Raw genomic sequence first — 72,089 nt, 5'->3', positions numbered from 1 at the left:
ACTCAACAAAATCTATTTTGTAGTACATATTGATTAAACTAGAAGTTTTACCTAATAACATTTAAAATGATAAATGAAATGCTAATAGAACCATTCTTCCTTTAATCATTTATTGAGCTTCTAGTTTGTAAAAAAGTTTTAGACGAAGAAATGTTGATTTAAGATGGGTAAAATTAGATTCCTATAAACAAAGGGATCACAGGTAGTGAAGAAAGCAGACTATAAAATGGTGTTATATACAGTCTCTAAAAAGGCAGTGGAAAAACACTGGAGCACTGAGTAACATACTCTAGTTTCTTGGGTGATATCTGTTGAAAGTAGTGGGAGTAGGAAAGTCAAGAAATGTGTAAAAGGGAATCTAAATATTTAACTTTTAAGACTAAATTTTTAAATAAAAATAAGGGGTTGCCAGACAGTCGAGGACTGTACCTATATGTAGGCATATCTATCTTTATGTATGTATATAAGGGTGTGGATTTCATGATCCTTTTTAGAAAAATAGAAAATTAGGTTTGGATGAGAAAATATACTGGTACATAATTACTGATAGTCTGAATAATCTAGAGGCTTAATCTTTGGAAATTGGGTCCATAATAACATGATAGAATTTAGTCAGACTTAACCACAATAATGATAATTAATCATTAATTAGTAGAACCAGAGAGGCAACCGTTCAAGGCTCATAAATTTAACAGCAGGACATCCTTGAGCGCAGGGTTTGGTGTAAAGATATGGCACAGGGTAAGGTTGGGCCTACACAAGTGATGTTGAGCCCATTACTCTGAAGATTGCAGTGATGCAGAGGGAAAGATTCAAGCTGGTTCATATTTAAATTTGTAAGTAAACAATGCATTGGCACTGAGCAAATATTAGATACTTGATTTTATTCAGCAAATTGGGAAAGTGCTGTTAGAAAGAGTAAAGTTTAAACATTAATATTAATTTATAAATATGATACCTAAGAAGGTTTTTCTTTCTAATAACAGGCCTTATACATGCCAGGTAAGAATAAATACATGCCAGGTTATGTTATAGTTCATAACATGTTTGTTTTATGAGTACAATTGCTTGAGAACTGAAAGAAAGGCTATTGGAAACAGCTAAGGACCATTATCTAGAACTCATATGACAGGTACTGAACAAGGCACTCTATGCCTCATTATCTTAATTCATTTACAGAATAAAACTGAAGGACATATATATAGTTAATATCTATAGTGTTACAGATATGAAAATTGAATTGGAAAAGGTTATTAACTCACCAATATCACACAGTTAGTTTGGTAGCAATGGGAATCCTTGAGATTTCAACCTTCAGATATAAAGAAAAGTAAAAGTGAGGACGTAATATTGCCACAGTAAAGGCTAGTTTACTAGAGTACATTAAATATGGCCACAGTTTCTTTGCAGATCTACCCACAAATAAGTAAAATCTATTTCCATGCTCCTTGAATCTGGCCTATCATTGTAACTTGCTTTGGCCAATAATGACAATGTTTCACAACCTCACTTTATACCCATTTGCAACACCACCCTGCATCCATCTTGCCATGAAGAACCAAGGATAAAAGACCTAAGAGATAAAGAGAAAGAAGCCCAGTCACACAATCTCATCTAGTAAAGACCTGCTCCCAGCCTAACTGAAAGCAAGAAAGACACTTCCCAACCAACCCCCAGAATCATGAGAAATAATCAATCATTATAGAGCCCAAAATTTGGGGATGGTTCATTAGCATCTATCAATAACTGAAACAATCATTTTTAAGAGTTGGGAATTTAAATAAAGTAGCAAAGAAATCTAAGCATGATTTCAATAGAGACAATCTGAGTTATAAAGTGAAAGTGGAATTACAAGATGTATGTATTTATTATTTATTAGAAGCAACTACTTCAGGGTGATTGAGGGAGTTAAAGAAGATGAGATATTTTATCCCACCTTCACTTCTATAGTAACCCAGTGTATGAGATTATTAAAAATTAAACAGCAACTTATGGTTTTGCTTTCAACAAAATAAAAATTGTATACATATATGCTGTTTTAAAAAACTGAAATTGTTTTTGCAACAAACTATTATTATTTGGGGAAATTGTAGAGAAATGTTTTTTTTTTAAGTATTCTTAGTACTTCAGGCTGCTAAACTGTTAAAGTTATACATTATAAACTGGTTGTAATGAAGAATTTTTAAGAATTTCCATTTTATTTTAGATTATGCTAATATTCTAGATCAGTTTAGGCTGAATTATACAAAATAATTTACTCATGTGTGAAAAGTAAAAAATAAATACAATAAATAATTATAGAAATATGAAAGAATATTGAGGAATCAAGAATCATTATATCACATCATTATAGACTGCCCTGTTTTATTCATTCTTTACTCACTTGACATTAGAAGAATATTAAATAATTAAAATCTTAAATGGATTAAAATTATAACCCAAAGTAATTATTTAGAGTACATTTAAAAAATATTAGAGTACATTTTAAAATATATTATTTTAAAATATATTATTTACTAACAGATTGGAATGTCACCTGTGTTTTCCTGGATATCACATCTGACTGGCAAATGTTTTTCACAAAACTGCTTACCAGACCTACCAGAATGAAGCTGTCTCAGAACAGTGTTGAAATTTGTATTTTTTCAGTGAGTTGACTAAAATACAGAATATTTTAATTACTCAGATTATTAAAATGACATCTATCATTATATCTGGAAGTTAGTACACAAGATAATGACAAACATTTAAATATATTTAGTTAATTAAGTTATACTAATGAGCTAACATCTAAAGTGCTTGCTGTAATCTTACTAAGCAGTACCTCTGTTTAAACTAGTTTTCCTTAAGAGAAACTAATGGTTTCCCTCGAGAAAAGAAAATCTTATTTTAACATGGTATAGCATTGGTTTTATGTATATAATCTGTATATAAATATATGTATATATATATATTTATATAAAGATTCCAAATAGAAGGAAAATAAATAAATGTTCGCAAATTAGAAAATGAGCAATGGGACCAAATTTTGCAGGTTAGTGAAAGTGGGTTGAACATTAAATCTAACATTTGTAAAGCACTTAGAACAGTTACTGATACATATGAAGTGATATATTCATATTTGTGAAAATAAATGCCAGAACAATACATAGAATAGGAAATGAAATGTTTAAGAAAGCTATTCCTGCATTTATGTATAAAGAAGTTTAAGCAATAAAATGTAACTACAGAGACTTTCGTATAATCCATTTATGAGGTAAAACAGAATATATTCAATCAGATAATATCCGTTATTACAAAAAACTACCTCAAAGTTCAACTAGATTGTTTTGCTTAGAATTCCAAGTAAATGTTGGTTTAGTAAAAATTAAATTTTGAATTAAGAAAATTGGACAATAAGGTAAAAATACTGAATTATGGAATAAGCCACTGAAACTAAGATAATGTTAAATATAATTGATTTGTTGACTGTGGTATCAACAGCTGTAAAACAAACACAGGGACAACCTGCCTATTAAAGGTAAAGAAATTTTGATGCACAAGCTGGAAAAATTCAAGTAAATTATTATAATTTTGCTATTACTTGAAAACTTTATGATTTAAAGTCACATAACAGGAAGCACAGATGGGAGCAATGATAACGAACATGTAAACATTTCCACTTGAAACAGATTAAGTTCAGTAATCATGTTGAACTTCTAGAGGACAAGCATTCTTTCTAACCAGTAGAAGCAGCCTGCCTGCCTTTTAGTGATAAATGCTCTGATTTTTTGTGTCATTGCATCTCATTTCAAATGTTGGCAGGATGTAATAATTTGATAATAAATGAAAAAATCTTTAAGTGCAGAGTTGGATGCAAACAGCAATTGGTAATCTTCCATATTTACTTCATTCCATTTGTAGTTACACTTGTAATCAAGAAGGGAGTAAAGCACTGATATTTGGGCAGACACATCAGGGTAACCTCAAAAATATTACGAGCTGGGCCAGGCCAGAATCTGATCTCCCTCCATAGCTCCCACAGCGGGTCCAGATGCACAAGTACTGAAGTCCTGGGATCTGACCTTATGGATCTGTGCCAGTGGCCTGGTGAAAACAGTGCCTGAGACTCCCAGGGCCAATTGCCAGTATGACCATGGTTAAGGTGGGACCAAGAGCAGTGCCAACAACAGTGTACTTTGTGAGCCTGCACGAAGGACAAAAGGTGACACATAGAGCACATTCACAGGTGAACAACTCCAGAGGAGGAATACTCAGTGGCTTCTCTCCCAGTGGGAGTGCTCCAATCCCACCTACCTTGCACCACAGATCAGAAACACAGCTAAGAAACAGCTCTGGGGGCCTCTACTCCAACAACTAGGGAGCAGACCCCACCCCTGAAAAGGGCAGTGACAACCACAGAGCAAAGAAGAGGGCTTGCTCAATATCCAGGGCAGGCTCTGGTCACCACAACACCAGTCAAACTCCCTATCAAGGGAGTAACAGCACAAGCCTCTGGACCAACCTCACCCACCAGGGTGCAGACACCATAAGCAAGAGGAACTATGATCCTGCAGACTGTGGGAAGGAGACAATGAACACAGTAAGTTAGACAAAATGAGATGATAAAGAAATATGTTGCAGATGAAGGAGCAAGATAAAAACCTACAACAACTAAATGAAGAGGAGATAGGCAATCTACAGCAATCTACCTGAAAAAGAAATCAGAGTAATGGTAGTAAACATGGTCCAAGATCTTGGAAAAAGAATGGAGACATGGATCAAGAAGATACAAGAAGTGTTTAACAAAGACCTGTGAGAACTAAAGAACAAACAAACAAACAATACAATGATATGAAAAAAACACTAGAAGGAATCAGTAGCAAACACTAGAAGGAATCAGTAGCAGAATAACTGAGGCAGAAGAACAGATAAGTGACCTGGAAGACAGAATGATGGAAATCACTGCCATGGAACAGAATAAAGAAAAAAGAATGAAAAGAAATGAGGACAGTCTCAGAGACCTCTGGGACAACATTAAATGCACCAACATTCGAATTATAGGGGTCCCAGAAGAAAGAGAGAAAGGGCCTGAGAAAATATTTGAAGATATCAAAAACTTCCCTAACATGGGAAAGGAATTAGTCACCAAGGTCCGGGAAGCACAGAGTTCCATACAGCATAAACCCAAGGAGGAACATGCCAAGACATATATTAATCAAACTAACAAAAATTAAATACAAAGAAAAGCAACAAGGGAAAATAAATAAACATACAAGGGAATCCCCATAAGGTTATCAGCTAATTTCTCAGCAGAAACTCTGCAGGCCAGAAGGGAGTGGCATGATATATTTAAAGTGATGAAAGGGAAAAACCTACAACCAATAATACTTTATCCAGCAAGGCTCTCCTTCAGATTCAACAGAGAAATCAAAAGATTTACAGGTTAGCAAAAGCTAAGAGAATTCAACACCACCAAACCAGCTTTACCACAAATTCTGAAGGAACCAAAAGAGAAGAAAAAGACCTACAAAAACAAATCCAAAACAATTAAGAAAATGGCACTAAGAACATACATATCGATAACCACCTTAAATGTAAATGGATTAAATGCTCCAAAAGACAAACACTGGCTGAATGGATATAAAAACAAGACCCAAATATATTTTTTCTACAGGAAACCCACTTCAGATCTAGGGAAAGATACAGACTGAAAGCGAGGAGATGGAAAAAGATATTCCATGCAAATGGAAATCAAAAGAAAGCTGATATAAGCAATACTCATATCAGACAAAATAGACTTTAAAATAGACTGTTACAAGAGACAAGGAAGGACACTACATAATTATCAAGGGATAAATCCAAGAAGAAGACATAACAATTGTAAATATATATGCACCCAACATAGGTGCCCCTCAGTATGTAAGGCAAATGCTAACAACCATAGAAGGGGAAATTGACAGTAACACAATAATAGTGTGGGACATTAACACCCCACTTATACCAATGGATAGATCATAATATTTAATAGGAAACACAAGCCTTAAATGACACACTAGACCAAATAAATTAATTGATGTTTATAGGACATTCCATCTGAAAGCAGAAGAATACATTTTCCTAGTACACACAGAACTTTCTCCAGGATACATCACATCTTGGCTCACAAATCAAGCCTTGGTAAATTTAAGAAAATTGAAATCATATCAAGCAACATCTTGAAACACAACCTTATGAGATTAGAAATCACGACAGGAAAAAAAAAACTATACAAAACACAAACACATGGAAGTTAAACAATATGTCACTGAATAATCAAGGATCACTAAAGAAATCAAAGAGGAAATCAAAAAACACCTAGAGACAAATGACAACAAAAACACAACAATCCAAAACCTATGGGATGAAGCAAAAGCAGTTCTAAGAGGGAAGTTTATAGCAATACAATCCTACATCAAGAAACAAGAAAAATATCAAACAATCTAACCTTACACCTAAAGCAACTAGAGAAAGAAGAACAAACAAAACCCAAAGTTAGTAGAAGGAAAGAAATCATAAAGATCAGAGCAGAAATAAATGAAATAGAAACAAAGAAAACAATAGCAAAGATCAATAAAACTAAAAGCTGGTTCTTTGAGAAGATAAACAAATTTGATAAACCATTAGCCAGACTCATCAAGAAAAAAAGGGAGAGGACTCAATAAAATTAGAAATGGAAAATGAAAAAGTTAAAACAGACACCATTCTGAGAAAGGTACAACCTTCCAAGGCTGAACCAGGAAGAAATAGAAAATATGAACAGACCAATGACAGTACTGAAATTGAAACTGTGATTAAATAACTTCCAGTAAACAAAAGGCGAAGACCAGATGGCTTCACAGGTGAATTCTATCAAACAGTTAGAGAAGAGCTAACACCTACCCTTCTCAAACTCTTCTAAAAAATTGCAGATGAAGGAACACTCCCTAGCTCATTCTATGAGGCCACCATCACCCTGATACCAAAACCAGACACAGACACCCCCCCACACAAAAAAGAAAATTACAGGCCAATATCACTGATGAACATAGATGCAAAAATCCTCAACAAAATACTAGCAAACCAAATCCAACAACACATTAAAAGGATCTTACACCATGATCGACTGAGATTTATCCCAGGGATGCAAGGATTCTTCAATATACACAAATCAATGTGGTACACCACATTAACAAATTGAAGAATAAAAACCATATGATCATCTCAATAGACACAGAAAAAGCTTTTGACAAAATTCAGCACTGATTTATGATTTAAAAAAAAACTCTCTAGAAAAGGGGCAGAGAGGGAACCTACCTCAACATAATAGAGGCCATATACAACAAATTCACAGCAAACATCATTCTCAATGGTGAAAAACTGGAAGCATTTCCTCTAAGACCAGGAAAAAGACAAGGATGTCCACTCTCACCACTAATATTCAATATTCAATATAGTTTTGGAAGTCCTAGCCATGGCAATCAGAGAAGAAAATGAAATAAAAGGAATCCAAACTGGAAAAGAAGTAAAACTGTCACTGTTTGCAGATGACATACCATACACAGAAAATCCTAAAGAGGCCACTAGAAAACTACTAGAACTAATCAATGAATTAGTAAAGTCAGAGGATACAAAATTAATACACAGAAACCCTTGCATTCCTACACACTATCAATGAAAGATCAGAAAGAGAAATCAAATAAACAATCCCATCGCATGAAAAAGAATAAAATACCTAGGAATAAACCTACCTAAGGAGGTGAACGACCTGTACTCACAAAACTATAAGATACTGATGAAAGTAATAAAAGATGACAAACAGGTGGAGAGATGTACCATATTCTTGGATTGGAAGAATCAATATTGTGAAAATGACTATACTGCCCAAAGCAATCTACAAATTCAGTGCAATCCCTATCAAATTACCAATGGCATTTTTCACAGAATTAGAATAAAAAATCTTAAAATTTGTATGGAAACACAAAAGACCATGAATAGCCAAGGCAATCTTGAGAAAGAAAAACTGGGCTGGAGGAATCAGGTTCTGTGACTTCAGACTATGCTACACAGCTACAGTCATCAAAACAGTATGGTATTGGCACAAAAACAGTAATATAGATCCATGCAACAAGATAGAGAGTCCAGAGATAAACCCACGCACCTCTGGTCACCTCATCTATGACAAAGGAGGCAAGGGTATACAATGGAGAAAAGACAGTCTCTTCAATAAGTGGTGCTGGGAAAACTGGACAGCTAAATATAAACAAATAAAATTAGAACACTCCCTAACACCATAAACAAAAATAAACTCAAAATGGATTAAAGACCTAAATGCAAGGCTGGATCCTACAAAACTCTTAGAGGAAAACATAGGCAGAACACACTTTGACATTAACCACAGCAAGATCTTTTTTGATCCACCTCCTAGAATAATGAAAATAAAAACAAAAACAAATCAGACCTAATTAAACTGAAAACTTTTTGCACAGCAAAGGAAACCATAAACAAAACAAAAAGACAACCCACAGAATGGGAGAAAATATTTGCAAACAAAGTGACCGACAAGGGATTAATCTCCAAAATATAATAACAGCTCATACAGCTCAATATCAAAAAAGCAAACAACCCAATAAAAAAAATGGGTGGAAGATCTAAATAGACATTTCTCCAAAGAAGACATACAGATCAAAAAGCACATGAAAAGATGCTCAACATCACTGATTATTAGAGAAATGCAAATCAAAACTACAATGAGGTATCACCTCATTCTCTAGTCAGAATGGCCATCATCAAAAAATCTACAAACAATAAATGCTGGAGACAGTGTGGAGAAAAGGGAACCCTACTACACTGTTGGTGGGAATGTGAATTGGTACAGCCTCTATGGAGAACAGTATGGAGGTTCCTGCAAAAACTAAAAACAGAGCTACCATATGATCCAGCAATCCAACTTCTGGACATATATCCAGAGAAAACCATAATTCGAAAAGAAAACCATAATTCGAAAAGATACAAGCACCCCAATGTTCACTGCAGCACTACTTACAATAGCCAGGACATGGAAGCAACCTAAATGTCCAACAACAGAGGAATGGACAAAGAAGATGTGGTACATATATACAGTGGAATATTACTTTGCCATAAAAAAGAATGAAATAATGCCATTTGCAGCAACATGGATGGACCTACAGATTGTCATACTGAGTGAAGTAAGTCAGAGAGAGAAATATATGATATAGCTTATATGTGGAATCCGGAAAAATAGTACAAATGAACTTATTCACAAAACAGAAATAGAGTCACAGATATATAAAACAAGCTTATGGTTACCAAGGGGGAAAGGGGGGAGGAATAAATTGGGAGATTGGAATTGACATATACACACTGCTATATATGAAATAGATAACTATTAAGAACCTATTGTATAGCACAGGGAACTCTACTCAATACTCTGTAACGACCTATAAGGGAATAGAATCTAAAAAGGAGTGGATATATTTGTATGTATAAATGAATCATGTTGCTGTATAGCAGATTCTAACACAACATTGTATACTCCAATAAAAATTAATTTAAAAATTATTAGGAGCCACTAATTGAGAATTTTATTTAGATGTTAGTGTTTCCAAAAATACATTATATTTAAAACACTTTTAGCCCGTAAAGTTGAGCAAAATCTACTGGAAATGTTAAGTCAAAAGTGAATTTAACCACAACATAAATCTGAGGCAAATGGTATTATGAATGACTTTTAGTCAAAATACTCTGTGAAATATGCTTCTAGCTGCATGTAATGGATGCACTAATATAGAGGATAGCAGACTATTCAACATTTCTACAAGACACAAAATACAAAACTTATTATGGAAATAATATGTCATAAAACAAGGCACTTAAGTCAGTATAAATTATGAATACTAAATGTTAACCTAAATTACAGTTCTTACATTCTGTTAGAGGCTATGTTCTGTCTTCCTGACATGTATTCTTCTACTGCTCTTTTACTTGGAACCCATTTGAATAAAAACACATTGTGCTTAATTTAGCCGCTAATTATATGAAAGTGGCTGTCAGTCAAACATTAGCAAATGGCCATTTTCAAAATAAACAATAGTTTAGTGAATTTGACTACCTTTTTTTCACTAGTTTGTATGTAGACAATTCCATAACTGCTGTTCTTGACACGTGTAAAATTCAATCCCCATATCCCAGGAATGTTAAAATAAAAGCTCAATTTTTCTTGTTACTGAAGTATAGTCAATGAATAGTAAAATACTTTATAAATAACATATTTGGCTCAAAACAGATATTTTTGTAAGAGATATCTATTTGTACCAAATACTTGATATTGTCAATATTTATTGTCTAGGATTTTATTTCCTTAGAGAGCTACAGATTTATTAAAATTCTAAGAAATGTCCATTTTACCCCAACTAATAAAAACCACAAAAATATTAAAATATATATTCCTATAATTCTTGGCCCTAGATAAAGAGCTATTGCTGAGAGAAATTATTTCACAAAGTATATTTCATCTCTTCCACTCAATACACATTCCATGACATTCCTCTTATTCTGTGTTGAAAAATAAGAAGGTATTTTTTCTTACTATATCTGGCATTAAGAGAGCACTCAGATATGATTCTACAATTTGAGAACCTTGAACTGTTTTAAGTCTAGCACATGAGGTTCTTCGAGATACACTTATCTGCTTCCAGCATCATGTGTCATTACTCTTTATATGTACTTCTAACATAATAATTTAATATATAAGTAGAAAACTACTTTTTCTTCCTTAAACACATCATATTATCTCTTGCCTTAATGTTTTATATATGCATGCCCTCTGTCCAAAATGTCTCTCTCTCTGACATAGCCGTTGAAACAGGTTTTCTGAATTAAATGGCAATGGTGAGATCCTGGAGCAATGGAGGCCATAACATAGCAAATGACCACCAGACACGAGTGGTTACCATAATGGAAAGCAGCCTGAAGAAGTAATCAGAATGGTTTGAAACAGATCTTTGGTAGTTGCCAATTGATCCTGAAAGTGAAATAAATTGGCAAACTTCTGAAACTTTACTCGAGTTGTATATGAGGAAAAAAAATTCCCTATATTTTGTGAACAGAAGTCTAATGAATCAAACCATAATTTTTTGTGTATAAGAGTGAACACAAAAAAATCATCAAATAAAAATAATATATACCAGATCAGTACTGAGAAGTTTCTGAAGGCACAAATAACTTCTAAGAGAAATTTCTCACAATCTCATAACATATCTCCAGCTACAATTGACCTTCTTTGTAACTCACACCTATAACCTTAATTTGAGTTCCTTAGGACTCATTGATGAAAGAAGAAAAAGTGAAGCCCCAGTTTCTATGTAAAGTAAAACACTATGTTGTCATGACCTGAATGTGAATGGTGTGACATTACAGCTTCGCTCAAGGATGGTTCAGAAAGCTTTTAGCAAAAAGAAATCCTACCACTGGACAAGTCTTCTTGAAAGTTCACTTATTAGTTCCCTTTGCCTAAATAGAAAAATGACCAGAAGTGAAGATCTACAATTGACTCATAGATGTAGCCAAAAGTTTGTCTAGAAGTTCAAGGAAGAAATAAATTTGTAAATTGATGATAAAGAGATCTGGGGATGACATGTATAGACCTCTGAAAATTAGCTGAGAGAGTGAGGATATTTGTGATTATGTGAATGTTCACATGCTTTCATCAAGGGCAACCACTGCAGAGGAGGCTATCATTAATGTACTGAACATAAGAACCCATTTTGATTATGTCCGTACAACCTCTCTTACTATTTACCCTAGCCCTTACTCAACAAGCCTAAGAAGTAATGAATGAAGTTAGTGAATGACAAGGGCTTTTACTTACCAATAAGAAAGATTAACACTAATCTCCTGATATGATTGCTTTCCTTGGGAACAAACTAACTACCTGATGGCAGATGAATTATATTGCATCCCTTCCATCATGGAAGGGGCAGCAGTTGGCCCTGAATGGAATAAATAGTTCATTTAGATCTTGATTTGCATTCTTTGCCTAAAATGCTTCTGCCAGCAATGGCATCTGCAGTTTAAGGGACACTTTATTTACCTTCTAGGATATTATTACATAGAATCACTTATGACCAAGTAACTCATTTTACAAAGAAAAGTATGTCAGTGTTCTCATGCCCATGAAATTCACTGGTCTTACCACACTCCAATCATCCTGAAGCAACTGGCTGCATATAACATTGGAACAGCCCATAGAAAACTCGATTACAAAGCCAGAGTTGCCTATGACAATATCGTATGAAGTTTGTGTGCTCTTACGAGATACATTTTATACTCTGATATTATATATATATATATAGACTATATAATATATGCCATTTGGCCACAGACCTAGAAATTAAGGGGTAAAATATAAAATGGTTCTTCTCATTATTACCCCTAATTTCCCACTAGAAAATGGTTTAGAGGTCTTAATTCTCAAAGGAGTGAGCTATTCCCCATAGGACAAAACAAGGTTTTCATTGAGCTGGAAACAGAAACTACAACCTGGCTACATTAAGCTACACATGCCACTGAACCCCAAAGAATGGTTTTGCTTTATTGACTTGATGATTGATCCTAATTATCATTGGAAATTGGGTGCTCCTCCAAAATGAAGCTAAGTGTTAGTTAATAAGAAATCCAGGGGGATCCTCTGTGTTGTTTCTTAGCACTCCCATTGCCAGTGGTTAAAGTTTTTGGAAAACTGTAACTCAAAACAGTCAGAACCACTAATGCATAGATACTTCAGGAATAAATGTTTTGTATATCTGATAAGTTAAAGAACTGTAAATTGATTAGTGGCTGTCTGAGTACAAAGGGAAACTAGAAGTGTGATGGAACACAGAAATAATATCAACTTCTAAGTACACGACAGGTAGAGAAATGAGAACTGCTTATTGTCTTCCTAGCTTTAATATGCATGTATTTGTATATATTTGTTGATATACATTAATATACACAAATATACAAAATTAACATAGGTATGTGCTTGTATATTTGCATATATTAACAGTATACTTTATTTGTACATAAATACTAAATATATATACATATATATTATATACATATTTCATTATTATATAGAAAGTATACTTTATTAGTATTAATATTATCATTAGTAATATATACACATGCATTAATGATAAATTATTTATAGATTTGTTTGAGTATTTATACTTCCCAAGGCTGTTATAAAAGATCACAGTAGCTGATTAGAGGGAGGCAGAAATGAGAATGGCAGGCAGATAACTTTTAGATACATAAATCCAATTTACTAAAATAAAGTCACTGGGAAAATGACTTGTTAAGAAAATGATAATATTTTTATTTGTGGAAATAGTATCAATTTTTTTCCCCTTTATTGTTTCTAATCAAAAATAATGTTTATTTTTCTACTTTGAATTCTCTTATTGGATACACTATTTCTTAAAAAATCTTGGACTCAAGATTCTACTTAAATTTCAGTATCAATAATCTCTTACTGACAGATTTCATGATTTCATGTGGATTTACATGTAAATGTTTATTAAAGCACTAATATAAAATTAAAGATATTTTTGAAGTGAATAAAATCACTGACTGGCAAATAAAAATTAGCCTGGAAATAAGAGTTTGGATGGTACTGATTAGATTTCTTATGTTTTAAATGGATTTGATTTCCTTTAATAAGGCCTGCTAAAGTCATTTCTTAACACAGGTGTTCTCTGTCTTAAAAAATTTTCTTGACTATTATTTATCTTATGATTAGTACACTAATTTTCTTTGCCAAAGTGATTAAACAAGTGACCTGCCTCAATAACTTTAACGCAATTCATATTTTGGAAGCTCAACTCAGCATACATTTATTTAATACTTTGTATGTAATTGGCCCTGTTCCAGGTATTGTGCTGAAGTGCAGGTGCCCAAAATGGGAAACATAATCATTTCTCTAAAGGACATGTTGGAAATAATGATGAGAATACCAAAGGAAAAGGATGCAGAATAAAAAAGGAGCTGGTCTACAGCAGAATTCTGAGGGAAACTAATGGATATAGAAGCATATAAAATATATTATTATTGTTCAATAATAGGGAACAAGTAAGTACTCCTTCTGTCACAATGAGCTAAGAGAAAAGAATCACCAGATATCTGAACTGGCGTTCCAAAAAAAAAAAATGTTCCTTGAATAAGAACTTCTTTCCTTAGTACAATGAAAGGTCACACTGAGTGCCAATCAGTGTTAATGAAAAGGAAGACCTGGTATTAGAACTATTGAAAATTATTCTGAACCTCAAATTTATAGGCAAATAAAACACAGAGGTACCAACACTGGGAAGAGAAATGAAATATATAAGAACTTTTGCCTGCAATGAAAATAAAATCAGAATTTTATAATAGTTCTTTTCTACAACACTGATTGCTTATATATAGGAACAAAAGTTCAGATACCCGAGGAAAAAGAATTGTGGCTCAAAATATACAGTGCCAGGTGAAGATATGTTACCTATTTAGTACCTGTTTATTATATTAATAAATCCATAATATTTAATAAACTCTCATTAAGATAAATGTAAAAAATATTTCAATGTATTTTAGAGATGTCAGTACTTTCAGTTCCAATCATGACATAATTTGTTTGGCTTTTATTTTATTTTGTAATTGAAGTATAGTTGATGTATGTTATATTAGTTTCAGGTATACAACATAGTTTCAATATTTTTATAGATTATACTCCATTTAGAGTTATTTTAAAAAGGCTAGGGGCTTCCCTGGTGGCGCAGCGGTTGAGAGTCTGCCTGCCAATGCAGGGGACACGGGTTCGAGCCCTGGTCTGGGAAGATCCCACATGCTGCGGAGCAACTGGGCCCGTGAGCCACAACTACTGAGCCTGCGTGTCTGGAGCCTGTGCTCTGCAACAAGAGAGGCCGCGATAGTGAGAGGCCCGCACACTGCGATGAAGAGTGACCCCCGCTCGCCGCAACTAGAGAAAGCCCTCGCACAGAAACGAAGACCCAACACAGCCATAAATAAAATAAATTTTTTAAAAAGGGCTATATATCCCTGTACTGTACAACATATCCTTGTTGCTCATCTATTTTATAAACAGTAATTTGTATCTCTTTTTTTAATTTTTATTTTTGCAGTACACGGGCCTCTCACTGTTGTGGCCTCTCCGGTTGCGGAGCACAGGCTCCAGACGCGCAGGCTCAGCGGCCATGGCTCACGGGACCAGCCGCTCCGCGGCATGTGGGATCTTCCCGGACCGGGGCACAAACCCATGTCCCCTGCATCGGCAGGCAGACTCTCAACCACTGCACCACCAGGGTTGCCCTATTTTTAGTTTTCTGAGGAACCTCCATACTGTTTTCTTTGTGGCTGAACCAATTACATTCCCACCAACAGTACAAGGGTTTCCTTTTCTCCACAGCCTCACCAACATTTGTTATTTGTAGACTTCTTGATGATAGCCATTCTGACTGGTGTGAGGTGATATCATTGTGGTTTTGATTTGCATTTTGATTCGCATGTAGATGAATATCTACATGCAAAAGAATGAGATTAGGACATTTTCTTACACCATATACAAAAATAAACTCAAAATGGATTAAAGACCTAAGTGTAAGACCTGAAATCATAAAACTCCTACAGAGAACACAGGCATACCACTCTTAGGAATAAATCATAGCAACATTTTTTGGCTATGCCTCCTAAGGCAAGATAAATAAAAGCAAAAAATAAATAAATTGGACCTAATTAAACTTAAAAGCTTTTCCACAGCAAAGCAAACCACTGACAAAATGAAAAGACAACCTGCTGAACGGGAGAAATTTTTTTTAAATGATATGACCAATAAGGGGTTAATATCCAAAATATATAACCATCTCATACAATTCAATACCAAAAAAGAGAAAAACAGCTCAATTTAAAAATGGGCAGAAGACCTGAATAGACATTTTTTCCAGAGAAGACATACAGATAGCCTACAGGCACAAGAAAAGATGCCCAGCATTGCTAGGCATCATCCAGTTGTCACTGGGAAATTTATAGAGCACTTTATTTTTTCTTTACATTAGCTACACTACTAGTACCTGAACTCTCACAAAGTAGCTCTGAAAATTTACAATAAATATAACTAAGATAAATAAAAATATGTTTTGCAATAACTTAGGTGATTTTACTTCATAAAGTAACAGCAAAAATAGAAACATGGGACTTCTCTGGTGGTGCAGTGGTTAAGAATCCGCCTGCCAATGCAGGGGACATGGGTTCAATCCCTGGTCAGGGAAGATCCCAGATGCTGTGGAGCAACTAAGCACATGCACCACAACTACTGAGCCTCTGCTCTAGAGCCCACAAGCCACAACTACTGAGCCCATGCGCCTAGAGCCTGTGCTCCACAAGAGAAGTAACCGCAATGAGAAGCCTGCACGCCACAACAAAGAGCAGCCCCGCTCGCTGCAATTAGAGAGCCCACGCTCTCTATGAAGACCCAAAGCAGCCAAAAATAAATAATTAATTAAAGTATACAATTCAATAGTTTTAAAAAAATAGAAGCATGCATTAAACACCTCAAATTAACTCAAAAGGATAGATCTTTACTATCATATATGTTGCAGAAACATCTCCCAGAAGAAATATCAAGAGGAGGGGGGTTATATCTTTCCAGGATATAACATTCTTCCTCATAGCCTCTGAGATGTAGCATTATCAATAGTTAATTAAAATTTCTGAAAATTCTAATTGTCTCATAATTCCTACCCCTGCCTATATTTATTTTAAATAACCTGCTTTAAACAGATCAACCTACTTAAACTTTACACAGATAAAAATACCTAAAATTTTACATATCAGAAAAAGAAAACTAGATTCCTAACTGAGAATATTTGCTTTAATGATTTTGCTCGTCCTTTCTTCCAGAGCAATAGGCACAAGATCTGCAGAATCTACAGTCATCAAATACTGTTGATGGAATACATTTGTGAGTGAGGAAAATACAGAATACATTAGCAGTATTTCAAAGGAATGAAGACAAAACACCCAAAGCAAGCCATTATATAATCACCTAGCCATTCAGAGCTGACCTGTATTGAGAAATGACATCAGATTCCTCCCTGGTAAGGAAATGAAGAAAGAGAAAGAGGTGTGGATTAACAAAGTATCATTATATTGCAGTGCAATTTTGTTTAATAATGGGCTCTCTCACTAACCCTCATTTAAATTAAAATGATTGAGTAAATGTTGAACAGTATTGCATGCATGAATGATGGGGAGACTGTAAAAGAAATTAGCTGATGTTATAATTGAGAAAGGAAGAATCTACAGTGTCACTGGGGATGTTGTGTACAATGAGACTGAGAGATAATGCCCTCTGAGTAGGGAACATCACAATTAAATGATGCCAAGCCTTCAGTAATCAGACGAGTTCCCAATTTGTGGTAAACATGGTTACTGAAAAGAAATAATCAAACCCTAGTGAAGTTAAGAACACGGTACTGTTGTCTATGTTGGCTACACATGCTTCCTCATCACAATCTGATTTTCACTATTTTAAAATTGTCTTTTTCTTGAAATTATACATTAAAAAATAATTGGCAAAAGGCAATAGTTGAAAAAATGTCACTTGAATTTAGCCTAAACTCATTTTGTTCTAAAGGAAAACTGAAAGAATTTTATGTATATTAAAGTTTTTACTGGTATTTATTGATCCACCTAGTGTTGAAGTCAATATTGTACCAGTTGCTTCTGAAACTATTTAACAACATTCTTCACCTTGCAGTAAATTTTTGTATTTCTTTCTTATTATCAGCTGAATTAAATACTGCTGAAAATTAATTACTATTAGGGCAGCTTTACTGAAACATTTGACTCTATTATCAATGATGCATTTACAAATATAGTTGAAATTCTCATTGTATATTTTCTGCCATTAACAGACTATGCCCTGTGTTGCTTAAAGTTGACAGTTGAGGATATTACATAAGTGTACACCAGACACTTCTAGGGTATAATCCAAAAAATATAAACTAGTAATGAATTTCACAGAGCAGAAACTAAAAGATAAGGAAAAAGTTCAGAAAGACCTAATGTTTCCTTCTTAAACATTCATTACCATTAACTATTCCTCTTTGCATTAAAAATAATTCAATAGAATGCCAATATGATGTATTCAATATTTTATTACTCTTTCCTTTTCTCTGATTTCTTCTCCCTTTGAAGATAAAAGAGTTATTTTAATTAGGATGCAATGGGAATAAATTCAGAATTAACATATGTTGGTGTTCAATAAATGCAATTTTAATTATAACTTTTCCTGTTTGTTTCAAAGATTCAGGGAAAGAAAAAACACATCAGAGAAAAAACAAATATTTCTTAACATTTTATATTAATGATATACTGCCTGGAACTTAATTTTGATGTGTCTATGTGTATTTTTTAATTTGAAAAGTTTGCTTATTCTTCTAGATAGGGAGGAAAATCAAAGAATATATAGAAGCCTCTTCACTGCTTTAAGTGGACAGGGAGAATGTTTTTATACCTGAGCATTGGCAGAACAGATCTGAAAAATACTCTATTTCATTAAAAAGATCCAGAAATGCTCAGAGCTCCAGGCACAGTCCAGTCCATGGTAGAAAAAAAACAGAAGTAACATGGCTATCCATGAAACTCAAAGACTATTAATTGATTATATTTGCCTAATAATTTAGGGTTGTCTCTGCAGGTTACCTGAACATTATTAGGATTTAGAAAGTCCTTTTCTCAGACACTGCACAGAGGAAGATAAAGTGAATTCAAACATTTCTAGAACTTTTAGAGTAACTAAAGGAAGAATTTTTTTCACTACTTTGAAAGGCAGAACTGAAGTTAACAACTGCAGAAAAATGTTGACTTATTAGGACAAATAATTCTATTAGATCAAACTAAAATTTCAGATAAATTACCCATGGATATTTTTATGTAGAAAGCTATGCTGTGTTGGGTATATCTTCTTAATTTCAAATGCATACAAATATCTCATTTGAGGGACAAGATAGCAAAGTAGGACTTGAGCTCATCTCCTGTCATGAAAACACCAAAATCACAACTAACTGCTGAACAACCATTGACAAAAAAGACTAAAACCTACCAAAAAAGATATTCCACATCCAAAGACAAAGAAGAAACCACAACAAGACAGTAGGAGGGGCGCTTTTGCAATATAATCAAATCCCATACCTGGGTGGGTGACCCACAAACTGGAAAATAATTATATTGCAGAGGTTCTCCCACAGAAGTGAGAGTTTTGAGCCTCACGTCAGGCTCCCCAGCCCAGGGGTATGGCATTGGGAGGAGAAGCCCCCAGAGTATTTGGCTTTGAAGGCCAGAGGGGCTTGGTGCAGGAGCTCCACAGGACTGGGGAAACAGACTCCACTCTTGGAGGTCCCACACAGGGTTTCACATGCACTGGGACCCAGGGCAAAGAAGTGGCTCGATAGGATTCAGGGCCAGACTACCTGTGACTATTGGAGGGTCTCCAGGGGAGGCAGGGGTTGGCTATTGCTCACTGTGGGGGCAAATACTGGTGGTGAATGCCCTAGGGAATACTCATCAGTGTGAGCTCTCCCAGAGGTCGCCATTTTGGCACTGAGACTCGGACTCACCCAACAGCCTGCAGGCTCTAGTACTGGGACTCCTCAGACTATACAACCAACAGGGTGGGACACAGCCCCACTCATCAGCAGACAGGCTGCCTAAAGTACTCCTGACACAACAGCCACCTATAAACACACCCCTTGATACTGCCCTGCCCCTCAGAGGGACAAAACCCAGCTTCCCACCCACCAGTGGGAAGACACAGGTCCCTCCCACCAGGAAGCCTCCGCAAGCCCCTGGACCAACTTCATCCACCAGGGGGCAGACAGCAGAACCAAGAAGAATTACAGTCCTACAGACTGAGGAACAGGGGCCACAAACACAGAAAGATAGACAAAATCAGACAGCAGAGAACTATATTCCAGACAAAAGAACTAGATAAAACCCCAGAAGAACAACTAAGTGAAGTGGAGATAGACAATCTACCAGGAAAAGAATTCAGAGTAAAGATAGTAAAAATGATCCAAGATCTCAGAAAAAGAATGGAGGCACAGACCAAGAAGTTACAAGAAATGTTTAATGAAGAGCTAGAAGCTTTAAAGAACAAATAAGCAGAGATGAACAATAAAGTAACTGAAATGAAAAATACACTAGAAGGAATCAACAAGTAGAATAATGAGGCAGAAGAACAAATGTGATGTGATGTGATGTGAGCTGGAAGACAGACTGGTGGAAATCACTGCTGTAGAACAAAATAAAGAAAAAAGAATGAAAAGACATGAGCACAGTCTAAGAGACCACTGGGACAACATTTCTCATTATAGTGGTCATAGAAGGAGAATAGAGAGAAAAAAGGTCTGAAAGAATATTTGAATAGGTAATAGCCAAAAACTTCCCTAACATGGGAAAGGAAACAGTCACCCAAGTCCAGGAAGCACAGAAAGCCACATACAGGATAAACCCAAGGAAGAACACACTGAGACACATGTTAATCAAACTGACAAAAATTAAAAACAAAGAAAAAATATTATAAGTAACAAGGGAAAAGCAATAAATAACATACAAGGGAATCCCCATAAAGCTATCAGCTGATTTTTGAGCAGAAACTCTGCAGGCCAGAAGGGAGTGGCATACATATTTAAAGAGATGAAAGGAAAAACCTACAACCAAGAATATTCTACCCAGCAAGTCTCTCCTTCAGATTTGATGGAGAAATCAAAAGCTTTACAGAAAAGCAACAGCTAAGAGAATTCAGTACCACCAAACCAGCTTTACAACAAATGATAAGGGAACTTCTCTAGATGGAAAAGAAAAGGCCACAACTAGAAACAAGAAAATTATGAAATGGGAAAGTCACCAGTAAAGGCAAACAGACAGTAAAGGTAGGAAATCATCCACATACGAATATGATATCAAAAGCAGCAAACGTGAGAAGACCAGAGGACAGATGCAGGATATGTGAAATGCATTTGAATTTAAGAGACCAGCAACTTAAAATAATCTTGTATATATATATAGACTGCAATATCAAAACCTCATAGTAACTGCAAACCAAAAATCTACAATAGATATACACACAAAAACAAAAAAAAGAAACCAAACACAACACTAAAGATAGTCATCAAATCACAACAGAAGAGAACAAAAGAGGAAGGGAAGAAAAAAGACCTACAAAAACAAACATAAAACAATTAACAAAATGACAACAAGAACATACATATCAATAATTACCTTAAATGTCAATGGATTAAATGCTTCAGCCAAAAGACACAGACTGACTGAATGGATACAAAAACAAGACCTGTATATGTGCTGTCTATAAGAGGCCCACTTCAGATCTTGGGACACATACAGACTGAAAATGAGGGGATGGAAAAAGGTATTCCATGCAAATGGAAATCAAAAGAGAGCTGAAGTGGCAATACTCATATCAGACGAAATAGACTTTAAAATAAAGACTCTTACAAGAGACAAGGAAGGACACTACATAATGATCAAGGGGTCAATCCAAGATGATAGAACAATTATAAACATAGATGCATCCAAAATAGGAGCACCTCAATATATAGGCAAATGCTAACAGCCATAAAAAGAGAAATTGTTAGTAACACAATAATAGTGGGGGACTATCATACCCCACTTACATCAATGGGCAGATCATCCAGACAGAAAATCAATAAGGAAACACAGGCCTTAAATGACACATCAGACCAGATGTATTTAATAGATATTTATAGAACCTTATAACTGAAAGCAGCAGAATAAACATTCTTACCAAGTGCACATAGAACATTTTCCAAAACAGATCACATGCTGGGCCATAAAGCAAACTTTGGTAAACTTTAGAGAATTGAAATCATATGAACCATCTTCTCGAACACAATGCTATGAGATTAGAAATCAACTGCAGTAAAAAAAAAAAAAAGTGTAAAAATACAAACACATGGAGGCTAAATAATATACGACTAAACAACCAATGGATCACTGAAGAAATCAAAGAGGAAATCAAAAAATACCTAGACACAAATGAAAATGAAAACGCAATGATCCAAAACCTATAGGATGTGGCAAAAGCAGTTGTAAGAGGGAAGTTTATAGAGACACAACCTTACCTCATGAAAGAAGAAAAATATCCAATAGACAACCTAACTTTACACCTAAAGCAACTAGAAAAAGAAGAACAAATAAAGCCCAAAGTTGGTAGAAGGAAAGAAGTCATAAAGATCAGAGCAGAAATAAATGAAATAGAGACAAAGAAAACAATAGAAAAGATCAATGAAACTAAAAACTGGCTTTTTGAAAAGATATACAAGATTGATAAACCTTTAGCCAGACTTATCAAGAAAAAAAGGGAGAGGCCCCAAATCAATAAAATTAGAAATAAAAAAGGAGAAGTTACAATGGACACCACAGAAATACAAAGGACCATAAGAGACTACTACAGCAACCATATGCCAATAAAATGGACAACATGGAAAAAATGAACAAATTCTGAGAAAGGTACAATCTCCTAAGACTGAACCAGTAAGAAATAGAAAATATGAACAGACCAATGACAAGTACTGAAATTGAATCTGTGATTTAAAAACTTCCAACAAACAAAACTCCAGGACCAGATGGCTTCAAAGGTGAATTATATCAAACATTTAGAGAAGAGATAACACCTATCCTTCTGAAAATATTCCAAAAAACTGCAGAGGAAGGAACACCCCCAAACTCATTCTATAAGGCCACCATCACCCTGATACCAAAGCCAGACAAAGACACCACACAAAAAGAAAATTACAGGCCAATATCAGTGATGAAAACAGACAAAAAAATCCTCAACAAAATTCTAGCAAACTGAATCCAACAATACTTAAAAGGATCTTACGCCACAATCAAGTGGGATTTATTCTAGGGATGCAAGGATATTTTAATATCCATAAATCAATCAGTGTGATGCACCACATTAACAAATTGAAGAATAAAAACCACATGATCATCTGAAAGGATGCAGAAAAAACTTCTGATAAAATTCAACATTCATTTGAGTGAAGATTCCTGCCATGTCCTGCCTGCTATCTGCCCTCCACAATGGGGTCTTTCTCCAGGACTTTTTGCTGCACACTTGTAAGATCCCTTATCCAATAATGGGTTGATGTCTTTGTCACTGTCTCTGGGCAACTACAAGGTTTGCAGACCTGCAGGGTGCAGCCAAACACCAATTTAGGAATGTTGCCTGCCACCTGGATATACAAGAATTAGTCATTAACCACTGCAGTCACTGACCTACAGCACACCCTAGAAAAAATTCAGGGTAGAGATCAGGAATAAGTTGACACACTCAAAGGCACATTCATGTGCAGGACTATCTCGGGGCAAAAAGGAACACATCGCCCTTATGCTCTTCCCAGCACTTTTCTGATAACTAACTCTGAGACTTCTGTTGCAGTTCTCAGTTCTCCATACATGGGTATCAACAAGTCACAGCCTAATGGAAATTCATTCTTCCCTCTGCCTATGACACAGGTGGCGAGAACCCTATGTCCAATTCAGCTCTATCACTGATTAGTTATTGTGGCCTTAAGCAAATGACTCAACCTCTCTGGGTCTCATTATCTTAACTGTGAATTGTTTCAAGGTTTGAATAACATCATATACGACACAGCGTAGGTAAAATATTAGTATCAAAAGAGTGCTTAAAAGGTAATTTGAAGGTTGGGGTACAGAAAACCATTGAGGAAGCGATACTTACACAACCCTGTGGAAGAATCCATTCTCCACTTCAGGGCTACAAACATATCCAAGCACTCTAAATTCAGGGCTGACCCAATGGAACAAAGCATTCAACAGAAAGGACAAGAGCCTTTGCAGAAGGCCTACCCCCTTCCCTCCAACAACCCTGCAAAAGAAAACGGCTGCAAAAAAATGAAATGTTGATGAATCAGAGAACCCATGGAGAGCCCAGCATCTCATTCTTTCCACAAATATTTACTGAATGCTTACTATGTGCCTGGTCCTGTGGTATGTGGACAGAGATACCACATAATCCTGCAATCCCACTCCTAGGCATATATCCAGAGAAAACCATAATTCAAAAAGATACATGAACCCCAATGTTCACTGCAGCACTATTTACAATAGCCAAGATATGGAAACAACCTAAATGTCCATCAACAGAGGAATAGATAAAGAAGACGTGGTACATATATACAATGGAATATTACTCAGCCATGAAAAAGAATGAAATAATGCCACTTGCAGTAACATGGGTGGACCTAGAGATTGTCATACTGAGTGAACTGAGCCAGATAGAGAAAGACAAATATCATATGATATCACTTATATGTGGAATCTAAGGAAAAAAATATATATACAAATGAGCTTATTTCCAAAACAGAAAGAGACTCACAGACAGAGAAAACAAACCTATGGTTACCAAAGGGGAAAGAGGGAAGGGATAAATAAGGAGGTTGGGATTAACACATACACACTACTGTATACTAAAATAGATAACCAAGAAAGACCTTCTGTATATCATGGGAAACTATACTCAATATTTTATAATAACCTATAAGGAAAAAGAATCTGAAAAAGAATACATATCTATATCTGTATATCTCTGTATCTATCTATATATGTGTGTGTATATATATATATTTATGTATAACTGAGTTGCTGTTCTGTATACTTGAAACTAACATGACATTTTAAATCAACTATACTTCAATTAAAAATAATAAAAAATTTAAAAATTTTTAAAAGAAATAAAATCAATCACCAAAAGGAAATAAATTGAAAGTTATGTAATAATGTCCAATATGATGAAACTAATGAAATCCACATTAATACACATTATATGCAAATTGTCAAAAGTCAAAGAAAAATAATTTTGAAAGCAGTAAGAGAAAAGCAGCTCTCAGATATGAGGGAACCCCCATGCTATAGATTAAATGTTTGTGTCACCTCACAGTTCATATGTTGAAATTCTAATTCCCAATTTGATAGTATTGGGAGGTGGCTCCTTTGGGAGGCAATTAAGTCATGAGTGTAAAACACTCATAGATGGCATTAGAGCCCTTATTAAAAAAAACCCTGGGACATCCTTCATTTCTTCTGGCTTTATCTTAGACTTCCCAACCTCCCAATTGTGAGAAATAAATTTTTGTAGTTTATAATCTACCCAATCTATGGTGTTCAGCTCAAACAGATGAAGACAGCCCATATGACTATCAGCAATTTCCTCAGTAAAACCTACCAGGCCAGAAAGGAGTAGGATGGTATATTCAAAGTGCTGAAAGGAAAAAAAAACCCACAAACAAACCCTGCCAAGCTAAAATACTTTATCTACCAAAACTGTCCTTCAAAAATGAGGGAGAGATTAAGACTTTACATATATACATAAGTTGAGGGAGTTTATCACTACTAGGCCTGCCTTACAAGAAATGCTAAAGGGAGTCAATCAAGTTGAAACAAAATGAAGCTAAACAGCAACATGAAAGCTCAATGAAAAAGTAAAAACACAGATAAATACAAAATACTGTAATACTGTACTGGTAGTGCATAAATCACTTTTAATACTACTATATAAACTAAGACAAAAGTTAAAAAAATGATAATATGTTAATGAATACACAAAATAAAAAGATGTAATTTGTGGTAAGTATAACAAAGTGTGGATAGGGAAAAGTAAGAGTATAATGTTTTCGTATGTGATTGAACATTAAATTATTATCTTAAAATAGATTGCTTCAACTATAACATGATTTATGTAAGCCCCGTGGTAACCACCAACAAAACATTTATAGTATCCATAAAAGAAAATCAGAACATGTCACTGTACATTAAAAAACAACCTAACAAAACACAAACAAATCTAAAAGAGGAAATGAGGGACAAAAGAACTACAAGACAGAAAACAATTTACAAAATGGCAACAGTGTGCCACAACTACTGAAGCCTGCATGCCTAGAGCCTGTGCTCCGCAACAAGAGAAGCCACCGCAATGAGAAGCACGTGCACCACAACAAAGAGTAGCCCCCACTCTCTACAACTAGAGAAAGCCGGCACGCAGCAAGAAGACTCAAAGCAGCCAAAAATAAATAAATTAAAAAAAAAAGATTTTAAAAGACAAGAGTGGCTGACTGGATAAAAAAACAAGATACATGCCACAGCCATGGGCTCCCTGGGTGAGCACCAGCCCCCACCACTGTAGGCTCTGGAATTGGGCTCCAGCCACCACCACTGCCATGGGGTCTGGGAGTGGGTGCCAGCTGCCGCATCTGCACACTCCCTATCAAGTGGATAATGGCCACCACATGCTGAGGAAACAGGCGGTAGGCATCCATACTAAAAACAGCCCTCACACCAAAATTTTAAAACCACACAAGCTACACAAGGATGCTCCCACATAAAAACAGCCCTCCAAGACCAGGGTAGATAATTGTTTCTCCTAAATTCAAAGAGTAAGAGAAATTTAAGTGAAATAAAGAAGCAGAGCAACTATTCCCAATTAAATTAAAGATCAAGAGAAATCTCCTGAAAGAATAAACAATGAAACAGACTTCTTCAGTCTAATAGACACACAGTTTGAAAAGGAGATAATGAAAATACTGAAGGAATTAAGAAGAGCTATCAATAGAAATGCAGAATACTGTAAAAAGGAACTAGAAACTATAAAAAGGAATCAGAAAAAAATAATTTGCCAAGATGAAAGCTGAGCTAAAGGCAATACACAGCAGATTGAATAATGCAGAAGAAAGAATAAGTGATCTGGAAGATAGAATCATGGAAATCACAGTCAGAACAGCAGACAGAAAGACAAATGAAACACAGTGAAATCAACATGAGACCTATGGGGTAATACAAATTGTGCCAATCTATGCATAATTGGGATCCCAGAAGGAGAAGAAAGAGAAAAAGGGAATCAAAGAAATTATGGCTGAAAACTTCCCAAACTTAAAGAAGGAAACAGATATCCAGGTTCAGGAAGCACAGTGTCCCAAACAAGATGAACCCAAACAAACCTACACCAAAACATATTATAATTGAAATAGCAAAAGTTAAAGATAAAGAGAGGATTCTAAAGGCAGCAAGAGAAAAACAAAGAGTTAATTACAAGGGAACCCCTATAAGACTATCAGCTGATTTCTCTACAGAAAGGTTGCAAGCCAGAGGGAGTGGCAAGATATATTCAAAGTCCTGAGAGGAAAACATCTGCAACCTAGCATACTCTACCCAACAAAATTATCATTTACATCAGAAGGAGAGGCAAAGAATTTCTCAGACAAGCAAAAATTAAAAGAATACAGCAATACTAAACCTGTCCTAAAAGAAATATTGAAAGGTCTTCTCTAAAAGCAAAGAATCTATAGGAAAGAAAAATCACATTTGGAAATTAAATCACTTAAATAAGCCAGTAAAGAGATTAAAAAAATTCTGTGAAAGCAATGATAACCCCAATGAACAGCAAAAGGATAAACACGAAGATGTAAAAGAGGACATCAAAAACATAAAATATGGAGGAGGAGAGTAAGAAAATGTAGACTTTTTTCAGAATGTGTTTGAGCCTATATAACTACAAGTCTAAAGCAAGTAGATATATTGGAAGGGGTTAACATACTTGAGAAACAGGGTAACTACAAATCAAAAACTTACAATAGATTCACACAGAAAATGAGAGAACCTAAGCATAATACAAAAGAGAATCACCAAACCACAAAAGGAAAAAGAAAAAGAAAGGAGGAACAAAGAACAAATACAAAATCAATGGGAAAACAAGATTTAAATTGGCAATACATATCTATCAAAAATTATTACCTTAAATGTCAATGGACTAACTGCTCCAATCAAAAGACACAGAGTGGTAGACTGGATAAAAAAACAAGAGCCTACAATATGCTGCCTACAAGAGACCCACTTTAGGGCAAAGGACACACGTAGATGGAAAGTGAGGGACTGGAAAAAGATATTTCATGAAAACAGAAATAACAAGAAAGCAGGGGTCACAATACTCATATCAGACAAAACAGACTTTAAAACAAATGCTATAAAGAAAGGTAAAGAAAGACACTATATAATGATAAAGGGATCAATACAAGAAGAGGATATTACACGCATCAATATATGCACTTAATATAGGAGTAGCCAAATGCATAAAACAAATACTAACAGACATAAAGTGAGAAATTGATGGGAATACAATAACAGTAGGAGACTTCAACACCACTCACATCAATGGACAGATCTTCTAGACAGAAAATCAATAAGGCAACTGAGATCCTAAATGATACAATAGAACAGTTAGACTTAGTTGATATTTCCAGGACATTACATGCAAAAAACCCAAAAATACACATTCTTTTCAAGTACACGTGGAACATTCTCTAGGAATGACCACATACTAGGGCAAAAAATGAGCCTCAACACATTTAAGAGTATAGAAATAATTTCAAGCATCTTTTCTGACCACAATGGCATGAAACTAGAAACTACAGAAAAAGAAATAAGAAAAAAAATGATTACATGGAGACTAAACAACATGCTACTACAAAACCAGTGATTCAACAATGAGATGAGAGGAAATTTAAAAATACCTTGAGACAAATGACAATGAAAACACAACCATACAAAACATATGTGATGCAGCAAAAGCAGTTCTTAGAGGGAATTTCATAGTGACATAGGTCTTCTTCAAGAAAAAGAAAAATCTCAAATAACCTAACCTACCAACTAAAAGAATTAGAAAAAGAAGAACAAACAAACCTAAAGTCAGCAGAAGGAAAAAAAAACTAAAGTCAGCAGAAGGAAGAAAATAATAACGGTCAGAGAATAAATAAAACAGAGATTTAAAAAATAATTTTAAAAAATCAATAAAACCAAGAGCTGGTTCTTTAAAAGGGTAAACAAAATTGACAGACCTCTGGCCACACTCACCAAGAAGAAAAGAGAGAGAAGCCAAATAAATAAAAGAAGAAACAAAAGAGGAGAAATCACAACTGATACTGCAGAAGTACAAAAAATCGTAAGAGAATACTATGAACAATTATATGCCAACAAATTGGACAACCTAGAAGAAATAGACGTTTCTAGAAACATACAGCCCACCAAAACTGAATCAAGAAGATATAAATAATTTGATCAGAGCAATCACTAGAAGTGAAGTAGAATCTGTAATAAAAAAAAAAAAAAACTCCCTACAAACAAAAGTCCAGGACCAGATGGCTTCACAGGCAAATTCTATCAAACATACAAAGAAGAACTTATACGGATCCTTCTCAAACTCTTCCAAATGACTGAAGAGGAGGAACACTTCCAAAGATATTCTATGAAGCCACCATCACCCTGATACCAAAACCAGACAAAGACACTACCAAAAAAGAAAATTACAGGCCAATATCTTTGATGAATATAGGTGCAAAAATTCTAAACAAAATATTAGCAAACCAAATCCAACAACACATAAAAAAAGATCATACACAATCACAAAGTTGGATTAATCCATGCATCACAAGGATGGTTCAACATGCACAAATCGATCAATGTGATACACCACATCCACAACAACAAAAAAGACAAAATCCACATAATCATCTCAATAGATGCAGAAAAAGCATTTGATAAAATTCAACATCCAGGCTCGGGCCCTGTTTGCACCCATCCTGTTGGCCACGTCCTTCAGGGTGGTGGGCACACTGCAGCTCCTGGTGCAGGCTGCAGTGTCCACCGCCTCAGAGTCACCAGTGCTCAATGTGAAGTGGTCCTTCCTGTGGACCACTGAGTCACTGAGTGGCCAGGCCATGGGCTGGCCTTTGGTTGCCTCTGGGGGCCTCAATGTCTCTGCTTTTGTTTGTTATTCCCATACAGACATCAAAGTGCCTGCTTCTCTGACTATTGTCATGCTGAAGTGTTAGATAGTACAAAGTCTTCAAAAGAGAGCAGTGAGAATGGATAAAGAAGATGTGGCACATATATACAATGGAATATTACTCAGCCATAAAAAGATACGACATTGAGCTATTTGTAATGAGGTGGATAGACCTAGAGTCTGTCATACAGAGTGAATAAGTCAGAAAGAGAGAGACAAATACCGTATGCTAACACATATATGTGGAATTTAAGAAAAAAAATGTCATGAAGAACCTAGGGGTAAGACAGGAATAAAGACACAGACCTACTAGAGAATGGACTTGAGGATATGGGGAGGGGGAAGGGTAAGCTGTGACAAAGCGAGAGAGAGTCATGGACATATATACACTACCAAACGTAAGGTAGATAGCTAGTGGGAAGCAGCCGCATAGCACAGGGAGATCAGCTCAGTGCTTTGTGACTGCCTGGAGGGGTGGGATAGGGAGGGTGGGAAGGAGGGAGACGCAAGAGGGAAGAGATATGGGAACATATGTGTATGTATAACTGATTCATTTTGTTGTAAAGCAGAAACTAACACACCATTGAAAAGGAATTATACTCCACTAAAGATGTTAGAAAAAAAAAAAAAGAGAGCAGTGAGGATAGATGTCATCTCTCAGTTTGTTTCCATCATGAGTGCTTCTGCTGATGGGCTGGCCATGTCGAAAATTGAAATCAAGTTACCTGATATACCAGAGGGCAAGAACATGGCTTTCAGATGGAGAGGCAAACCCATGTTTGTGCACTATAGAACCAAGAAGGAAATTGATGAGGAAACTGCAATTGAAGTGTCCTAGTTGAGGGACATACATCATGATTTAGAACGAGTAAAGAAACCTGAATGGGTTATCTTGACAGGTGTTTGCACTCATCTTGGCTGTGTACCCATTGCAAATGCACGAGATTTTGGTAGTTATTACTGCCCTTGTCATGGGTCACAGTATGATGCACCTGGCAGGATCAGGAAGGAGTCTGCACCTCTCAACCTTGAAGTTCCCTCACATGAGTTCACCAGTGATGATACAGTGATTGTTGGTTAGAGACCTGGACTCAAGTCACAGCCTCCTTTCAGTCTTCGTGTCAGCTCAGAAGAGTTATTTGAGAACAAACCTTCTGTACTTTGCATTAGCTGATTTGAAATATTTAAGACTTGCTAATAGTGTGTTTGCAAACATGTAAAGTAAATTGAATTTAATGTTGAGTACTTTCAAGCATTCACCTAATAAAGCCACTGTTAAACATTTAAAAAAAATTCAACATCCGTTCATGATATAAGCTCTTACCAAAGTGGGTATAGAGGGAACATATGTCAACGTAATAAAAGCCATTTATGACAAAGCCACAGCCAGTATAATACTCAATGATGAAAAACTGAAAGCCTTCCCAGTAAAATCTGGAACAAGACAAGGATACCCACTCTCACCACTTCTATTCAACATAGTATTGGAAGTCCTAGCCAAAGCAATCAGACAAGAAAAATAAATAAAATGTATACAAATTGGTAGGGAAGAGGTAAAATTATCATTATATGCAGATGACATGATACTATATATAGAAAGCCCTAAAGACAACACACAAAACCTACTAAAACTGATAAACAAATTCAGCAAGATAGCAGGATACAAGATTAACATACAGAAATCAGTTGCATTTCTTTATACTAACACTGAAATATCAGAAAGGGAAAGTAAAAAAAAAAAAAATCCCTTTTAAAACCACACCAAAAATATAAAATACTTAGTAATAAACCTGACCAAGGAGGTGAAAGACTTATAAGCTGAGAATTATAAAACATTAATAAAGGAAACTGGAGATGATTCACAGAAATGGAAAGATATCCCATGCCCTTGGACTGGAAGAGTTAACATTGTTAAAATGGCCATACTACCCAAAGCAATCTACAGATTTAATGTGATCACTAACAAATTACCCATGACATTTTTCACAGAACTAAAACAAATAATCCTAAAATTTATATAGAACCACAAAAGACCCAGAATTGTGAAAGCACTCCTGAGGAAAAGGAACAAAGCAGGAGGCATAACCCTCCCAGACTTCAGACAATACTACAAAGCTACAGTAATGAAAACAGCATGGTACTGGCACAAAAACAGACATATGGATCGATGGAACAGAATAGAGAGCCCAGAAATAAACCCACACATCTGTGGTCAATTAACACATTTTTGATGGGGGATTTTTGCAGAAACTAATGCCTGTGGCCATAATTAGTCTCTGGTTAAAAATCTTCAACAAAGGAGGCAAGAATATACAATGGGAAAAACACAGTCTCTTCAGCAAGTGGTATTGGGAAAGCTGGACAGCCACATGTAAATCAATGAAGTTAGAACACATCCTCTCACCATACACAAAAACAAACTCAAAATGGCTTAAAGACTTAAATATAAGACAGGACACCATAAAACTCCTAGAAGAGAACATAGGCAAAATATTCTCTGACATAAATTGTACCAATGTGTTCTTAGGTCAGTCTCCCAAGGCAATAGAAATAAAAGCAAAAATAAACAAACGGAACCTAATCAAATTTACAAGCTTTTGCATAGCAAAGGAAACCATAAACAAAACAAAGACAACCTAAAGAATGGGAGAAAATATTTGCAAATGATGTGATCAACAAGGGCTTAATTTCCAAATATACAAACAGATCATACAATTCAATAACAAAAAACAAAAAATCCAATCAAAAAATGGTTAGAAAAACTAAATAGACATTTCTCCAAAGAAGACATACATATGGCCAATAGGCACATGAAAAGATGGTCATCATCACAAATTATTAGAGAAATGCAAATCAAAACTACAATGAGGTATCACCTCACACTGGTCAGAATGACCATCAAAAAAGTCTACAAATAACAAATGCTGGAGAGGGTGTGGAGAAAAGGGAACCCTCCTGTACTGCTGAGGGGAATGTACGTTGGTGCAGCCACTATGGAAAACAGTATGGTGTTTCCTCAAGAAACTAAAAATAGAGTTGCCATATGATTCAGCAATCCCTTTCCTGGTTATATAGCCAGAAAAAAACTATAATTCAAAAATATACATGCATCCCTATGTTTATATCAGCACTATTTACAGTAGCCAAGACATAGAAACAACCTAAATATTCATCTACAGATGAATGGATGAGGATCTGATATTTATACAATGGAATATTACTCAGCCATAAAAAAGAATAAAATAATGCCATTTGCAGCAATCTAGATGAAGCTAGAGATTATCATACTAAGTGAAATGAGTTGGAAAGAGAAAGAAAAATATCATATGATATCACTTATATGTGGAATCTAAATTATGACACAAATGAACGTATCTATGAAAGTGAAACAGATTCACAGATATAGAGAACACACTTGTGGTTCCCAAGTGGGAGGGAGGTGGTGGAAGGATGAATTGGGAGTGTGGGGTTAGCTGATGCAAACTATTATATATAGAATGGATAAACAATAAGGTCCTACTGTAGAGCACAGAGAACTATATTCAATATCCTATAATAAACTGTAATGGAAAAGAATATGAAAAATATACATATATAACTGAACCACTTTACAGTAGAAATTAATACAACATTGTAAATCAATTATACATCAATAAAATAAATTTAAAAAAGAAATGTAGCTTTATGGTACTCAAGGATGAGAGTCTGCAAGGCATTTTAAGATCTACAATAGAAAATTACTCTACACCATAAAGTCTTTTAAGCATTTAAAAGACTTGAGGGACTTCCTTGGTGGCACAGTGGTTAAGAATCTGCCTGCTAATGCAGGGGATGCGGGTTCGATCCCTGGTCTGGGAAGATCCCACATGCTGCGGAGCAACTAAGCCCGTGCGACACACCTACTGAGCCCATGTGCTGCGACTACTGAAGCCTGTGCGCCTAGAGCCCATGCTCCACAACAAGAGAAGCCACTGCAATGAGAAGCCCGCTCACTGCAATGAAGAGTAGCCCCCACTCTCCGCAACTAGAGAAAGCCCGTGCATGGCAACGAAAACCCAATGCATCCAAAAAAAAAAAAAAAAACCAAGGTTACCCAATAAATCACATTAATACTTATTAAAAAAATGAAAGACTTGAGGTACATAATCAAGTGTTACAGAAGAACATTAAAATGTTATTAAGGTTATGTGTGCTGTGGTGAACTTGGGTGACCAACTAAAGTAACCCTTTTACAATTATCTTCATAAGGTCTAAATTATGGTGGATAAAAGCATAATTAAGAGACAGAAAAAATGCAAAGATAAATTAAAAATAAACGACTGAATCAATGAATGAACTAAGGGACAAAGGAAATGAAAGACCCTAGAATAGCACCTGGGTTTATTGATAGAGTATCTTGGTATTCCATAGATTTTTGTGCTATTGCATGAGATTCGAGAAGGATCTGATTGAGAAGTGGGAGGAGACCATGGGTTCAGTTTGAGATCTAATAATACTAAAATGTGGAAAGAGGCCTTCATACCAATCTTCTTTCAGTAGATGAAGGTTGCCAGGGTACAATACTTTATTCATCTGAGAACCTATTGACTTAGTAAATTGTTACCTGGAAGTTAGGCTATACAATATACTAAAAGGTAAATGACAATCTACATGAAATCAGGAAAGAAAATAAAATAATGAGACTGTCTTGAGTCTTCATATGTTTATATTATGCCATAATATTTTTCATACTTATTGCTTTGGACTACATCTACTAAAAAAATATAGACAATATCCCTTAGTTTCTTAATAAGAAAAGTAGTAATTTTATGCTGGTGCTGTAATCATCTTAAATGTAAGAGGAAATGAGTTACCTCAAAGTTCGAATCCTTGACTTGATTGTGTCCCTAATGCTGATCACGCATGAATATTTACATCTATCCCCCCAGAACTGACATGGAGGGCTCTTTCCATCTTCCTGTGAACTTTGTACCTGTTAAGGAAGCATGACCTCATCAAATGTGTTGTGAATAACCAATGCAAGTAATATGATTTTACTTACTTTTATTTTGAGAAGAAACAAAAGAACATTGTTGAAAATTGTATCTGTCTATCTCTAAGAGATCTGATCATTCTCTGACTTGTTAAAAGAAATTATTGAGAGGCTAGCATGGAAAAGAGAACCTCCCTGAAATTTGTCTGAAAATTCAGCTAACAATGAGGGATATTCAAGGAAATATTTCAAAGATACTTGGTTCAGATGCTTGGAATTATATCAGGGCATGATAGAGACAATGGGAAATAACTGGTAATTAAAACCATGGGAAGAAATAATATTTCCCAAGGAGAGTATGTTAAGGGGAAAGAGAAGACTATAGGAGAGAATTCTGAAAACTATGACAGTTAAATGGACAAATACAGGAAGAGTATAATAAATAGGAGATCTAGGTGTTCTGACTAGATTGGTATGAAAACAAAACAAAAAAACACCCCCTAAAACAGGAGAGAAATAAAGGAAGAGACTTGGTCAGCTACGCCAAATGCTGCTGAGACATCACGCACAGACTGAGCACTGAATTAAACAACAAGGAAAAAGAGTTACAGCAGAGGGATTGAGGCTGAATCCAAGTTCCATCACTTGTAGCATGAATGGAATATGACAAAATAGACAAGGAAACAGTGGAAAACTCTTATGTTAGGTATGAGAAAGACAGTAATCGTCCACAGCTGAAATGTGGTATTTGGGATCACTTAGGGGTTTTTGTTTGTTTGTTTGATTTTTGAAAGTTTAAATTATTTTGGAAAGATCCTAATAGAAAGGATTAAATGCCACATAGAGAAAATAGGGGAAAACTGAATTTAGAAACTGCCCCACTCCCCAGAAAAAAAGAACATGTTAAGCTCCAAAGTACAACTAATGTGCTACATTTAAATGTAAGAGAAGGGACAGGAGAAATAAAATTTTTATTTCTGGAGAATATAACTTTATTGGTCTTACGACAAGTAAATGAGAGTGGTTTCATTATTTAACTGATATTTTAAATTGTGAAATAAAGGCATCACTGTCTGTGAAAGTAAGGGGTTGAAATATCTGGAAACATATGGAGAAGTTTCATGAAAGCACTGTAAAATACACTGTCACTGCAATTGATTTTTCTTATTTTTTTAAGTGAAAAAATAGTAAGTTTAATTTTTGTCCCTTCTCTAATGAGGAAACTGAGTCACAGGATGGTTAAGTAACTCCTCCAAAGTCACACAGCCAGTAGGAGGCGAGAGTCTATGTTCGTACCATTATTCTATAGGAATAAACTTAAACATTTGCTAGTCTGAGGGTTTTAGGAAGGTGATGTGAGTTAGTGGAGAGAAAACTAAGTGGTGAATTGGATAACTCATGTTCTAGTCCTAACATTTTGCCAAGTAGCTTTGTGATCTTGTAAGACCAAATCACTTGATCTAGTAACTTATTTGGATACCAATTCCTCTTATAAAATAAGGCATTTAGATTATATTATCTTTAACATCACTTCTAATTTTATGATTTTGTGAGATTATGATATTAGGATCATAGAATACACAAGCACTGTCGACTCATATAACAGAATTAGGTAATAAGACTGTCAGTTACAGCATTTATCTATAGACAATTTATATGGAGAATTGCTTTGATTGTTAACAGGATAATCTTATAGTAATAAACAGTAATAAAATGTACCTCTTTCCTTAGTATTGTTCAAAGTTATAATAATTTAAATGAATTAACCAGCTTTGGAAATGTTACTTTTCCAATAAACGGCAAAAGAAAAAAAAAGATTAATAAATGATTAATTAATAAATGATTCAGACTCATTTATTTTTGCTTCCAGGGGTGATTTTGTCTGACATCTTATATGTGCATAATTATAGCCAAAGCTCTAAAATTGTACAAAAAGCTTTTTGCCTTTTTTTCCCAGTCAGCAGAGCAAAGATTATATCTAACTGCTACATTTTCACGTGTTTGAAAACAACTTCTCTCCTCATAAATGTGCAACTGTTTTGGTTGGAAACAGCTGTAGCTGCTGCTAGATGTTTTCTGCCTAGAGATATGCGATAGGTAGACAGAGTAAAAAAAAATCTAGAGTGGCTTCCACATTGGGAAAGAGAGTCTAGCCTGGGGTTGAGAGTGGTATGCTGAAAAGAGAAGCTTATCGTCACAGGTAAAAAGAATCAGAGGCATGATTCATATCCGGACTGGTACACAGATACAACATTTATACAATCTTATTTAAAGAAAAGAGAAGGTGGTGTTACCTACTGCCTTTTTATTTTCTGTTTGCTACCACCCGGGAATTTGAATTAGGGGCTGGGTCCGCAACAAATACTATATTAATGCTATACTACTTAAGTGTAGTATTGGGGATAAGAGTAGAAAAACAGATCAAGAAAACACAAGAGTCCAGCCTGAACTGTAATTGATGAATTGTGGAGGCTCAGTATGAACAACTCTGAGAGTTAAAAAATCTAGGGGGACTCAGTCATAGGTGGTCTCCCACAATTTTGTAGATTTACCACCAGGAGCTTGACCAGATTCTCATAGTAAATATCAGAGAAATATCCCCTCATGTTTCGGGCAGAGGAAGAGGAAAAGAAACTATTTTGAAATATGCCAGAGTACTCTGCTTTTAACAAGGTCTGCCCTCAGGAGAAACTAGTCAATCAGGGTCTGACCTATTGGGGTATTATCAGAGCCTAAGAGACCTGGAAGAAGGGAAATACCCAACTCCAGCCCACTCTAGCCATGCTGTCCCACCTAAGGTGGGGCAGGGGATAGAGGAACACTTGTGAAGCTCATAGTTCAGAGCAATCTTACTTTTAGAAATTTATACTGAGGCTATATCTCTACATATGAGGGGGAAATGGACATTATTCAATGTTACACTGTTAGCAATAGCAAAATGAGAAATAACTAGAATGCTTATTTGTGGAAAAGAACAGAATAAACTGTGGTATAGACACACAGTGAATTTCTATGAAGCCATAAAAAAGAATGAGGAACATGTCTATGAACTGACATGGAGTGGTTTTGAGGATACATTTTTAAGCAAAAAAAAAAAAAAAAAACAAGGTGCAAATTGTATATAGTATGCTACCTTATGTACAAAAATAGAGGGCGAATAGGAATAGATACCATATATTTGCTTATTCTTGCAAAAAACAAGAAAACAACAACATAGGAAAGAGACAGAAACTCCTAAAAATGGTTACCAATTGGGTGTAAATGGGACTAGATAGAAGGGCAAAGAATTTTTAAATATAATTTGTAATTTGAGCTATGCAAATGTTCTCTATATTCAAAAAATAAATTTTAAAAGATTAAAAAAGCAAACCCTAAAATTAAATACAAAGAGAAACAAATGACTCTAACTTATACGTTAAATTGGTAATATAGCCACACAGGGAGAGGAATTAATTCAAGTACCTTTGGAAACAGTGTCTTAACTATAAAATCCTAGTGGGATCAATTCTAAGAAGAAAGAGAACTGCAAGGAAATGTTCAACTTTATCTAATAGGTTTATTGTTAGTTGTAATACTATTTTAATTCTTAAACTGTTGAATTTACAATATAAGATGACAAATAAATAAATATTGTAAGGGATCAAGATTTTCGCTATGAGAGAAAAAGAAATAGAAATATAGCATTTAAAGAGCTAAGGAAGAATGATGTAATGTTAAGTTTGAATTGGAAATATCAACATGAATTTATTTTAAAAGTATATTTCCTAGCTTTATCCATTAGAGTAGACTAGAAAAAATGGCACCCTACTAGCAAAGAGGTTCTCAAACACTAATGGGGTCATATCAAAAGGACAGAGGTGCATACTTAAAGGGGCTCCTCTTGACCAAATTTGATATAGTTGGAGCATTGAAAAGTATAAATATTGTAATAGATTATAATATACTAAATTTAAAAATAAGTCCATTGTGATATTCAAAAGGAGCAGAAATAGGAAGGGGATGTAGTTCTTTGAGAAAAATTCCAGTTAACAGATAGGATTAGCCATGTTGCCATCTCCAGTGTAATAACTTATCTAGGTAAATACCATCAATGAATGCTAAAATTGCGATATGGGATTGCAGGGAAAGAGGATATTCACATAGTTGCAAAATATCACTCATAGATTACTTACTGAACATAAAGGGGAACTATAACTTTAAATAAAGAGTGCCAGTGATCATTGTCTTAATCAAGTAATTAACTTAGCATTGATAGTAGTAGTTTTATGGCATTATATGTCCTCTGATGTAATGCATTAACTACACAATAGCTCCTATAAATTAATCTTGCTGGAAATATTTAACCTGAATCTAAGCATGAGAACACAAACAGACAAATTCAAAATGTCCACATGACAACTAGCCTGGACTCATTTTTCTTTTTTTCTTTTTTTTTGCGATACGCGGGCCTCTCACTGTTGTGGCCTCTCCCGTTGCAGAGCACGGGCTCCGGGACGCGCAGGCTGAGCGGCCATGGCTCACGGGCCCAGCCGCTCTGCAGCATGTGGGATCCTCCCGGACCGAGGCATGAACCCGCGTCCCCTGCATCGGCAGGCGGACTCTCAACCACTGCACCACCAGGGAAGCCCTCTTTTTTTTTTTTTTTTAAGTCAGTATGCTAAAGAAACAAAACCAAAAAGCTGGAGGACTATTTTAAATTTAAAAGGCAAAAACAGCTAAGTATAAGTTTTGCACCTGGGTTGAAACTTTGAGAAAAAACTAGATGTAAAAAATGGAATTATGGTTCTTTTTAAAAATACTCTTAATTTTAACAAGGACACGTTAAAATTTTAGGGAGGAAGGGTTATGCTGTATGCAAAGTATTTTCAAGTAGTTTGGAGAGAGAATGAGAAAGAGGAGGCGTGAGAAAGAGAGACAGAATGCAAATGTGGCAAATCGGTATATCTAAACGAAGTATATTTGAATGTTCATTGCACTATTCTTCCAACGTTTTTATAAGTTTGAACATTTTCCAAATAAACAGTTGGAGAAAAGTAAAACAAAACAATAACAAATATATTAATGAGTAATTTCCATTATCATCCGTCGGAATGCCTTGGAGCTTACTTTGTGGAGACGCCTCAGTTTAAATATTTTATTCAGGAAAAAATATATATAAATACATACATACATATATATGTATTTTATGTATGTATGTATATGTATGTATGTAATATATATATAGTTGGATATATATATCTGTATATATCTGTATCTATATATAGTTGGAACCTAGCTTGAAAGTAACTGTATTTACTTAAAATTTGTATATTTTTTGTAAACTCCAAAATTGGTGCAAAAGGTCTATCTCCAGGCTTTCTCTGAGGCAATCTTATTAGTTACATGGAAAAGTTCCATAATCTTCAGAAAGCAAAAATGTAAGGTACATGACTTATTTCCAAGGAAAGGCCTCAGAGGCAGAGTGGTGGGACAGACTGGAACACCACCATGGTGTCAGTCATCCTGCTGTTTCCCTCCTGGAAATGTAGGGAAGTGGCAACAGGAAATTTGAGAGATAAAGTGAGAGAGAGAGAGAGATTGAGAGAAACTAACATAGTCTAAATTACATAGTAGGCACTGGCAATCAGAGACAAGTAAGACCTAGGCCCTACAGTATTCACAGTATATACTGTGTAAGACAGATAAACAAATAGAAAATCAGTGGTTCGTTGTACTGTGGGAAACTAAAGGGGCTACACAATCCATACTGAGTGGAATCTGATGTAATACTAGCATGATTTCTGAAAGATGGTCCAACATTATTCAGCTAAAATGCAGAAAGGTGTTTCTGAATTAAAATAGTGAATTAACACTTCCTGTAGGATTTCCTTCCTCTTCCCCCAATAGCTAATTAATAGCAACTGTACAAGAAAATGGAGATTATTCAACTTAATAAGTAAAGACATAGATTATACAGCTGAGAATATGGAAGAGAGGAACAGCTCTAATCTATTTCCGTCCATCAGCACCTACACTAATAAGTCAACACAATACTCAGTATGTTCATCTATACCCCCAATATGGTAAATCTAAGTAGTTACGTGTATTTGTTTTCTCTTCACATAGGAAAAGTAGAAAAAATCCTAGAGGGAAATAGTAAAATAGAAAAACAGAGAATGTGGACAATGGAGGTGATTCCAGAGTTATAGAATAAAATGACAAAATGATTTTAAGCCCAAGGGTATCCCCGCAAAAAATTATTCATCTTCCACCAAATAATTAGTGTGAATATTTGTACAAGAGCTTTAACAAAATCTCAAAGAGAGAAGAGAGCATACTACTTCCCCCAAATTTTCTCCTCTGCCATTCCTTCAGGCAACAGAAAATTGGTAGAAGAGGAATATATTGTTCTTAAATCACAACTTGAGGGTAGAATGAGGATGTTCTCAGACATTTAAGGGAAGAGTTAAACCTAAGCAAGATGAAAATAAACAGGTTGGCAGTGATGCATGCATTCTACAGGAAGAAAGTAACTTACCCTGACTGCAGTAAATAAAGAAAGAAAACTAGACAAAAACGTATCTCAATTCAGAGAAGATAATCCTATATGACTGCAGGATACAAAGAATAAATTCATTAGAACATTATCTTAATATGAAGAGCAATTAGATGAGATGATAGAACAGCAGAATGAGATAAGAAGGGGGACTGCAAACAGAGGGCCAAAACAGCATGATTGTGCATTTATTGAATAAATTGAAAAGGGCACTACAATTGAATCATATAGGAAAAGATTAAGATAATAATAACATACACCTGAAAAAGATAAAGGTTAAAGCATTTAGAGATACCATCCAACAGTCAGGGAATCAACAAATGGAATAGAGATCTCTTCAAAGACATAACGCAAGAGAATTTCCAGCGTGTATGGAAACAATGACTTTGCAGACAGTAAGAGTACTGAGTTCCAGAATAGATGGAGCTATGTACACTAATTAATCTATTAATTTTTAAGGATCAAAGACTAACTTGTCAAATACATATACTAAAAAAGAAAATAAATAGAATGTGTATGTGGGGCAGGGAGCATGGTATGAGAAGATTTCAGCTTGACTTAAAATTTCTTAACCACATATAATGAAGTAATACGTGGGAAGACCCACAAATTTTGAAGAAAAACGTGACTGGAAATTAGTAGTATACATGAGAGCATCTGTCAAATTAGGCTGCCATCAATCCCTTCCCTGTGCACAAATGCTAGTTCCTCTAAGTGGAGTCTATGCCATCACCCCTTTGAGCAAGAGGGCAAGTGATGATGTGTCAGATTTAAACTTAGCCTAGGGCTTCCCTGGCGCAGTGGTTGAGAGTCTGCCTGCTGATGCAGGGGAGACGGGTTCATGCCCTGGTCCGGGAAGATCCCACATGCCGCAGAGCGGCTGCGCCCGTGAGCCATGGCTGCTGAGCCTGCGCGTCCAGAGCCTGTGCTCCACAACGGGAGAGGCCACAACAGTGAAAAGCCCGTGTACTGCAAAAAAAAAAAAAAACAAAAAAAAAAAACACTTAGCCTACATAAGGGATGACATTACCACTTCTTCCCTTTTTGAGTGTTCTACTGAAATGTAAGAAGTCCAGGCTATCTTGGAGAGAGAGACCAAGTGGGGTATCACTGAGGTACCAGGCATATGAGTGAAGAGCCATCTTAGGTGTTCCAGCCTCAGCAGTTACCATCATCTCCATGAGGCCCCAGATACCCATCCTGCTAGACTCTAAATCTGCATTCCTGGTCCACAGAATGGTGAGAAAAGAAGATTAAATGTTTATTCTTTTAAGCCACTAAGTTTTAGGGTTGTTTATACTGTAATAGAACTTTAGAACAGTTTACTTAATCAAAACACTATTTAAAATAAACAGCAACGAACAGACATTCTCAACTATTTTCTTTTAAATGAACGAACACAGTATCTATTAATCATTCTTGGTAAAACTATTATTCAATCAAGACTGAATTAAAGCACTTAGAAATGGAAAAACAGTGATAAAAACTGACTAGTTATAAGCATTAAATTCATTCAGAAATAATGTTGCTACTGAAAAATTTACTTCTGATGCAAAACAGAATTTAAATTATATGAACTTGGACAATGTTAAAATGACATAACTAAGCAAAATGATAGTGAGGGCAGAGGAGATTGGAGAATTAGGCAATTGCTATTATCATCACTTTTAGTAAGGAGTCAATTAAACCACAAAGCTTAGAAGAACCGTAATTGACTATAGTACCTTAATAACTTTCAAACATTATTAACCTTAGTGAGATCTGTCAGAAAGTGGTATTCCTTCTTTAGTAGACACATTTATTTGAATATCAACAATTTTTCCCCTTTTCATTTTACCAAACATAAAGTGTATGCTACAATATTCAAGATAATATCTACAGCATTTTTTGGAAGTGTTTCTATTTTGGAAGTGTTTCTTTGTTTTTTTCTGCATATATACACTGAATAATGTCTAGAGCTCTCTCTCCAACACAGTAGACATAAGCCACATTTGGCTATTTACATTAAAATTTATGAAATTAACTAAAATTAGAAATGCAATTTTACACTTTCACTAGCCACAACTCAAGTGCTCTATCATCATACATGGCTAGTATCTACTATATTGGAAGTAAAGATATAAAATGAAGTCCACCTAATATTAAGAGTGGTCACTTGTACTGTAATTTGGGGTGTTGCTTTATGTTTTACTTTTGTATCTGTATATTCTAAATTGCTTAAATAATTGTCAGTGTCCTTGTATCATATTTACAAAAAAAAAGCAGAAACTAGAATGATTTTTCTTTTTAAAAAGTCTAGAGGAAAATAATAAAATATCAATACTGGTTAATTCTGGATGGTGGAGATTCTGAAGATTATGGTTTTTTGTATTTTTAGCATTTTAAACATTTAAAAAAATATGATAGGATAGTGGGAACTCTCAGTAGTCTGCTCAATTTTTCTGTAAACTTAAAAAAATTCTAAAAATAAAATATATTGATCATACAATATGAAAAAAAGTTGAGAAAATATTCTTGGTAAAAGTAACAGTCTGAAAAACTTGGAGATAAGAAAGTTCATGGTATATATGGGAACTTATAAGCTGTTTAGCATGTTTGTCCTATTAAATACAATTAGACAGAATTAAGACTAAAGAGCTAGGCAGAAATTCTTGAAGAGCTCTATGAATTGCTGAAGTATTTGGATTTTATCTTAAGTATGAGAAAGGAGTGAGTAAAACCTAACGACCAAAATTCTCTCACTTGAGAAGTTGGGTGTATGAGGAAGCACACAATACTGTATGGATTTATCAAGGGTTCTAGAGAGCTCCGCTCAGTTCCAGTTTAACAATAACATAGATTTGGAGATTGGTTTTACCAAATTAGCTCAGCTTCAAGGCAGTATTTGGCTAGCACAGCCTCTCTTTAGAAGCAGCAGCAGCTGTAGCAATGTGAGACCAACCTGTGTGAGCACCATGGATCTTGGCATTAGGTCCCCTCAAGCCACAAGAGCAGAAGAGAAGAGTGACAAATCATTCAATGTCTAAGAAGGCTGATCGTGAATGCCATTAAAACACCACTGAGTAGAAATTAGACATGAGGTTGGGAGTGTAGTTTGAAGAATGGCTGCCAGTCCTGTAAGAATTAATGATGACAAAGATAAACAAGTACTTTCTATTCTTCTATTGGGTCCGTAAATTTACTCTCAGAGTTGTGTAACATGGAACAGAACAAGCTACATAAAATCATTCAAAAATTAGTGGTAAAAGGGGGTGGGGGACAATCAGTTCTTCATTTAAAATACTACAAAATATAAGTATTTGGATTCTCTGGGTTCTTAGCTCCTTTAGCCTCCCTCTGGTCCACCCAAATTTTCTCAGTGGATTTCAAACCCTCTTGGACTAGAGTAAGGAAATGAGTCATTGAATCTTGAGGTAACCTACATATTTCCCATTTCTGCCCCTGCCACTGACACACATACAACAGAACGATCTGCAGTTTTCCAGATGATGATTCTGGCCAAGCAGTGATACTGTCCAGTTGATTACTCCTTCATCTTTGACACAGTTTCATCATTGAGTTTCTCTGTACCTGGTAGATTCCCTCTCTGAAAATAGCCCCTCTGCTCTTCAATGCTGCCCACTCAATCATTCATTATTGATACTGCCTTCTTATATTTATTTTTATTATTGTTGTTGTTATTATTATTACATGTTTTTGCTCATAAAGGACACTGTTCTTTGGATTGGAGAGTAGTTCACACATTGTCATTTTACCCCTAATTGTTCTCAATGTGAACATGCTAACACTGTCAGCAGTATTATTTTGAATACAAAATATGAGCTACATTGCTTTGAGTGAGTTTGCATTTGTATTTCTTATTATGCTAGATTAAAACCGGTCATAACCAGTCACTACGTGTGTGCTTGCATTAAGCACATTATTTTAGCGCATGAGTAATAATGTTAATAATGGTAATAACAATGACAGCAGCAACTATATACAAGAAAACTTTAAAGACAGGAAAGGAAGTACAAGGTGGCAACTCAAATTTCACTTTACTAGCAATTAAAAATCACTTGGGAAAGAGAAAGAAGTTAAGCAAAGTTAGATTCAGATGCTGAGATAGACTCTGTTTAAAAAAAGTATTGATTTGCAAGGCTAGCATAATAAAATAATATTTTGATCTCCAATTAGCCTACTGTCATGCACGCATTTTTTTTTGTAGTTGGTACACAAAGAAACACAACCTCTATATTTGCATTTCATTAAACACGCATATGAGGCGCTAGAATTGGATACCTCCGTAAACTTGATCTAGTTTTAGAAAATGTTTAAAAATACTTAGAATTAATATTGGTTCTTGGAAATCAGCCAAGTCCTGAAAAGTATTGTTAAGAAAGAGTGAATTGAAAAGTAAATACTTCTCATTAATCTAAAATCTACTCACACAGTACTGAATGAAACCACAGTGTTGAAGAGTGACTTGGTGGAATTAAATGTTTTAAGATTTCATTTATCTTATAGTCTCTTTAAATTTGCAGTAAAGTCAACCTGCCCATTACTATAAATAAAATGCAAGCAAGGAGAGTTTTAAAGTTTGTAATTCAAAAATGTAGATAGTCTTTATATTTATTAGAACATAGCAAATTTTCCATTTTGGCTTGAATATGCCACCTTTAGCCTTAACTATGGTGAATATTGCCAAATCCATTCTCTACACGCCTCTGGCATGAAGCAATATTGCTAAGTGTGAAGAACAACCTAGGAAACATACTGCAGAATTACTGTGTTTGTGCACTTGCACTTCTCCTCTAGGCAAAGTAAGAAGCAAATTACATATTCATTCATAAGTCAAATAGAGCTGAGTGCAAATCCTACCTTTGCTGTCACAACGCTACATAATCTTAGATGTCAGATCTGTGATCTTTAGCAGTTTGGTGTCCTTTTTTCTGTTAAAGAAAATGGAAAATTTTGAAAAGATTCACTTAAATTCTCTTAAATTGCCCTTAATCATTCATATTAGAATATTTTTAAATTAAACTTCTAAGACTCAATTAAGCAAAGAGGAAATCTGTACTTAAAATTTTCTCAACCTTCTTTGTGCTACAGAAGACAGACTCCACCCTCATCAACTCTGCTCCAGCAATAGTTATTGCCAACAAAATTGCAATGAGAAAAGTTGTGAGCACAGCTTCTTTCAAGTTCAGCAGGAGAGAATATGATGATTAATTAGTGATGTCTAAGGGTCCAAGAGGGCTGAGCATTTGCTAGCCTTGTAAACTATAAATCATGGACTTAAGGTGTTTCTTTTACAGACAGCCTATGATTTCCTGTTGATATCACAAGTTCTAGTTTGGTGCAGCAAAAATAATAATAATAATAATTGATCTAAACCAGAAGGCTTAGTTTCAAGGGACAATACGCTCCTTGATTTTAGATGTTTTAATTCTTGTTGGTCCTTTAATCTCTAAAATTATGTCAAAAATAACTATTTATAATACTGTTATAAGACATAAATAACTTATGTGAAAGCACTATGTCAATTATAACTTATTACCCTAACATAACATATTCATTATTTTATTATACACAGCATATTTAGACTCCAAATTTATATTTAGTATGAGACATAAATGTAGGGTGAATTTTTTCCAATTGGTAAATGTAGGCTATTTCGGTGGGTTGCAGTCTTTACTTTAGCTCATTTTTTAAAATTTTTTTGTGGTACGCGGGCCTCTCACTGTTGTGGCCTCTCCCCTTGCGGAGCACAGGCTCCGGACGCGCAGGCTCAGCGGCCACAGCTCACGGGACCAGCTGCTCTGCCGCCGGGGCACGAGCCCGGGATCCCCTGCATCGGCAGGCGGACTCTCAACCACTGCGCCCCCAGGGAAGCCCTTTACTTAGCTCTTTACTTCTCAAACCATTACAGCATTTTAATGAAAATCACTCTGTATTAAAATGAATAGGAAAAATACCCCACTACTCTGGATCACAGTCGTGATGAGGATCGGCATAGTTACTATTAAAAGAATAAGTCAGGCCGCTGAGCCTGCCCATCCGGAGCCTGTGCTCCGCAACGGGAGAGGCCACAACAGTGAGAGGCCCGCGTACAGGAAAAAAAAAAAAAAAAAGAGAGAGAATAAGTCAAATATTTACATTCGCATGCTTTCATCCATATTGGAATGCCATTTGTAATGTAATTAATGACTTTTTTTCTTGGTTCTTTTTGATTGTGTATCATAGCATTTTATTTCATTTTTAGATAATTGATTTTCAAGCTTCCTAACTTCATGACTAAAAGAATCAAATGTATTCTCTATGGAAAAATCTGTGTCCAACGTCTCAAAGTTCGGACAACAAGAGCACATTTTAATCCTCTTATTTAAACACATGGGTGAAATTGTACCGCTACTTAAATTTATACCTTAAAAAGGATGCCACACCTGAGTATCCTCTCTTGTAGTTATTTTCCCCCCTGCATCACTTCAGATTGTTCCCGCTCTTTTGCCCTCTAAACACAATTCATTAACAAATAACAACTTTTGCCTCCTAAATATCTCTTCAACCCATTCATTTCTTGCCATATTTAGTACCTGTGACCTAATCCACAAATTACCACCATTTCTTTCCTGGACTATACAATAACCTCCTAACAGGGTTATCAATATTTCCTCCAGCCACTTTCCTAATCCATTTTCCACAGTGAAGTCAGATTAATCGTTCAAATAAATCATATCTGATCTTGGCACACTTCCCTGGTGGAAATGGCATTTTCTGGCTTTTATTTCTCTAACCTCATCCAGCCCCATACTTTCCTTTGCTCTCTCTCCTCCAGCCACTATAGTCTTCATTTAGTTCTCATCGTCTCCCTCCCATCACAGTAACTTTGCCTATGGTGCCACCTCTCTGTGGAATGCTTTTCCTTCTCTCGTCATCAAATGAAGTTCTCAGGTCATTCATATTTTCCTCAGAGAAGCCTTTCTGGAATTCAGTTAATTGCCTCTCACCTTAATATAAGATTCCATAGAACTATATTCTCTTTTGCAACACTGAAATATTGCATTAGTATGTGCAAATGTTACTACTATCTGTCCTTACTTTAGGGTATACAGTACATGAGGGCTGGATGTTTTCAGGATACCCATTCCCTAGAACAATCCAACCCCAAAACAACAATCAGTAGCTACTGTTACCAAGTCCAAGCTCACGCTGCTCTCCACACAACAGCCCAGTTCATTGAGAGATGAGTTGCTGGGGCAAGCAATAGCCAGCAGACCGAAAGACGGTGGGCTCATGCCCCAAAGAACCATCTTGCCTGAGTTAGAATTCAGGCTTCTTTTATACTAAAAGGGGAGGGAGCAAAGTGAAACATTTCTTGGTTCTGGTCAGCCTCTGGAAGGGATGTGTTCATTTCTTCCTCCCTGCAGTCACTCACAGGTGGACCTGGTCAGGATGTTTCCTGTGAGCTAAACAAGGGTGTTTTAGCTTCATGCTCATGACCTGGGAGGCAAGGATCCCAGAGATGGGCCATGATGTGTAATTTAAGCTTATAGGCAACATCCTTTTAGTGATTAACTTGTAATAGAATACAAAGGTTCTTCCCTGTTACAACTATGTGGCAGGCATGTGTTCTGCACCACAGATGTGTAATTTTACTTAACCCACAGAATAAATCCATAAATTGAGTATAGGTCCGATTATTTTTAAAATGAGGAACTGGAGGCAAAAAGAGGGCACCTAAATTGTGCAGGCCACCGAGTTGGTAAATGGGAGATTTGGGTTTTAAACCGAAAGTCTGTAGGACTTAACAGAAGCCTGCTGAGAACCTATATGATATGCTGCCTCGCGGGGTAGACGGTTACTGAACATGAGTGAAATGAATAGCTGTTCTACTTCTCAGGACAATCATGATGACCTAAATGTGTGTTTCTACTCATATATTCAAAAACTGGATGCTAATTTATTCAATATATAGCTTAAGTCAAACAATATCAAATATAGCCTCCAAATTTAGTGAAATCCATTTGGTGTCTTTTATGTGACATAGTGCAGACAAACAGAGAGAATGTAATTGTTTACATAAATTAGGTCAAAACTTATGCAGCTTCTGTATGTAAGCTTAAAACTGAAAAATATTTGAATGTTTTCTTACATAGTGAATAACATTCGTATGTATAGTAAAGGATTTTGATGGTGTTTTCTGAACATATTATTCAGACAAAAAATGAACTTGATAATTTACTTATTGATTAATGAAAGGTGGATCAAGGTTTATTCTGTTAACCTGTTGTTTTAGATCATGACATCTCTCTTATACAGAATGCATCTACTTTGTGATAAGCACCTAGGTGTTACGTATTTAAATATAAGTAAAGCAAATAGCTCTACTTTCTGCACGTTTGGTCTACTGGGAGAAACCACAGCAACAAAAAATAACAGTACCGTTTGATAAGTGTATAAATTGAGAGGAGTAATTTATCCACGAAAAATTTTCAGGACCAATAAGAGGCAGCCAGTTGAATATTGGAAAGCATTGTTTTCTCTCTTTGTAAAATTAGAGTTGTAACAATTTTCATTTGGAGGCTCAAGAGCGATTTATTACGACTGTAGTATAGGATGTCATTGATTAGATTTTGCAGATGTAGACAAGATGGGCATGGAGATCGTGAAAAATGAAGCTAAACATGTTAGCATTGGCCAGATCATGAAGGGGCTTAATGTTGTGTTAAGAATGCCAACTTTTTCCTAAATGTTAATGGACATAAAAACATGTAGCAGAAGAGTGACAAATTCATATGGTCATTCAAACAAAATCATCTTTGAGAAGAGTGTGAAGATAGATGAGAGGGAGATTTTTCTCCAGTAGAAATAGCAGTTAGAATGCTATTTTAGTAAACCAAAAATGATGAGCACTATACTAGGACTGTTGCATCAGGTAAGCAAAGAAATAGAAGAACCAACCTGATATGGTGACTTATTGAAAATGAGCGATGAAGGAAGGGAGGAAGCAAAGATTCATATCAGACTGTGAACTTTCACAATTGATGGAATGAGGATGTCTTTCTGTCTTACTGTCCCATGCAAACCGTCTTGGACATAACAGGATCCTCATTTGGGGAGGATTTAGGCATGCTCTCTAGTGTAGATGATTTGCTTTAAACTCCCAAAAGAAATAAAACTTTAAACCTGAGGCAAGGTACAAGCTTAATTTCCAGGTAAGAACATTCAGGAATAAAGAAATTTCTGAGTGTTATGTGGCTAATAAATGGGTAAACTAAGAGGTGAATCCAGATCCATTACTCTCCGTGGAAATTAATCACTATCGATTGTCTGCTGCGTGAAAGATGAAAAGCATCAAACAGTTAAGGAGGTGACTTTTTTTTTTTTTTTTTTTTTTTGCGTTATGGGCCTCTCACAGCTGTGGCCCCTCCTGCCGCGGAGCACAGGCTCCGGACGCGCAGGCCCAGCGGCCATGGCTCATCCGCGGCATGTGGGATCCCCCCGGACTAAGACACGAACCCGCGTCCCCTGCATCAGCAGGCGGACTCTCAACCACTGCGCCACCAGGGAAGCCCGAGGAAGTACTCTTCATATTAAGTATCATTTGAAAGAAAAGGAAGAGGGACTGGGCTTAAAGAGCAGATAAACAAGGGAGTCATGAGTGAGTCTCACGGGGATCATAATGAATGATGAAGACCAAAGCTTAGTTGAAGGGTGAAGGCAGTTACTCTGCAGAATACGCCAGGGCAGGATGGTCCTTTTGTGAGCTCTTTTCCAGAACACAAAAGGGTAGGGGCAGTTCTTGGCCATCTCTGCTTTCTAGAAACCCCAGGCTCAGATAAAGTTCAACACTCTCATCTGTTTTTTCAATGAAAATGATTGGTTAAAGTAAAATAGCTGTGTAGCAGGGATAATTTAGTAGTTCATGCTAAATAGAAGGTGACAATATTTTTTTTAGTAATTCCAATTATTAGACTTACTCTATGTGACATAACAGCTATGTACATAATAGATCATTTATTCTACAATCTTCACCTTTTTTTCTTATTTTGTTTTCCCTAGGATTCAAAACTTGTTTCCTGCTAGGTACTTCATGTTTCCATACTTAGTCTCTAAAAATTTATGGTTCCAAATGCTCAAAATCTAACTCATCTTTCCAAAATCTTTCCAAAATCTAACTCATCTTTCCAAAACATCTTATATCTATATTCCTCCTATAAATATCCATCCAAACATTCATACTGGAAACTTCAGAGTGACCCAAGGCTCCTTCCAATCTCTCCCAGAGAATCTTACAGAGAAATGGTATAAAACATCTTAATTTTAAAGCCTAAATTGCTGTAAATTGCTTTAGGTTTTTATTTGAACAGTTGCTTTGTCTTCTTACTCTTATCTCAGTCCTAGACTATCCAATCCCATCCACTTTGTTGTGAGTTGAGTAATAATAGACAGTATTTTTTGCTTGCTAATTGCAAAAAGGAAAACAAGAACACACTTGTTCATTTCTTATGCTAGTATTACGAGATTCTGCCAGTGTATTGTTCTGTGTAGCATGTACAATATTTTTTCATGAATCTTAAAGACCTTTATGTCATATCACCAAGTGGTTCTCCTAGCCTCCTCTGCTCTCATCTCACATCATTTTCGGCCTTTACTCTGGCATCCAGCGTATACCTGCATGTACCTTGCACAGTACGTCTCCCTTCCTGGTATACAAATGCCCTTCTTACTCATGTGGAGAATGCCCGTCATCCTGTAAGACCCAGCTCACAGTTAATTTTCTTTCATATGCCTTTGAAGACTATGCTTTAAACATAACCTTGTGTGCGTTTTTACTTTCTACTGTAATTTCTTATTTTAGTCCCCCCCTTCTCTAATCTAGACTGTGAACCAGCTGAGGGCACAGACCACAGGAGAAAGGTGTATAGGAAAATAGATAAAAGCATAGTTTCTAGATGACAATGATTAAATCCCACTTCTGACCGCAATATATATGAACAGGGTAATTCGGGAGAAATTACGTCTTCAGACCTCAAATTCCTCACCTGCAAATTAGGGAAATTCATAGTACATATCTTATTGGCCTGTAACATTCTTTATCTATGTAAATTAGTTAGAAAAATGCCCACCATGCAAGGTGCTTACTATAGTAGTGATATTTTTGTCATTTTCACTACTGTAATTACGATTTTTAACTTATTAGTACCTAATGTGAGTCAGCTGGTACGCTTTGCAATGTTAACATACTTAATCCTCACACCTGAGTTCTTTTCTATTCTCCCTATTTTACAGGTGAGGAAACTAAAGCACAGAGAGCTGTAGAGGATTTAAACTCAGGCAATCATACTTCAACGCCCTTACAAAGAATCACTATAGTTTATGCCTCAATAAGGAATAAAATGTCTGATTATAAATGAATTATCGAACGAGAGGCCCATTTTGCTGAAGTGAAAGAGCCTGAGCTCACCTCCTCTCACGAGCACACCAAAATCACAACTATCGGCAAAACAACCATTGATTAAAAACACTGGAACCTACCAGAAAAGATCTTCTACAGCTAAAGACATAAAGAAGGAACCACAAGACCGGTGCGGGGGGGGGGCGCACTAGCGATATAATCAAATCCCATCTCCCCCATGCGTGACCGACCCACACACTGGAGAATAATTATATTGCAGAGGTTCTCCCACAGAAGCAAGGGTTCTGAGCCCCATGTCAGGCTCCCCAGCCTTGGGTCCCGCATCAGGAAGATGAGCCCCCAGAGCATTTGGCTTTGAAGGCTGGTGAAGCTTAATTGCAGGAGCCCCGCAAGACTGGGGGAAATAGAGACCTCACCCTTAAGGGCGCACACAAAATCTCATGCGCACCGGGACCCAGGGCAAAAGAAGTAATTTGATAGGAGCCTGGGCCAGACCTACCGGCTGGTCTTGGAGAGTCTCCAGGGAGGCAGCGGGAAGCGTCTGGGGCCCATCCTGGGAACACAGGCACTGGCGGCAGAGACACATTGGGGAGCTTCATCTGCGGCTGACATCCTGGCTCATTAGCTCCAAGATCCTGCCCCACCCAACAGCCCGCAAGCTTGGTGCGGGGACGCCTCGGGGCAGACAACTACCTGGGCGGGGTCACAGCCCCACCCAACAGCAGACAGGCTGCCTAAAGACTAAAGAGACTACAGCTGCATCTGGGCTTGCCCAGCTCCACCCAACCAGTGGACAGGCACTGGCCCCTCCCACCCGGAAACCCGCACAAGCCTCTGGACCAGCCTCATCCACCAGGGGGCAGCCACCAGAAACGATGATCCTGCAACACAGGCCAGACCCTACCCTGGGACCAGCGGGTCTCTGGCTTGGACCACTGGCAGGCCAACGCAACCTCAGGGACACCCAGGACCCCATACCCAACTGTGTCAGGAACCAATGCCCCCACCACCAACGATCTGAAAGGCGTTCTAGGATCCCTGGGCCCTGCAGCCAGATTACAGGTATCAGCTCTGCCTGCCAATGGCCCAGAGCTAACAGCAGGGTCTGGCCTCATCTGCTAGTGGGTGGGCAACAGCCCCGGAGTCATCAGCACCCTGCCACCAGTGAGCCCGCACTAGCCCCAAGGGCGCCCTAGGATTCTGCAACCAGCCACCCTGTAACCAGACTCTGCTAAACAGCAGCCAGCAGCATCCACATAGGGCAGGACCTGGCAACCAACCGGACTAGGGGCCCTACAGACCCCTAGTGTGGGCTGGTGTGGGTCCTATTTGACCATTGTTCTTGTTTTCCCAGTATGGATGCATTTAGGCAATGGCTGCCAACACAATCTGTTGGGGCATTGATGGAATTTTAACCTTCCTAAGCACAGTCTACCCAGAGACTATTATTGATTTAGCAACAATTTAGACTATTGCGGCTAAGTATACACAACAGAAGTAAAAAAAAAAACACAAAGAAAAAAGGGAAATTCTATCAACTTCTGGAAGTCAGAAGAATTATTAGAAAGAACCCTAAATTGGAGGTTATAAACAGGTGTTTAGGTCACTAAGGCCCTAAGTAACTTCAGAAAATTATTGAGTTTTGCAACAGCTGGTGACTTTAGGAAAAATATATTTTGATCCTTCAGCTTGCATGATTATGGCTGGAATTGAAGATGCTAAGTGCTTTGCCAAGGTTACAAAAGGATAAAGTGAGGAAAAGGATCCAGATCTCTTAATACCCAGGTTTTTTTTTTTTTTTTCCCAATCTTCAGTAATCATTTTCAGAGTTCTTTCCTGTATCACACCCTCACAGCTGAAGTTAGAGGTGTGAAATGCTTATGGTATTTGCAGCTACATAAACACTGAATTAACTTTGTAAGCAAATGAAATGTTTACTTACAAAACTTTTTACATGTTCCATCACATAGATGAGGGTCAAGTTATATAGGTACAAATGTTTATTAATTTCATTGAAATTACAATGAAATGTGTCTGTTTGGCTGGAAAACTCATGAAATTTCCATGAAAATATTCATGCTGCCCTAAGTAAAGTATTTTCCACCTTCCACTGCAATGCAAAATCTGCATTGCTAATTTGTTCACATATGATTTTCAGAAGATAACTACCCAAATCATTATTTTTTCAAGTAAGTTTTTGTGGATATATATGTAGTTTTATTTTTAATTATACTTTAATTTCTTTTTAATTGCTGTTTGAAAATAAATAACATGGTTAGTAGATTAATTGGATATTTCCATTAGACCTCTAAATTTGTGATGTTTACAGCATCTCTGTATTTATTTTAAAAATATTTCTTATGTATTAAAATATTCCTTCTGATTTTTCCTTTCAGTGCCTTGCTTACAAAGACCTTTCCCATCTAAAGAGAACTTTATTATGCAGATATTTTTTCCCAATAATTTCTGGGAAGGTTTTTTTTTCTTGTATTAATATTTAAAAGTGTAATGGAGTGATGTTAATATAAATATCTCAATGCTTCTTCCCTCAACAAATGAAATTATTAACTGATGATGGGAGTTTTGCTATCTAAATATGCCATCCTTGGGGCTTCCCTGGTGGCACAGTGGTTGAGAGTCCGCCTGCCGATGCAGGGGACACGGGTTCGTGCCCTGGTCCGGGAAGATCCCACATACCGTGGAGCGGCTGGCCCCGTGAGCCATGGCCGCTGAGCCTGTGCATCTGGAGCCCGTGCTCTGCAACGGGAGAGGACACAGCGGTGAGAGGCCCGCGTACTGCAAAAAAATATATATAAATAAATAAATATACCATCCTTGCTTAATGTTTTGAAATGATATCTTTTTGATATACTGAATTCTTACATACAATTAATTCCATTTCTTGGTTTTTCTTTTCTGTTACACTTAGCTGTCAATTTACACTTTGCCACATTATTTTAGGTATTTACTTCTCTTGTTACACTTTCTATGCCTCTCAAGCTGAATCAAACCAAATTCAATGCACTTCCTGCATATTCCCAGCCCCCAGAAGAGCCTTTCACTCTGCCAGGTAGATGGTGCCTTCTACCACAGATCCACAGTGTTTGATGTATATCTCTGAGTTGCAAAAGTACATTCCTGGAGGCTCCATTCTTCAGACACGCATCTCTCCTTTGCCTCCAAAACCCAATGCATTTCCAGTTCCACTAAAAGTAGCTCTAATTTGTCGCCATACCTCTTCATCTCCATTGTGAAGTCAAACATCCTTCCTCACTGCTCTACTATGATGGCTTCCTACCTGAGTCTCTGCACATATTGAGACCCTCTCCATTCAGTGTCGTTCAGTGATCTCTTCAAGTGCAAAACTGAGCACTATTCATCCTTCATCAAGTTCTTCATGCCTCCAGCCTTCCATCAGCTCCTCGGATTTGTTTCTTTGTCCTCGGTGTATTTGTATGTTTGTTCCAGCTTTGGAGCGTATACCTGCAGTTCTTTCTTTCCGACTATAAAGAGTCTTCATCTTTTGCCTTTAGTTACAACTCATCTTTCAGATATAAACAAAAGCACTTCTGAGACTCTCTCTGTATTCTGAGTCAGGTGCTTTTGTTATCTGTTCTCTTTTAACTAGGTTCCATTCCTCTGTGGCTCTTATATCCTTTTGAAAGTATACATTGCAATGTGTTACTTATTTAATTAATGATCATTTCCCCAGTTAGACAACATGCTCCATGAAATAAAATGCTCACTGCATCATCCTGACATAGCAGAGTACTGAATACAGTGTAAACGCTAAAAAAAACAAAACAAAACAAAACAAAAAAACTTATATACTTGTGAATCTATCATACATTGAAAGAGGCAAATTAAAATCGATAGGCTTTTTTTAACCTTTTATTTCATTTAGTTTTTCTGTCATTTCAACTTGGCTACTCCTTATATAAAGATTTTGTATATAGCATATATTTACGATATAACCAGAAAAAGTTACATTTGTGATCTATCATTATATTTTCTATCATTATAAAGTCACCTTCTTTGTCCTGATAAACTTTCATTTCTCTTTTAATTCAAGTATTTCATATTTTAAAACTTTATCTGTGGGCTTCCCTGGTGGCGCAGTGGTTGAGAGTCCGCCTGCCGATGCAGAAGACACGGGTTTGTGCCCCGGTCCGGGAAGATCCCACATGCCGCGGGGCGGCTGGGCCCGTGAGCCATGGCCGCTGAGCCTGCGCGTCCAGAGCCTGTGCTCCGCAACGGGAGAGGCCACAACAGTGAGAAGCCCGCGGACCGCAAAAACAAAACAAAACAAAAATCTTTATCTGTTTCCCTTGATTTTGCATTTCAATGTTGAACACTGTCCATTGTTCAACTTCAGCCTCTTGAGGCACTGTGTTCCAAGCATGGCTCTTAGTTCAATTTCTGTGTGTGTGTGTGTGTGTGTGTGTGTGTGTGTGTGTGTGTGTGTGTTTAATACTATGAGTTTATATTTCCTGTTAAAAGCTAAAGATGGTCAATTGGTTTAATTTACTTTGAGATATATGATCTGAATTATACTATTCATAAAGAATAAATATGGACAACAGGTTTCTATTTTCTTTATTAAATATATTTTAATAGCTTTCTATATTCTATATTAGATATATGTTGTTTTTTGATTGTTTTTATAATACTGCCTGATTTACTAAATACATTGTTTGAATTAAATCTGTAAGTGCTAACATATTTAACATTATATAGTATGCTCAAACCTGTTTTCCATATACAAAGGTCTAAATTCAATCTGTTGATCCCATGTGAATGATAAGAAAAATATTATACCAACACAGTCTTTTTTTTGCCTTTCAAAACCCCTAACATGCTTGTTCATATTTTTCAATGATTTTTATCTGGGTTTATTATTTTTAAAGTGATATTACTGCATAATAACATTATATTTAATTAATTAGAACAAATTCATTAGTTAATAACTATATAAATTTCATTAATTTAATTACACATTTGATGACAACACCCATTGTCAGTATTTTCTTACTTTTAGTCTCCCATTTCCTGAATTCCTTACATTAATTCATCTTTAATTAGTTAGTACGCATCTTCAGATGGATTTTTGCCAAAAGAGTAAATCAAAGAGTTTGGAGTTTGTGTACTTGAAAATGTGTCTTGCTTTCCAATTTAGTTTTAGTTCATTATGAAATTCTTGTGTCACAGTCTCTTACATGTGAAACTCTACAGATGTTGCTTCACTGGTTTCTGGTTTAAATTATAGCATTGAAGAAGATCAAGGTTTCCTCACAACCACCTTCTAAATTACTTGCTTAATCCTCTGGAATGCTTGTATTCTTTTTTTTTATTTTTTATTACTATTTTTTTTACATCTTTATTGGAGTATAATTGCTTTACAATGGTGTGTTAGTTTCTGCTTTATAACAAAGTGAATCAGTTATACATATACATATGTTCCCATATCTCTTCCCTCTTGCGTCTCCCTCCCACCCTCCCTATCCCACCCCTCTAGGTGGTCGCAAAGCACCGAGCTGATCTCCCTGTGCTATGTGGCTGCTTCCCACTAGCTATCTACCTTACGTTTGGTAGTGTATATGTGTCCATTGAAATTCAGGGAGGCAAAGAAAGCTAGTGCTCTGCTCACATTTGCTTTCCTACCATTGACTGGCCCACATCTAATGTATTTTCCTACCCTCTCGTAGTCTGGCTGAACTATATGACTGGGCTGCATCCAACAGAATGGCGGTATAAACGATACACCACACTTTCTGGCTTAGAAAACACTTCCTGTCAGTGGTTCTCCATTCTCTGTTTTCATTTAGGAATGACTGCAGGCCATGTAAGTAAAAATGAGGGCACCAGAGGTGGAAGGAGCCTTGGTACCTAAATTCCTACATGGAAATTGCTTGACACATGTTGGGCAAAATATTTTGTAAAACTATTACTTGCAAATTTGGAAAAACAGACCAATTGCTTACTAACCTGGCAGTTCTAGAGAAAATGATGAGGATAGACAGGAGGATAAGAAGGATTTATGGAATACTGGATGTTTAAATACATTCAGAGAAGTTTTCCAGCCCAGCTTGAAAGTTTTGAATAAACAGGAAAAGAGTATATAGAAAACTAAGCAACACACACACACACACACACACACACACACACACACAATCATTAACTGTAATATAAGCAAAAAGATCTATAAGAAAGAAAATGTAATCTTATTTTACTATGTGGCTTAGCAACAAGAAGAATTTGCATAGTCATAATAATGTAAGCAATGGATATTTATTTGACAACACATTAAGATGTAACAATAATCACATGTGGAGAGAGGAACTGTATGTGTGTGAGAATGAAAGCGAGAGACAGGAGGACATAAACAACCACATTTTAGGAAAAGATAAGAGCAGGATAGCTATGTAGCATGCATTTTAGAAATATGAAGGTAGAAGAAAGAGGTAAAATTATTGCTAGTAGTTTTTATCAAGTAGTAGGAATGAAGAGGTAAAAGGTAAAGAGAAGGAAAAATTTGCTGTTGGTTTGCCTTGTTTTACAATTTTACTTTCCATACATAAATAAAATAATGTATTTGTATTATGTTATACAAATAAAATTAAATAAAGCAATGTCGAATATAGTATTAGTATTAAACTGAAGTGATGTACATAGATTCCCTCTTAGATGTTAAGGAATCTGAGACTCCTGAATTCATTGTGTAAATGACGTACTAAAAAAAGTTATTTCTTCATTGTTTCCAAAACTGTGCTTTATAACATCTAAGAATGTTGATGTTCATGAGAGGGGTTTCTGTGTTCAAATATACTTTGGAAACTACTGTATTTTCCTTCTTGAGAATCACAACTCACTTCAACATGTTTACTGTAGATGATTATTGAGTCCCCAAGGAAAAAAGCATTTCAATTTTGTTTGATCCATTTTTTTCACAAACACATTTTAAGCCTAGAACACTTCTTTTTTAGCTTAAATTTTTTTGTCAAACAGTGCTTTGTGGGACACTGTATTTAAAATTCTGTTTATGTGTGTGCAACTGTCTTCTTAAACCTATTATATAATATAGCCCGATGATTTTACACAAAATATATAAAAAGCTCTGTATCTGGAATATAAAAGATTGTTCCTTAAGATTCTATAAATCCATTATTCTATTTCATTCCTTACATTGCCTGGGAGTAGAAATGAAATAGTATTTATATACAAGGTCTGCTGAAAACACTACTTTTATAAGCATCATTTCAAAAGAATCTCAATGGAGGACAGATTTGGGGTAGCTAACTACACAAATAAGAACACCGCAATACAGTATGGGTAAGGACTGGAAGGTTCAGATCCAGACTAAAACAACAAAAAAATTAGTGCCTTGTTAGCATCAGGGCTGCTGAGGAAAGAAGAAACTGTCAATGTGTTCATCTATCAAAGGATTAATATCAAATGAATGCAAATAGTTATTATGGAAATGAGATCTCAAAGTCAGAATATGCATATGCATATGCATATCATCTCCTGATATGTGATAAAGTTCTTAAAGTCCTGCTAGTTTAGGAATATCATCTTGCTTTTTTCCTTTTCTTTTAACAGTTTTATTGAGATAACATTTACATACGATATAGCAAACTTATTTAAAGTATACAGTACAATTTAAAAACATTCTGTTCACAGAGATGTGCAACTACCACCCAAATCTGATTTTAGAACATTTTCCTCATTCCAAAATGAAACACTATACACATTAGCAGACATGCTCATTCTCATATCCATGCCCAACTTCTGGCTCCGGGAAATCAATAATCTACTTTCTGTTTCAATAGAATTGCCTATTCTGGACATTTTATGGAAATGGAACCATTATGAGGGGCTTTCTATCACTTCACATAATACTTTCAAGGTTCACCCATGTTGTAGCATGTACCAGCGATTCATTATTGTTTTTCCTATTGTTCAGTCAATTCGCAAATTTATGAAATGTTTAATTTTAGTTGTTTTGCCAGTATTTCCATTATTTTTGTGAGAGAATGGATCACCTCTCTGAGAGAGATTCTTATTTCATCATTCTGGAAGTCAATCTCTTCATTTTGTTTTCTAAAAAAAATATTTTTACAAGTTAAGATGTCATCTATTTTTGATATTATTTAAATATAGTTCATCAATGTATAATACTGCTTTTTTACCTTTTCAATTATATATACATACGTACATACATACATACATACATACATAAAATAGTCACAGAAAAGTAGAATACAGAAGTACGGAACATATAAAAATATATAACTTAAAATAGTATGTATTCTAGTTATATAATGTTTTTGAAAATGCTTGCAGTCTTACAAATTGTTTGCAAAAGAAAATTGCTGTAGTCTTATAATAAAATGAGCAGTATTTTGGACAGTTTCCCTATGGTTTTCTCTTAAAGCTCTGGGAATTTTTAAAGGTCAGCAACCAACTGGTTTATCATTGGATACATAGGTGACTTGAAATAAATCAAAACAAGGACTGGAAAAGTATTTTTAAATGAGAATTGCATAATGGACATCCAACAGAGAAGCCTTTATATACTTTACGTCCCTGAAAATATAAGGGGAGGTAAGTGTTTTGAAAAATATCCGTAGGGTGCTCAAAGATAATAAAGTACAAAACATAATCTGTAAAATATTACACAAAAGATTTATGTAGTGTTCATAATGTAGATCTTTATCTTATGAGCAATTATCCAATGCCTAGGCCATTGCTCAAAAAGGAATCTGTCCATGTAATGGGACCTCCTGTTGTGTTATTTGAGAAGAGAACTCTGCAAGCATCATGAAATGAAAGAACAAAGAAACTTTCACTTGGAACCTTGAAACAACTAATTTACTTCCTAGATTAGATTTCACTTTTTTCTTGGATTTGTAGCCATGGTCATGAAGATTTGAAGGGACCTTAGTTCACTGCTTTAATAACAAATAACTTCATCAATGTTAAGAGTCAAAGGTATGCCTAGAATGCAGGTCATTCATTTCTTCAATTAAAAAAAAGAAAAAGAAAAAACACATTGATATAATAAATATTATTCTAGATGCTTGAGTGACAAAGTTGAAATGTTCATTTATGTCACATTAGGTACTGTACTGAGAGAACACTCAATACATATTTTGCAAAAAGATATTTTAAAAAATTATTGCAAATACAAAATTCTAATACAATTTAGAATCAGAATCTAAATCTGATTCTAACATACAAAAACAAGTCCAAGCCCCAAAAGAGATAAGACTCTAAAGTTAAAATTATTTGATTGGATATGTATAAATTTATAAATATATATGATTACTTTGAATACAGGTTTATTATTAAAGGCTTAATATTGTAATTATACACACACACACATATAATTATTATTACCTTTACTGTAAGTAGTGTTGGCCTCCTTGAAATACTACCTAACAAAATTCCTCCCCTGAAAGTCAAGCCTCTCTGGCTAAACAAATACAGTGTTTCTTTTTAATGAAGTCCTTAAGTGGTGGCTATAAGCACCATGGGTTAAGGGGTGTGTTATATTCATGACCCAGATCCTCGCATAGTACCAGAAAAATGGTAGATATCCCATAAATATTTTCAGAATTTATGAATGAATGAATCATTGAATGAATGTTATTGTAATGCTGAATGAAAAATCATAAATGCTGTCTAAAACATCCAAACTGCAGAAAGCAAATATTACCAATGAGTTACCAGACCTAAGGAATGCGATCAGTTAATGATTTCTTGGTAGTCTCTAAAAGGAAAAATGCCTAAAAGCAGAAATATTTATATGACCACCTTCACTGTTTAATGTACAGCCATTGATTTTAGTGATTTTCAGAGTATCAGATGTTTCGATGACCCAGTGCTGAAATTTTTTTTAAATGGAAGATTATATTCTAAGTTTTTTTATTGGGTTTCTCTGCCAGTTTAGGTGGGAAATGAAAGAGACATGGTGTTACTTACATCATTTTAATTATACTAAGAAAATACATAAAAATGATAGTATGAACTTCAAGATATAAAACGATCTGCTTTATCTAGAGTTTATTAGACCATTATAATTTGGGAAAATATAGAAGATGGATCTTATGATGTAAACCAACTCCTACTATCCTTATATAGGCCTAATTAAAAATTAATCCTAATAGCCTGTCAGAGTACAGGAAAAATAAACTACTATAAGGACAACAAAAACAATCAATGATTTGGGAATTTAGATGGCCCTTTTGAAAGATTTTTAGTTGTCTTACCTAAGTTAAATCTCAAGTTTCTTGGTGCAGTTTCCTCACCTATAAGTTGAGTTATTGGACTTCAGAAGTGCTGAAGTTCTTTCCATGTCTAATATTTTAGGTGATTTTTTAGTCATTAAGGGTAACTATATTTTGAGTCTTTTTACTTAATATCATTGCAAAAATATTTTTTTGTAAAATCTGAAAACATTTTAATTATATTTACTATTTACTATTAAATTACTATATAATTACTAAATAATTACAAAATTTACTTTAAAAACATATAAACATATATTTATTGAAGAAGATTTGAATACAACAAAAACTAAAATTTAGATACTCTCCCTGGAAATGACTACTCTGGCACATAATTTTGCCTTTTTACTCTGTTTTTACTGTGTATGTGTAAGTGTATGTGTGTGTGTGAGAGAGAGGGATCTATGAATAAGAAAATACTTTGTGATGTTATTTTGCAATCTACTTGAAAGTTAACTTGGGAGAGCTTTTTTTTTTCCTTAATTTGTCACCACGTCGCCTGTCCTGAGTCGTCCTCTCCAATCTTATCATCAGCTTTCTTAAGTTACTTTTCAACTTCCTCCATTCCTTTAAGGAAATAAGGGTATATTTTCTTACACCGTTGTTTTTAAATTTAGCCACGTGATTTGCTTTGGCCAGTGAGATGTTTGCAGTTGTGACAGAAGCAGAAGCTTAAAACCTGTTCATGTATTTCCACTTCTCTTTGTGCTTTCCTCTCTCTGTCATTAAAATGTGCTTGGACTAACGTGCAGAAGGAACAAGAATGCAAATCTGAGGCCACCCTAGACAAGCTGAAAGTTAGTCCACGCTCACACTTGGTGTTGAGCACACAGCCCAAATCTACAGCCACCTAGCTGGATCAAGCTGACCACAAATGAAGGAATGAGGCAACCCTAGACCACAAGACCCACACAGTTGGCCTATAGACTCATGACCTAAATTAATGGTTATTGCTTTAAGCCAGTGCATTTGAGGTGGTATTCTTGTGGCATATTAGCACATTGTTGTGGCAATAGATACTGTAAAAATTGTTTCATTTAGATCTCCTTTGCTTTTTTAAAAACAGTGTTATTGAGTTAGAATTAACGTATCATAAATTTTGACTGTTTAAATGTATAGTGCAATGAATTTTAGTATGTTGATAAGGTTGTGCAATCATTGTAATAATCTACATTTCCACCATTTCCACCACCCTAAAAAACATGTTTAAAGCGTTCAGCAACCACTAATCTCACTAACTTTCTGCCTCTTTATATTTGCTCTTTTTTTTTTTTTTTTTTGCGGTACGCGGGCCTCTCACTGTTGTGGCCTCTCCTGTTGCAGAGCACAGGCTCCAGATGCACAGGCTCAGCAGCCATGGCTCACAGGCCCAGCCGCTCCGCGGCATGTGGGATCCTCCCGGACCGGGTCACGAACCCGTGTCGCTGCATCGGCAGGCGGACTCTCAACCACTGGGCCACCAGGGAAGCCCTATAATTGCTCTTTTTAAATTTTATACAATTGGAATTATACATTATGTGTTTTTGTGTCTGTGTGTGTCTGGCTTCTTTCACTTGGCATAATGTTTTTTGGGTCAGCCATGTTGTAAGATATATCAATACTTCATTTCTTTTTATTGGTGACTATTATTCAAGTATACTACCTTTTGTTTACCTATTCATCACCTGATGGATAGTTGTGTTGTTTCCACTTTTTGGCTATTTTGAATAATGCTGTAATGAAAACTCAAGTGTAAGTCTTTGTGTGGACATATGCTTTCATTTCTCTTGTATATACACTTAGATGTAAAATGGTTGGCTCTTATGATAAGAAAATATTTACCATTTTGAGTGTTTTCCAATGGAATAGTATCATTTCATATTCCCTCCAACAGTGCATGAGGGTTCTGATTTCTCCACAATCTTTTCAACACCTGTTTTTTTTTTTTTATTATTATTATTATAGTCACCTTGGTGAGTGTGAAGTCATATCTCATTGTGGTTTTGATTTTCACTTTCTAATTGAGTATCTTCTTCATGTGTATATTGGCCATAGTATATCTTCTTTAGAAAAAAAAATGTTTCTTGAGTTCTTTTGCCCATTTTTAATTGAATTGACTTTTTATTGTTAACTTGTAAGAGGTTTTTTTAACTGGATATAATTCAGTTATGATATATATATATATCATACGACAGATATCAGACAGAGCTATGCTTCCCTTTTATTTCTTGGAAGTGGAGAGAAATAGCGAAAGGTAGAGATGAATTGGGATGATAGGGCAAATTCATAGTAATCTTTATCTTGAAAAATATTGACAAACACCACTTTAGGACAGAAGTTTAGAAAAAGCACCAAAGGCTTAATCCTTTACTTTGGTTTGCCACCAGTTTCTAGTATCTTCTTTTTCCCCCTTGCCATCTTTAATTGGTAATGCAGAGCTTTACCAGGGATTTTTGCTGCTCTTTTTGTTTATTTATTGGAAAATTTTGTATTCTCCATTTTACAAAAATTAGAGACTCCAAACTGATCAAAGATACAGTATTTAATCTTCTGTTTGCCCCACTAAAATAACTTCCATAGTAAAGTGGCATTCCAAAGGGGGAGACTGTGACAACATAATGTTTTCCATTTCATCTGTATTTTACCTCCAGTTTGTGATTTGGATGTTTTCCCACTGATAATAAAAAGATAGTTTATATTTATATATATATATATATATATATATATATATATATTATATATATATATATATATATATATATATAATATATATATATAGTGCAATTATTTTCTCCCTGTCATCTTTTCACTTTCTGGATGGTAGCTTTTGAACAGAAAACATATTTCTTTTTGATGAAGTCTACTTTATCATTCTTTTCTATTATTGCTTGCACTAATATCTTCATATTTAAGAAACCACTGCCAAACCTAAGATCATAAATATTTACTTCTATATTTTCTTCTAAGAGTTATGGTTTTAGCTTTTATATTTAGGTCTGCCATACACTTTGAGTTAGCTTTTGTGTATGGCGTAAAGTACAGCTTCAATTTCTACTTTATTTATTTGGCATGTGGATAACCAAATGTATCAGCACAATTTGTTGAAAAGACAATTTCTTTCCCACTGAATTTTCTTAACATCTTTGTTGAAAGTCAGCCGACTATAAATGTAAGGGTTTATTTTTTGACCCTCAGTTCTGTACCATTGATCATATGTCTGTCCATATGCCAGGACCATACTGTCTTCATTACTGCAGTTTTACAGTAAATGATGCAACTAGGAAAACTAAGTCCTCCAATTCTGCTTTCTTTTTCTGGGTTGCTTGACTTTTCAGATGAATTCCATATAATTAAGCTGGGCCAAACATTATAAGCCACAGAAATTGACACAGGCTGAGTAACATGACTCCTACAAAGCTAATCAGGGTCTATCCCCAGAATTTTATATCAGTGCTTCAAGAGAGAAGTCTTCTCTACTTTGTGTCTCTAAGCTGCCTTAGTAAAATCCAGAGCTACCAGTTGCCATTGTTACACACATAAAACAGGACTGGACTATCTCTCTGTACCAGGAGAGAAAGGTGATAAAATACGTAGAACAACACAGATAAGAAATGAAGGAGAAATCCTGTAACTATTCATAGCCTCTCAACCAATTGAACCTGACTCTTATTCAGCTCTATCTTTTCATGGTTTAGTTTTGCACAGCCACCCAATTCTCCTTTTTATTGCTTAATTTAGTTCAAGATGTATTTTTGTCAAATGGCAAGATTTCTAGTTAATACAAACACATTTTTATGATTTCCCTTAACACATAAGGGAATGTATATCTCATTATTTATTTCAACTGGCACCTGGGAAATGTGAAGGAAGGCATCTTTGTTTAGTACTAATAATACTCAGGGCAAAAGCACTTCATATTTAATTATAATACAATAGTTGCAGCATGATCAAATGCTCCATTTTTCTTAGCTACTATGATATATTAATAAACTAAAAAATAAATAAATAAATAAACTGAAAAGTATTAGTTGCCTTTTCTTTGAAGATAGTTTCTTGAACTGTGCTTCTTAATCAAGTTATAAGTAATATAAATTCCAAATATTTTCAGTCATGTAACAAAGTACTAGATGACATCAACATTCTGCAAAAGAAATTTAATGTTTCTAAGCAGTGTTGTTTTTCTTCATGAGACTTAACACTCAATCAAAACAACTGAGTAAGGGACAAATCTGGAAAGAATTTGTCATAAACAAATACCATTATAAATCACTGTATGCATTTCTACCTGTCAGGATGAGTCATTATTTATTATTCCATTTTTAGCTCTGAGCCATTGACATATAATCAAGAACGAGGCAGAGAGACTGGATAGTTTGTGAGGCTATGAATCCACCAACACTCCAGTCTGGCCAAGGAAGAGAAGTTTTAGAAAGACAATGCTTTCTTGCAAATGAGCATTTACTGAAAATGAGGGCTGGAAAGTTAGATTTAAAAACATCCTTTTAGGGACATCCCCGGTGGTGCAGTGGTTAAGACTCTGTGCTCCCAAAGCAGGGGGCTTGGTTTTGATCCCTGGTCAGGGAAATAGATCCCACATGCAAGCCACAACTAAGAGTTCGCATGGTACAACTAAGACCCAGTGCAACCAAATAAATAAATAAATATTTTTTTAAAATCCCTTTAATAAACTGGAAGAGCAGTATCCTGCCATTAGAAGGTAAACTTTGTTATAAGGTAAACTTCGTTCCTAAAGTTTACCTTATAGAACCTCACCAAATGTGCAGATCCCTGTCACCAACAGCTTGTTACAACAACAACAACAAAATTCTATTAACAGCTGCCCTACTAATTATTTCAAATCTTTCATCTCCAGATAAGAGTAATCTGAGCTGATTCTACCTTCATTTTCTATTGCATAGTTCTTAAACATGTTCCCTTTTTGACCCTGCACTTTTTTGGGGGGAGGCCAATCTTCAGTTTGAATATTCTTCATATATATCATTTCAACTAATTATCTAAATTAAAACTTTTTTTTTTGTATTTCAAACTAGCTGCCCAGAAAGATCTATTTAAAATTGGTGTTCCTATTCATGCTTTCACATTTAAATAAGATTATCTTCTTGTTTTATTTTCCCTGAATGCTGAGAATTTTAACCTTATCCACTTTTGTAAAAAAGAAATTCCCACCAGGGTTCCTATTTCCCCATATCCTCTGTAGGGCTTGTTATTATCTGCCTTTTTGAGTATAGTCATTCTAACAGGTGTGAAGGGTTTTCTCCTTGTGGTTCTGACTTGCATTTCCCTGAGGCTGTTGATGCTGTCTTTTCACATGCTTATTGGTCATTTGTATATCTTCTTCAGAGAAATATCTATTTGGATCCTTTACCCATTTTAAAAAATTGAGTTATTTTTGTTTTTACTGTTTAGTTGTAAGAGTCCTTTTTTACAATCTAGATACAAATTCCTTAGGTATATGACTTACAAATATTTTCTCTAAGTCTGTAGGTTGTCCTTTTACTATCTTGATGGTGTTTTTTGAAGCACAGAATTTCTTAATTTTGTTGAATTCCAATTGATCTAATTTTTGTGTCCTTCAGTACTTCTGAAAATGATTTTAATATATGTTGTGCAGAATCTTAAATTTATAAAGTTTATTGATGCTGCTGTGTCTTGATTTTTTCCATTTTATTTTTCTAAAGGGTTCTTGAATGTGGAACCCTTTGGTGAAATGTCCCTTTTACCTATTATATACAGGCAGAGGGTAATCTTCCTGCTTGCTTTGCAAATAATTTCTCAAAGATTCCTTCTTCTTTCAGTAAAAAGAAAAAAAAAATTAATCAGTAGTTTCCTTTGAGGAATGATAGAACAATCCCTTTTATTTTCATTGGTTGATAAAAATCTCTCCTTGTAACCAAAGGCTAGTAGTACTATTGTATTAGTATTTGTATTTTACTCTAAATCTTGTAAATCATTACCACTGAATAGATTAACTGACATTCTCCCTTTTCAAGCTTGGTGAGTATAATATATTGCATTAAAGATAAACAAAATAATTAATATATTTTCTACCAGAGTAAATCATAGTCAACATATTTAAAAAACATCCCAAGCAGTTGCATGACATCGCATACTATTTCATGTCACTTTAATAGGCATTGAATAATTTGACAATCACGAATATACAACAAATTGGACTAGTCAACGTTTACAAGGACGAAACTGCATTTTAGAGAGACAGGTAGTAATAGAGATATTTTACTTTGCTTTAATACTTTCCAATTTACAATACAATTTCTCTGACTGTCTCTCTTGATCTTATCACTAATTTTGTGAGGTATTTGTGGAATTTTTTCAATGTCTAGGGCAACCTAAGGGTTATTTATTAGCAATAAATTACCCAGGCATCTAAATAAATATACGTAAAACAAAATTTCATCTTGAGTTTCTAATCAAATATAGAGTACTATTTTTTGGTGATATATTAAATGATCAGAGGGTAATAAAGATGATAATTAGGCAGCTTCCAGAATATTGGATCATCAAAAAAGAACTATTATTCAGATAGAAAATCATGCCTATTAATATTTCAAAAGATTGTTTACTTGAGTAATAGAAACACGTTCGCTGTTCCTTAAATATAACAAGTCTTCTAACCTACCTAAACCCAGTCACAAAATTTGAATCCCAAATGGATGTTTCTAGTCTTAATGCTGTTGTTCCCCAGACCTGGTCCTTGTCCCTGCTGCCTGAGGAGCTGAAGTTTTTGCTGGTTCCTTCTGTGTATTCCTGAGTGATCCATCTAAAAATATGTTATTCTATATTTTTATATCTTAGACTCTGAGATATTCTAAATATCTCATTGCCTCTTCTTTTCCCACTTGGTTATATTTTTGAGCATTACGAAAGTTATTTTTCTTTAACTGATTTGCTATCATGCTGGTGTCCCACTTTAAAAACAAAAAAATCAGAATTTGATGGCCCCTTTTACCAATAAAGACAGTAAAAGAACTTGTATACTAGCCATTTTTATTCTTAATGCACCCTTGTAACAACACTGTGAACCCCCAAAAGGATTCAATACTTAGAAAATGCAAAATAACAGAGTTAGAAAATGCAAAATAACAGAGCCTTAATACAAATAAAATATTATGTCTCTACACCTAAAAGAAGTGTAGCTGTAGACAAACCAAGTGTGTTATATTGGCTTGCCTCCAAAAACTCTACAGGACCCAGACTACAGTTGACCCTTGAACAGCTGGGAACTTAGGGGACCAAGCCTCTGCACAGTCAAAAATCCACACATAATTCATAATGGGCCCTCTGTTTCCAAGGTTCCTCTGAATCTACAGCTCCACATTCACACATTCAACCAACTGTGGATCATGTAGTAGTGTAGTATTTGCTATTGGAAAAGTCTGCATATAAATGGATCTGCACAGTTCAAACCCTGTTGTTCATGAGTCCCCTATACTTCCATTTCTCCAATCTATAATCCCTAAAATATGGCTTTTATCCTCATGGTCCAAGAGACTGTTGGAGTACCAGCCATCATGTCTGCCTTATACTTTAAAGTTGGAAGCAGAGGTGGAAAGCACAGGCCCTCCTCTAAGAGCTCTCCCAGAAAACTGCACATGAGAGCAGCTGAATCTTAAACATGGACCAGACTAACTGCAAGAGAACCTAGAGAAAGCAGTGTTTTACTTGGGCAGCAATTTTTAACCTAAAAAATAAAGTTCTTATTATGGAAGAGGTAGGAGAATGGATGTTTGAAAGGAGTGGCACCTCTGCCACAGTACTACTGTTGTGCTTTATTCAGTAAAGGAAACCAAGGCTCATAGACATTCAAATATTTGTGCAATTTTACACAACTGAGTGGTATCAATTCATTTTGAATTTAGGATGTTCTGACTACACAGCCTTACTCTTATTTCTACAGCATGTAGTCTCCCACTTCCAGGTAAATTTTGAATAAATTTTGACTCTAACCTATATTTTATTCCTTCCCTGCTTTTCATCTCATATTTATATTTCTGCAGTACATTTTTAATGAGAGAATCTAGTGCCACACACTTAAAAACTCCAAAGCTTTCACACTCTGCTTTTTTTCCTGTAAATTCTACTACATGGAAGCTTTTCCTATTTGATGTATTTGTATTCATCCATCTTTAGGGACTTTCTTGTTTAGATTCTCCAAGAAAAAGAATTATTTCCTCCATTGTATGCCCACCTTGCAGAGTCACTTAAACTTTTTGTATCATAATTATTTTATAGGTCAATTTCCACTATTATTCTCTTTCCACTTCTAGAGCATACAAAAGTATTTGCCGCATAGGAGTTGTTATGAACTGACTGTGTTCCCCACTCCCAAATTCATATGTTGAAGCCCCTGTACCTTAGAAAGTGACTGTTTTGGGAAACTGGGCCTTTAAGGAGGTGTTAAATTAAAATGAGGCTATTGGAGTAGGCTGTAATCCAATCTGACTGGTGTCCTTATAATAAGAGGAAATTTGGACACCCAGAGAGAGACCAGGGGCTCTAACACACAGAGGAAAGATCATGTGAGGACATAGATAGAAGGCAGCCATCTGTAAGCCAAGGAGGGCGGTCTCAGGGGAAATCAAACCTGTCCACACCTTGACCTTGGACTTCCAGCCTCCAAATCTGCGAGAAAATAATTTCTGTTGTTTAAAGCATTCAGTCTGTGGTATTTTGTTATGGCAACACTAGCAAATTAATACAAAAATCATTTAATAAATATTTAGTTAATAAAATACTTACTAAAAACCCTTACTTGAGAGGATATCTACATCAAAAAAATAAAGTAAGCTTATTACTGCAAATGTATGTAACAGGGGAAAAAAAATCAGGATACCTTTTGTAAGTGTATCACTTCTCTTGACCAGAATGGCATCTAAGAACCTGGAATATATGCTTTCTTACAAAAGTTCACATCACGCATTATA

At 35.6% G+C, this 72,089-nt stretch overlaps 1 long non-coding RNA gene and 1 pseudogene across 2 annotated transcripts; one reads left to right on the top strand and one right to left on the bottom strand.

Moving 5' to 3' along the window:
- The first annotated feature begins 29,647 nt into the window (after positions 1-29,647).
- LOC307186174 (cytochrome b-c1 complex subunit Rieske, mitochondrial-like) lies at positions 29,648-31,969 on the top strand (annotated as a pseudogene). Its single transcript has 2 exons — positions 29,648-30,023; positions 30,520-31,969. The product of its transcript is annotated as a cytochrome b-c1 complex subunit Rieske, mitochondrial-like (transcript).
- A 12,454-nt stretch (positions 31,970-44,423) lies between these two features.
- On the bottom strand, positions 44,424-53,757 carry LOC307185666. Its single transcript, XR_013828137.1, has 3 exons — positions 53,358-53,757; positions 46,318-46,388; positions 44,424-44,571 (listed from the first exon to the last, which is right to left on the bottom strand). It is a non-coding gene; the product is annotated as an uncharacterized lncRNA (long non-coding RNA).
- Between the last annotated feature and the right edge of the window lie 18,332 nt (positions 53,758-72,089).

This window comes from Stenella coeruleoalba (assembly GCF_951394435.1).
Source record: "Stenella coeruleoalba genome assembly, chromosome: 4".
Classification (NCBI taxonomy): domain Eukaryota; kingdom Metazoa; phylum Chordata; class Mammalia; order Artiodactyla; family Delphinidae; genus Stenella; species Stenella coeruleoalba.
The sequence above is the reverse complement of the archived record's forward strand: the minus strand, read 5'-3'. Positions and strand labels throughout refer to the sequence as shown.